Source organism: Camelina sativa, chromosome 11 (assembly GCF_030686135.1).
Source record: "Camelina sativa cultivar CO46 ecotype springtype chromosome 11, ASM3068613v1".
NCBI lineage: Eukaryota > Viridiplantae > Streptophyta > Magnoliopsida > Brassicales > Brassicaceae > Camelina > Camelina sativa.
Genome location: NC_141890.1, coordinates 35,382,311 through 35,441,060, shown reverse-complemented (window position 1 = coordinate 35,441,060; position 58,750 = coordinate 35,382,311). Strand labels below are relative to the sequence as shown.

General features: G+C 34.0%; 9 protein-coding genes, 1 long non-coding RNA gene, 3 other non-coding genes and 3 pseudogenes across 16 annotated transcripts; 5 read left to right on the top strand and 11 right to left on the bottom strand.

Annotated features, from left to right (window-relative positions):
• Positions 1–1,543: 1,543 nt before the first annotated feature.
• On the top strand, positions 1,544–1,918 carry LOC147934853 (pentatricopeptide repeat-containing protein At5g44230 pseudogene; annotated as a pseudogene).
• A 476-nt stretch (positions 1,919–2,394) lies between these two features.
• LOC104725017 (phospholipid-transporting ATPase 2) lies at positions 2,395–9,478 on the top strand. Of its 2 annotated transcripts, none has more exons than XM_087470880.1 (25): positions 2,395–2,741; positions 3,180–3,395; positions 3,481–3,694; positions 3,784–3,900; positions 4,018–4,110; positions 4,203–4,377; positions 4,494–4,660; positions 4,775–4,879; positions 5,113–5,210; positions 5,311–5,453; positions 5,615–5,711; positions 5,853–5,962; positions 6,060–6,224; positions 6,323–6,477; positions 6,583–6,663; positions 6,773–6,893; positions 6,992–7,098; positions 7,176–7,307; positions 7,441–7,594; positions 7,712–7,829; positions 7,910–8,083; positions 8,192–8,243; positions 8,449–8,576; positions 8,685–8,835; positions 8,933–9,478. In XM_087470880.1, exons 2-25 carry the CDS (start codon positions 3,271–3,273, stop codon positions 9,272–9,274), a joined length of 3,324 nt encoding a protein of 1,107 aa, XP_087327006.1. In that variant the 5' UTR covers positions 2,395–2,741; positions 3,180–3,270; the 3' UTR covers positions 9,275–9,478. The 2 variants fall into 2 exon arrangements, with proteins under 2 accessions (XP_087327006.1, XP_087327007.1); XM_087470881.1 differs by having other exon boundaries at positions 2,536–2,741; positions 5,316–5,453.
• A 9-nt stretch (positions 9,479–9,487) lies between these two features.
• On the bottom strand, positions 9,488–11,690 carry LOC104725016 (uncharacterized). Its single transcript, XM_010443609.3, has 7 exons — positions 11,264–11,690; positions 11,097–11,154; positions 10,919–10,999; positions 10,781–10,816; positions 10,460–10,699; positions 10,192–10,333; positions 9,488–10,102 (listed from the first exon to the last, which is right to left on the bottom strand). The coding sequence occupies exons 1-7, from the start codon at positions 11,455–11,457 to the stop codon at positions 9,624–9,626; spliced, it is 1,230 nt and encodes a 409-aa protein (XP_010441911.1). The 5' UTR covers positions 11,458–11,690; the 3' UTR covers positions 9,488–9,623.
• A 3,572-nt stretch (positions 11,691–15,262) lies between these two features.
• LOC147934852 (uncharacterized) lies at positions 15,263–16,176 on the bottom strand. Its single transcript, XM_087472828.1, has 2 exons — positions 15,508–16,176; positions 15,263–15,415 (listed from the first exon to the last, which is right to left on the bottom strand). The coding sequence occupies exons 1-2, from the start codon at positions 16,174–16,176 to the stop codon at positions 15,263–15,265; spliced, it is 822 nt and encodes a 273-aa protein (XP_087328954.1).
• A 2,303-nt stretch (positions 16,177–18,479) lies between these two features.
• Positions 18,480–19,049, bottom strand: LOC147934851 (uncharacterized). Its single transcript, XM_087472827.1, has one exon. The coding sequence runs from the start codon at positions 19,047–19,049 to the stop codon at positions 18,480–18,482; it is 570 nt and encodes a 189-aa protein (XP_087328953.1).
• Positions 19,050–19,117: 68 nt separating this feature from the next.
• LOC147934850 (uncharacterized) lies at positions 19,118–20,590 on the bottom strand (annotated as a pseudogene).
• A 3,681-nt stretch (positions 20,591–24,271) lies between these two features.
• Positions 24,272–26,082, bottom strand: LOC104725015 (zinc finger CCCH domain-containing protein 61). The gene has a single exon (XM_010443608.3). It carries the CDS (start codon positions 25,720–25,722, stop codon positions 24,595–24,597), a length of 1,128 nt encoding a protein of 375 aa, XP_010441910.2. The 5' UTR covers positions 25,723–26,082; the 3' UTR covers positions 24,272–24,594.
• Positions 26,083–27,812: 1,730 nt separating this feature from the next.
• LOC104725014 (non-specific lipid-transfer protein 13 pseudogene) lies at positions 27,813–28,303 on the bottom strand (annotated as a pseudogene).
• A 932-nt stretch (positions 28,304–29,235) lies between these two features.
• On the bottom strand, positions 29,236–31,038 carry LOC104725013 (uncharacterized). Its single transcript, XR_757823.3, has 5 exons — positions 30,876–31,038; positions 30,734–30,789; positions 30,565–30,644; positions 29,978–30,483; positions 29,236–29,590 (listed from the first exon to the last, which is right to left on the bottom strand). It is a non-coding gene; the product is annotated as an uncharacterized LOC104725013 (long non-coding RNA).
• A 5,253-nt stretch (positions 31,039–36,291) lies between these two features.
• LOC147934849 (uncharacterized) lies at positions 36,292–37,269 on the top strand. Its single transcript, XM_087472826.1, has 5 exons — positions 36,292–36,401; positions 36,517–36,612; positions 36,885–37,050; positions 37,133–37,192; positions 37,255–37,269. Exons 1-5 carry the CDS (start codon positions 36,292–36,294, stop codon positions 37,267–37,269), a joined length of 447 nt encoding a protein of 148 aa, XP_087328952.1.
• A 264-nt stretch (positions 37,270–37,533) lies between these two features.
• Positions 37,534–41,075, bottom strand: LOC104725012 (putative E3 ubiquitin-protein ligase RING1a). Its single transcript, XM_010443605.3, has 10 exons — positions 40,548–41,075; positions 40,382–40,430; positions 39,909–39,967; positions 39,533–39,614; positions 39,289–39,409; positions 39,158–39,199; positions 38,486–39,037; positions 38,275–38,382; positions 37,919–38,131; positions 37,534–37,815 (listed from the first exon to the last, which is right to left on the bottom strand). The coding sequence occupies exons 3-10, from the start codon at positions 39,961–39,963 to the stop codon at positions 37,783–37,785; spliced, it is 1,206 nt and encodes a 401-aa protein (XP_010441907.2). The 5' UTR covers positions 39,964–39,967; positions 40,382–40,430; positions 40,548–41,075; the 3' UTR covers positions 37,534–37,782.
• Positions 41,076–41,494: 419 nt separating this feature from the next.
• On the bottom strand, positions 41,495–41,566 carry TRNAK-UUU (transfer RNA lysine (anticodon UUU)). The gene has a single exon. It is a non-coding gene; the product is annotated as a tRNA-Lys (tRNA).
• A 365-nt stretch (positions 41,567–41,931) lies between these two features.
• On the top strand, positions 41,932–42,032 carry LOC147934848 (small nucleolar RNA R32/R81/Z41). Its single transcript, XR_015573519.1, has one exon. It is a non-coding gene; the product is annotated as a small nucleolar RNA R32/R81/Z41 (small nucleolar RNA).
• A 114-nt stretch (positions 42,033–42,146) lies between these two features.
• LOC147934847 (small nucleolar RNA snoR31/Z110/Z27) lies at positions 42,147–42,242 on the top strand. The gene has a single exon (XR_015573506.1). It is a non-coding gene; the product is annotated as a small nucleolar RNA snoR31/Z110/Z27 (small nucleolar RNA).
• Positions 42,243–42,369: 127 nt separating this feature from the next.
• On the bottom strand, positions 42,370–46,337 carry LOC104725011 (putative serine/threonine-protein kinase At1g54610). Of its 3 annotated transcripts, none has more exons than XM_087473447.1 (8): positions 45,601–45,809; positions 44,731–45,288; positions 44,343–44,627; positions 43,929–44,246; positions 43,624–43,851; positions 43,326–43,541; positions 42,913–43,236; positions 42,370–42,822 (listed from the first exon to the last, which is right to left on the bottom strand). In XM_087473447.1, exons 2-8 carry the CDS (start codon positions 45,160–45,162, stop codon positions 42,685–42,687), a joined length of 1,941 nt encoding a protein of 646 aa, XP_087329573.1. In that variant the 5' UTR covers positions 45,163–45,288; positions 45,601–45,809; the 3' UTR covers positions 42,370–42,684. The 3 variants fall into 3 exon arrangements, with proteins under 3 accessions (XP_087329573.1, XP_087329572.1, XP_019087728.1); XM_087473446.1 differs by having other exon boundaries at positions 45,410–45,791; XM_019232183.2 differs by having other exon boundaries at positions 44,731–46,337.
• A 1,194-nt stretch (positions 46,338–47,531) lies between these two features.
• On the bottom strand, positions 47,532–48,488 carry LOC104725010 (dormancy-associated protein homolog 2). The gene is made up of 3 exons (XM_010443601.3): positions 48,334–48,488; positions 47,901–48,090; positions 47,532–47,743 (listed from the first exon to the last, which is right to left on the bottom strand). The coding sequence occupies exons 1-3, from the start codon at positions 48,449–48,451 to the stop codon at positions 47,707–47,709; spliced, it is 345 nt and encodes a 114-aa protein (XP_010441903.1). The 5' UTR covers positions 48,452–48,488; the 3' UTR covers positions 47,532–47,706.
• Between the last annotated feature and the right edge of the window lie 10,262 nt (positions 48,489–58,750).

Sequence of the window (58,750 nt, the reverse complement as noted above, 5' to 3'; positions counted from 1 at the left end):
TTCAAATTCATGTTCGTGTTCGCGTTGCTCGCCAGCACCAATGGAACCTTGGCTCTGATACCAATCAGTTAAGTTTCTATGGCGATAACCTCTCAAGAACTCAACACAAATAAGCTCAATCACTCACGCACAATCTCAGAAGCAAAAAAAAAAGTTAAAACAAAATAAGAAAGCAAGAATACAAGCAATTGTTTACCCAGTTCGATTCACCGATGTGATGAATCTATGTTTGGAGTTGGATTCAACTCATCAAATCACTATAATGATTCAAGTGTTTCTGTCAAGCTCAAGAAGAGAACTTTAGAGAGATTACAAGATACAGATGAATAGAGATACAATAGAAGAGAATGAGAATGAGAATGTGTATATATATCAACACAAAATAATAAATCTTAATCCTTCTACAGTTTTGATTTCTTTCAAACAAAATCATATTCTTTCTTCGACTTCCAAAACTGATGCCAAAGAATAGTGAGCCGTCATTAAACCAGCTAACCAAGTCGACATCAAGCTAATCAATTGAATTGGATCACACTATAACATACAAACATAGATCTAATTCGTTGTGAGCCTATGGTTGATTGATCTCACGAGTCACGACCATGACTTGGGTCATGACTTAAGAAGGTGTTGAAATCGGTTGATTGGGTTTGGGTGTTGGAATTGGAGGTTAGGATACTCAAGGGCTTGATTAACGATATGGTACTAAATTGATCAGAATTGATCTTTCTCCGCCGTCGTAGTGAGTTTTCCGGTGGAAAACACTGTTAAATGGGTTTGGAGCAGATGAGTTGTGAGGTTTAAAAGAGAGAAACACATATCAAAAGATTTGAGATTGGAGAAGAAGTATTGAGTTTGTTTGGCTGGAATCACAAATTGTGATAATTCACTTCTTTAAAATGATAACAACATAAAAAAAAAAAAATTGTCCAGAAAAAAGCATAAGGAATAGATTCAGGTCACAAAACGGGGTGTAGAAGAAGAAGAATCGCAAAACCGGATCAAAAATGAGATTAACTTGGATCAAGAAGGAGGTTTATTGATCGGTTTAATTAGAAATGTAGTTATTTGTATTAAAATAAAAGTTTAAGTAGCTTTACAAAGAATAGACTTTTTAGGTAAATTTAAAAAAAAAAAAATATCATGTAGAAAAGTTGAGAAAGATTTGAGTTTTGATTTTATACGGTAAAAAACTACATAAAAATACAAACTCGATATTGTTTTTATACTATTGAAACATTCTGTTTTATTTTCTGTATGGTTTATGAGTGACATTACTTTTTGTCGTCAATATTATATTGTAGGTGACTTTTGAGTTTGTAATACCCTTTATATATTAATAGAGAAACACACTATTAAAAAAATTGATGTGTCGCTGTCAGAGAGCTTTGTACATCTTTTAGCAAAATACCTTTAAATTTTCTACTTAACTACATTAACATGCTATTATCTTTTCAAAAAAAATAATTAACTGAATAATAATTAAATATATCATCATTTCTCACACAAATTTATATAACATATATTAAATAAGAATGGTCAGATGCATAAGTTTTTCCCGGGAAACCTGAACCATCCGATGTCAAATAAGATTCAAGAAAAGTTAGAAGAGCTAGTAGAAAGATTAACGGTATTAGGGTATCAACCGGATTTAAGCTCTGTGCCCTACGACGTGAGTGACAATGCGAAGAGGTTGATACTGATACAGCACACCGAGAAGCTGGCTTTAGCATTCTGTTTACTCACTACAAGCAGAGATTCTACAATAAAGGTAATGAAGAATTTGAAGATGTGCCAAGATTGTCACACATTTATGCGTTTGGCGTCAGAGGTTACAGGGAGGGTGATTATAATGAGGGATAACATGAGGTTCCACCATTTTAGGAGTGGAGCTTGTTCTTGTGGTGATTTTTGGTGAGAATTAAGGTTGTACACAGACTGAGTTAAATCTTCGAGGAGATTTTTTCTTGAGAATCAAGAAGGAAAATTGGAAAACTGGAGATAGTTTTGCTTGACAGTCAAAAGATTCGTCGAAGAATTTCGAACAATATCGGTTCCAACAATATCGAACAATATCGGTTCGAACTTTGAGAGTCTTAACAGAAACGCCATGGATCTGACTCTGATCATAGTTATAACGTATTGTTATGTGAAATGTGTGATCTTGCTCGGTTCTTAATTCTCATCTTTTATTTGAGATACATTTTTAGCTTGTAGATGTAAAGAGTAAAATTATTGTCTGAAGTCTGAAAACGTCTTCGTTGTACTTGTAACTCATTTTTCACGTGGACAACTTCGATCAATAATACAAACGTGTTTGTATCATCAATATCATAACAACTAGTATAAAAGTTTGGTAATGTATAAATGAAGATTTTTTGGAACGATGGTCCTCACAAAGATGGTATATTCGGGGACGGCGAGAGCATCGAACTTCGTCGTAGAGTGTGCACCACCGTTTTGTTTTGTCTTTTACTCTACGATAGAGAAATGCGTGCCGTTTTCTGACACAGCAAACAACGAAACGTGTCATTTGAATCAATCTAAACTACATCAGGAAGAGCCGATTTCTACGGAAGTCAACAAAACGCACCGTCGCTGCAGATCACTACCTCCTTTTCCTCCTTAACGAAAACATTGAACAGAGAGCAGAGAACAAAAAAAAAGTCACGAAAAAGCAAAAGAATTCTCAAAATTCCTAAGAGAAAAAAAAAAAATCGAGCTCCTGGGTGATCGATAAGGTAACGTATCGTTCAATCTTATATTAACGAATTTGGAAGTTTTGCGTTTGAATTGTTTTTGCTTCTTCAAGCTTGTTTGTTTAGAGAGATGGAATAAAACAATTGAAGTCGATGTGTTGAATTGAATCAGATTTGAGTTGCGGATCTTGAGAGATTTGTGCTGTTTGAAATTTTGATTCGATCTTCCTAATTGGGGAAACTGTTGTTGTTTTCCTCTATGTGGGGGGGGGGGGGGGGGGGGGGGGGGGGGGTTTGCTTCTTCAACAATGGGGTTTATTGTTTGCCCACCCGAGTTCACTTATATTGTAGAATGATAGTAATTTGGAATTAGGAAGTGGTTTTGTTGTTACTGCGTTTTATGTCCATTGTGCTTTTGATTTAGATTTACAATGTCATCCCTTAATGTGAACCTATTGCTTAACCATTCATATTTGGCAGTTGATGGTGGTAAACTTCAATCATCGTTTTCTGAGGTTAAGGATGGAATGAATATTAGAAGAGTTTTTCTTTTGCTTCCAAGAAAAAACAAATGAAGCGTTTTGTTTACATTAACGATGATGAAGCTTCGAAAGAGCTTTGTTGTGATAACCGCATATCTAACAGAAAGTATACGTTGTGGAATTTTCTTCCCAAGAACTTGTGGGAGCAATTCAGGTATTGGTTCTCATTTGATTTATGGTTCTAATGTTCTATAACATTTGAATTCTCTCATTGAGATGTTTTATCTCCTTCTTTTCAGCCGGTTTATGAACCAGTATTTTCTGTTGATTGCGTGCCTTCAGCTCTGGTCGCTTATCACCCCTGTTAATCCTGCAAGTACATGGGGTCCTTTAATATTCATATTTGCGGTCTCTGCTTCCAAAGAAGCTTGGGATGATTATCACAGGTTTCTATCAGATAAGAAAGCAAATGAGAAAGAAGTTTGGATCGTGAAACAGGGGATCAAGAAGCATGTATGAATCACTTCTGCGAGAATTTTTTCTTGGCGATTGATTTTTTTAGGTGATATTTTGGCTTAAATGTACTAGTATATTGCTTGTAGATTCAAGCGCAGGACATTCAGGTTGGCAATATTGTCTGGTTGCGTGAGAATGATGAAGTTCCTTGTGATCTAGTTTTGCTTGGTACCTCTGATCCACAAGGTGTTTGCTATGTAGAGGTACACTTCTTGTTCATGCATGTATATGATTTATGCTACAATTAAGTTTCAAGGTTGATGCTGGTAGATTTTCTTGAGTACTTCCAACTGTCCTAAAAAGTTAATTAATACATGCAGACTTCTGCTTTAGATGGCGAAACTGATCTCAAAACAAGAGTTATACCCTCAGCGTGTGTGGGAATAGATTTAGACTTGTTACACAAAATGAAAGTAAGTAAGACTTCGTAAATAATCAGGTCGTTCCTGGCTGTTCATATTGTTTCCTATAAGCGAATTTTATATTAAGCTGTCTATGTTTTCAGGGTGTGATTGAATGTCCTATTCCGGATAAGGATATTCGAAGATTTGACGCAAACATGCGCTTATTTCCACCATTTCTTGACAATGACGTCTGTTCTTTAACCATAAAAAACACTCTTCTTCAGTCCTGTTACTTGAGAAATACAGAGTGGGCTTGTGGAGTATCTGTCTATACAGGTAGTTGTTTCTTATAAAATGGTTTTTTTTTAGACCATGCATTCTCTATATCTGGTCAGTTGTGTGATTGTAGTTGATCTTGACAAAGGGTTCAATGATTTTTCATACTTCTATAGGCAACCAAACTAAGCTTGGTCTGAGTAGGGGTATAGCTGAGCCGAAGCTTACTGCTATGGATGCTATGATTGATAAACTGACTGGAGCGATATTCGTTTTCCAAATTGTTGTTGTTATGGTCCTGGGTGTAGCTGGAAATGTTTGGAAAGATACAGAAGCAAGGAAGGTTTGATTCCTACCTAATCCTCATAAAATGTCATGTCGATAATAAATCTTTTACCCTTGTTGTTGTATGCTTGGGGCAGTTCTGAGCTATACGAACTTGGTTTGTTTTTTTCAGCAATGGTATGTGCAGTATCCAGAGGAAGCCCCGTGGTATGAGCTGCTTGTGATCCCTTTGCGGTTTGAGCTCCTATGTTCCATCATGATACCCATCTCCATTAAGGTAGTTTAAACTTCCTATGTGGGAATTCTGGTAGCTCCCTTGCTAGCTCTAGACTGACATAAAGAAAGCATAAATCGGCTTCCTGGCATGTGAAATAGATATTGGATCGAAAATCGGGGCTGATCATATTTTATGGAACAACATCTTGATTCTTGAAGATAACGAAATTATGATAAATTAGCATGCCTGTTTCTGCTAAGCATGCTAAACATCTTATCGATGTAATGTGGCAGGTGTCTCTAGATTTGGTTAAGGGTCTTTATGCAAAATTTATAGAATGGGATGTGGAGATGATAGATCAAGAGACTGGTACAGCATCTTATGCAGCAAAGTAAGTTTAGGATAGAGTCATACTACCTAAGACTCACCTGCGTTGAACACGTTAGTATCATAATCTTCTGTTGCATTATGTGGCTTTTTGTGCATGACAGCACAGCAATAAGCGAGGACCTTGGGCAAGTAGAGTACATTTTGACTGACAAAACTGGGACCCTGACAGACAACAAGATGATATTTAGAAGATGCTGTATTGGTGGCATATTTTATGGGAATGAGAATGGAGATGCTTTAAAAGGTTTCAGACTTTGTTTTCTAGTGTATTATGTACTCAGTTTTATGATTTCCCAAATTTGTGTCGATCATACTAATTTATACATTATTTGAAACATGTGCATCAGCGAGTATGCATCAAAGGAGTATTCTTTCTTACTTATTTTGATTTATCTTTCTGATCAGATGCACAACTTCTTAATGCCATCAACAGTGGCTCTACAGATGTTATCCGATTTCTTACAGTTATGGCCATCTGCAACACAGTTATACCTGTGCAGGGGTAAATTGTAACTTCTTGAAATCTTCACAATATCTGTTTTTGGAAAAAGGGAACTTCATAGATCGTTTCAAGCTCTGCAAATATATTCCATTTGTCTAGAACTTTCATTTAGTTATGATTTTTTGGGTTTCTATCTGACAGCAAAGCTGGAGATGTTGTTTACAAGGCGCAATCTCAGGATGAGGACGCTCTTGTAATTGCTGCTGCAAAGTTGCATATGGTCTTTGTCGGCAAAAATGCCAATCTTCTAGGTAATAGTCATCTGATTTCAGTGTTGCTCTCCATGGAATATCCTAATATGTACCTAAAAAGTAGTTATCATTTGTCTTTCCTCTATATTAAATGCAGAAATCAGATTTAATGGTTCGATAATTCGCTATGAGGTACTGGAGATTCTTGAATTCACTTCAGATCGAAAAAGAATGTCAGTGGTAGTGAAAGATTGTCAGAATGGGAAAATTATACTTCTGTCAAAAGGTGCAGATGAAGCAATCCTTCCCTATGCATGTGCTGGTAAGTTGACGTATCTCTTATCAATATGTGACGAGTACATAGTATTCAATTGAATGTGCTCAGAGTTGATGGCCGTTTATTCTCCTCTATGCTTTTAGGTCAACAAACCCGAACTATTGGTGACGCCGTAGAACACTATTCCCAGTTGGGGCTTCGAACATTGTGTTTAGCTTGGCGTGAACTGGAAGAGGATGAGTATCTAGAGTGGTCAGTGAAGTTTAAAGAGGCTAGTAGTCTTCTGGTTGATAGGGAGGTAATTGAAACAATTCTCTCTTTCTGTTGATATTTTGACCTACAACTTAACTGGCTAAGTTGATGCACTTGATTGCCTCAAAATGATATGTTTCTTATGTCACAGTGGAGAATTGCTGAGGTCTGTCAAAGGTTAGAACATGATCTTTATATTCTAGGGGTCACTGCAATAGAAGACCGCTTGCAGGTAAAAGTTTAAATATCCAGGACATAGTGAGGTTCACAGTGTAATATTATGTAGAATCCTAAATAGGAGAGGACTGTCTTATATATATATTTTTGCCTTATTTACTTAGGATGGTGTACCAGAGACAATCGAGACACTTAGAAAAGCGGGCATAAACTTTTGGATGCTGACCGGAGATAAGCAGAATACAGCTATACAGATTGCTCTTTCATGTAATTTTATCTCCCCAGGTAAGTTGGGATCATTTCCTCTTTTTTGCTATTTGTGGTAGAAAGATTTGCCTATTGCTACTTATCATGCTGTTCTACCATAATTATGTTTATATCAGAGCCTAAAGGTCAACTTCTGATGATTGATGGAAAAACTGAAGAAGATGTTTCTCGAAGTTTGGAGAGGGTTTTGCTTACAATGCGGGTTACAGCTTCAGAACCCAAGGTAAAATGTTGAACTTTTGCATCCTTGGAACAATTTCCTGTCACCTGTATTAGAGAATAATTTTATGGGTCGTACAGGACGTGGCATTTGTCATTGATGGCTGGGCTCTAGAAATTGCTTTGAAACACCATCGCAAGGATTTTGTTGAATTAGCTATACTTTCTAGGACAGCCATATGTTGTCGCGTAACACCTTCACAAAAAGCCCAGGTACCTCACTTAACTTCAGGTGCTATTGTCTCTTATTACATTTATTTAAGTATCCAATTTTTCCCATTACCAAGTGGCCTTCAACTCTTATCTTATTTGATATTTTAGAGTCACATTTTTCTCGACTTTGCAGTTAGTTGAAATCTTAAAATCCTGCGATTATCGAACCCTTGCAATTGGTGACGGTGGGAATGATGTAAGAATGATACAGCAAGCTGATATTGGGGTCGGCATCAGCGGAAGAGAAGGACTGCAGGCAGCAAGAGCTGCAGATTATAGCATTGGAAGTAAGATACTTTTTCCTTCATATTATTCATGCTTCTGGAATTTGTTCCATGGATTAGTTGTTTAACTCGTTTAAATAGTTTCTGATTGGTTATTGATGGAGTACTCTTTGATCGCAGGATTCAGGTTTCTGAAAAGACTGATTCTTGTTCATGGGAGGTATTCATATAACCGGACAGCATTTTTGTCCCAGTATTCCTTCTACAAATCATTGCTGATATGCTTCATCCAGATTTTGTAAGTTTATTATCTCAGATATGTTGTCAGTAAATAGCATCCAGGGTGTTCTTAAAATACTGACAACAGAATCTACGTAGCTTCTCGTTTATTTCAGGCGTTTCGGGAACCAGTCTTTTTAATTCAGTGAGCTTGATGGCGTATAACGTTTTCTACACCAGTGTTCCTGTTCTTGTTAGCGTAATTGATAAAGATCTTAGTGAAGCATCAGTGATGCAACACCCTCAAATTTTGTTCTACTGCCAAGCTGGAAGGTATGCTTGATTAGTCGTGTCTAAATTTGGTTTTACTAAATCTGAAGGTGACTGTTCGTACGTTTATGCATATTTGTTAATTTCATCTTATTTTTTTGAACTACTCAGGCTTCTAAACCCAAGCACATTTGCGGGGTGGTTTGGCCGATCCCTTTTTCACGTGAGTACAGTCATCTCAAATCTACTCAATTGAGTTCATTTTCTTCACTACTTCAAAAGTGTACATCTACGAAGTGATAAAGTACAAATTTACTATGCAAACTCCACACACCTAGTTGAAATTCTTATAGTAACTTTTTCTTCTTCGTTCTTCCTTTGTGTTCATCTTCCCTCGTATATATTTGAATTCTGGAATTTATTTGCAGGCAATTGTTGTATTTGTAATAACAATACACGCATATGCTTATGAGAAAAGTGAAATGGAGGAGCTTGGAATGGTAGCTCTCTCTGGATGTATATGGCTTCAAGCTTTTGTTGTGGCTCAAGAAACCAAGTACAGCTCCCTTTTCCTTGCGGCTACATCACATTAAAGTGCATGTCACAATACAAACACCCATGCTTAGTGCTTATTCTCTCTCTTTTTATTTTTTGTTCGTTGCAGCTCCTTTACGGTGTTGCAACACCTTTCCATTTGGGGAAATCTGGTTGGTTTCTATGTCATAAACTTTCTCTTCAGCGCCATACCATCATCGGGAATGTACACTATCATGTTCCGCCTCTGTTCTCAGCCTTCTTACTGGATAACGATGTTTGTGAGTATCAATCATAGTCATCTCCTAGCACCTGTCTATAAATCTCCATTACAAAACACCGAAGAGGAATAATACTTTGTTTCTTTCTCTTGTGCAGCTCATAGTTGGAGCAGGCATGGGACCAATATTCGCATTGAAGTACTTCCGCTATACATACAGACCAAGCAAGATCAATATACTCCAGCAAGCTGAACGAACGGGTGGTCCAATACTGACTCTAGGAAATATCGAACCGCAACCAAGGACCATCGAGAAGGAAGTATCTCCACGATCCATCATTCAGCCCAAGAGCAGAAGCCCGGTCTATGAGCCACTGTTATCAGATTCTCCAAACGCAACTCGGCGCTCATTTGGCCCTGGAACTCCGTTTGAGTTTTTCCAGTCACAATCAAGACTATCATCATCCTCTGGTTATAGCAGAAACTGCAAAGACAACTAAAAAAACACTGAATTTGTTTTTCCTCCAATTTTTACTATTCCGTGACCTTTGTGACTCTTCTGATCTCAATGGTAAATGCAGTCCAAGTCGCGGGTATTAACCAGAATTGGTAAAGCACAAAAAGAAAGAAACAGTTGTATATAAGACTACTTTACTGAATCTTGCAGATATTGAGTAGTCTTTTGATTTACACAGCCAAGAAAACACTTTGTCTTGTCTGCAAAATAGTTCTTACTTTATTGATTTATTAGATTTATGCGAGGGAAAACCAAATGGGATTCCTCTGCCATATAGTATCTGAAGAGAACAAATGAATACTTATTATATATATGTATAATAAACTCAAGTATTACAATCTCGATCTACGTATAAACCTCGTCCCCGGTTTTCGCCTAGACCGCGTGGTTTCCGACAACTTTACATCCCAATCCTCGACATTCTTCGGAATATAAACATCAAATAAGATTTGGCCAAGAACACCATTGGGTTTAACTGTGTCATCATCGGTTTGAGTACTGGACAAACAAATCATATCTTGTTTGTGTTCATCTTGCACAGATCCTCCGTTGCCGACATAGTAACCTACGGTGCTAGGCACGAAGAAATGATCGGTTGTGACAAGTGGAGTTCCGTTGAAGCTTCGGTTAAGACCAGAGGTTGATTGCCCCAAGCTTTGAATTGGCTCTGCTATCTCATCATCACATTGAGTTTCTTTCATAGCTTCTTCTCTGTCAATACTTCTTGTCTTTTGCAAATATACCAACGCTGCTTTTGACAAGAACTGGGATACAGCAGCTTTATAGTCAACCTGGTTATAACGATAATGACCTGAAAAGCATTATGTATTGATTAAGGTTCCGACCATAAAAAACTAATTTTGGAGATAAAAACATCACTAAGTGTTAGTCTATACTTACCACAATGAGGGGAATCATTCCATTTTACAAGTTTTACATTTCCTCCTAGTTCTTGGAGACGTGTAGCGAAATTGTGTATAGTTTGATAAGGAGCGAGATCATCGTTTTCAGAGCATAGAATGAGATAAGGTACTTTCATATTCTGCAGCAAAAGAACATAAAAGAAACAATGCAAATGAGATGAGAGGTAAAACCAAAAATCAAAGTTAAAGAACTCTTTCACCATTTCATAGTATGTTAAAAAAAAAAAAAAAAAAAAGGCTCTTACTATAGTAGAGTAAAGAGTCTGCCAGTACTCGGCTCGCTGCGATTCAAACCTGCTGAGGAAAACATAATCGAGACTCGAAGCAAGACCATTCGCTGCCCATACAAACGGTTTAGGTGGATTAGACATTTTGAGGGTAGATGGATGAACAGCTAATCGAGCTCCCAAGTCGCTAGTGAAATCCACAGGACATGAGTCATAGATAAAGCCTGAGATGCAGTTTCTAACAAATCTACAATCATCCTGATATGAAACAAGAACCCATTAACCTAAGATTCATCTAGAGATGTAACAAGAATGAAAAAAAAAACAACAATGGCATACCTGATTTAGTCCTGTTTCACATATTCCTTCAAGTATCTGCATATATAAACAAAAAGAAGGATCTTGGTTATACTCAAACCTCCTCTGAAGACATCAAAATGTTGAGTAAAATGGTGTAAAAAAAAACAAAAACCTTACTTGAAGAACTTTATACATACAAGCATTAGGACCACCTGAGAAAGAAGCAAAAACTACAGGAACTGGCTTTGCTTTGAGCTCCTACAATAACATCATCAAAACCCAAGAACTAAATAAGCTTCTGATGAGATCAATTAGATCAACCAAAAACAATCAAAGTTTCAAACTTTTTTTTTACCTTTACAAGTTCAGACACAACATTAGAAGCTAAATCCGCAGCTTTGTCTGGAAGAAACCTATTAGATGAAACCATGAATGAATCAAGGATCAATCTCAGTTATGAAATTAAATGGAGAAACTGAAAACAGAGAGAGAGAGAGAGAGAGGGAGGTAAAGAGATCGAACATGTTGAGAAATTGAGAATGGCAAACGAGAGAATCGCAAAGAAGAGAAGAGTAGAGATCGACATGGTTCTTGAGATTGCGTTCTTCACTAGACATCCAAGCGAATACCAAAACGATCGCTTCGCTTTCTCCTCCTTCTCCTCCGTTGTTGTTGTTCCTCTTTCGCCAGTAGTAGTTTCCTCCAACTCCCCACATCTTCTCTGTAAACTAATTAGGGCTCTTTTCTTTTTTTTCTTCTGGAGGAGAAGAAGAAGAAGATGATGTAAGAAATCTTCAATTGAGGTTTGACATAAGAAATGGAAGGCACAAGCCTCGAGCAGAGAGACGTAGAGGAGGAACAAGATAGACCAGATGAGATCGCTATCGTTATCTTTTTTTTTTTTTTTTTTTTTTTTTTTTTTTTTTTTTGCATAAATTAATTAAATCAGAATTTTATTTATAAGCTAAAAATAGCTTATAATATTATTTACATTAGAACGTTTGTGGTTTAAAAGTATTAAATAACAGAAAAACTTTTTTCTTTTTTTTGGTAAAAATAATAGGAAAACTCTAATACCTAAATAAATTATATTAGAGGTTTTTTTTTCCAGCTAAATTCATTGATATTAAATCAACATTACAAAGTTATTATAAGCGTGAAAAAAAAACACAACAAATATTCTTAATTATTTAGTTTAATATTTTGTAACAATTTCTTAATGCCATATTTATATAATTAAATCCATATATTACTAAGGTTTTTCTTAATTTTTTTCAATCATTTTCTTATATTATAAATATACAAAATTTAATCAAAACAGTTACATTCTTTCAAAATTAACAAAAAGAATAAATCACCATAGAAGAAACTACAACTTATTTGCTATTTCAAAGAAAACTTCAAGAAACAACTATGCATTAAAATGAGCACAATGAAATACTTAATTTATCAATTTATAATTAGATTAGGGGGTGTATTCAATCTAATATTCCAACTGATTTGAGTTTTCATGAGATTTTAAATGATTTTGATGATTTTAGAGAACTTGATATGATTTATTGTAAAAAATTTCAAATCCCACCTAAAACCATGAGATTTGGATTTATGTATTATTAACTAAACAAATCCTCTCAAATACTCCAAAATCTCTAAATATCATTAAAATTCAAACCCACAAACTGTTTTGAATAACAATTGATTTTAAGTAAAATTTTAAATCATCAGATCATTAAGAATGGATTTTAAAGTAGATTTTTAAATAATAATTTCAATAACAGTAGATTTTACTAGACTTTTTTAAATCCATGATTGAATAACATAGAATTTGTAAATTTTTAATAAATCACTTAAAATGTTATGTTGAATACACTCTCCTAGACGGTTAGACCTTTAGAATAACATTTAAAGCCAAAATTGTAATTAATTTTGTGATTTTGTGCACTAAAATAACCAAAAATGTGATAAAGTGTAAAGACATCGTATGGTAAGATAAGATACTTTATTTCCTCAATTTTACTATAACAAACCCCCATAATATATTTTAGTTAATTTTGTTGATAGTGTACTTACAAACCAAACTTTCTATCTAAAACGAAAATTTAGTATGACCGTAAGGATTAACAGTTATATATATATATATATATATATATATATATATATATATATTCTATTCTAAATATAATAAACAATAAAATAAGACAGATTTTTGATAGACTCTTTTATTGATATACCTCGTCAAAATTTCAGCAAATGTGTTTTGATATTAATTTTCGAATGGGTGTATTAACATATATATTCTAACATAAATCTAATGTAGTTTTGAAAGATATATGTTATGTCAAAATTTTGTCTTTAAATGTAGACGAAGATTTGACGAACTTACTACGAAATAATACTGTTTAATTTTTTATCCATTTCCAACAAATCTCATTTTACTGAAATAACCATATTTTATTTTAATGTGATGGATACACTAAACACCACTTGATTTGGATATTGTTTAAGCGTATGTACTACTTTGTTCCTTATAATATAGGTTTACAATTCTCACACATTTTTAAAATTAATTAATAGGAGTATTTAATTATACATTATATTATTTTCCAATACAAAAACACACTTTCCTATAAGACTATATATAACAACTAACCAATAACAATTTAGTAAATTAATCAGATTTATCAATTAATATATTTTGGAATTGACAAAACATACTTGGCACACCGATAGTCATACAATAGTCTCATAATAAACTTGTCTAGCAAGTTGAAAGACGGTTCATCAACGTCCATGGATGCTCTAGCAATGATGTTGGTATCTGCGTCAGCAGATCATGACTACCAAACTTGTTACCAAATTGCGTCTATGAATGGGGTAAGATTTTTTTGCCTAATTTAACTGAAAACCCTATTTAAGTGTCGATCTCCGTTGATTATGGGGATAACGGGATCTTTGTTTGGGTAGGTAGACGCGCATTGCTTCGTTAATCTTATGGTAACAGTTAAATATATATCCAAAATAACCCAAAATGTGATAAAGTGTAAAAACATCGTATGGTAAGATAAGATACTTTATTTACTCAATTTTCCGTAATATATTTTTAGTTAATCTTGTTGATAGTGTACTTGCGCACTAGACATTATATATAAGACGAATATTAAGTATGACCGTAAAAATTAACAGTTTTTCTACTATATATATATATATATATACTATACTAAATATAAAAAACAATAAAATTAGACAGATTTTTGATAGACTCTTTTATTGATATACCTCGTCAAAATTTCAGCAAATGTGTTTTGACAAATTTCTATTAATTTTTGAACGGGTGTATTAACATATATTCTAACATAAATCCAATGTAGTTTTGAAAGATATATGTTTGTCAAAATTTTGTCTTTAAATGTAGACTAAGATTTGACGAACTTACTACGGAATCCATATTGTTTAAATTTTTATCCATTTCCAACAAATCTCATTTTACTGAAATAACCATAATGGGATGGATGCACTAAACACCATTTTATTTGGATATTGTTTAAGTGTGTGTACTATTTTGTTCCTTATAAATTGATGGTTTACAGTTCTCACACATTTTTAAAAATAATTAATAGGAATATTTAATTATATATTATATTAATTTCCAATACAAAAACACACTTTCCTATAATGATATATATAACAACTAACCAATAAAAATTTAGTAAATTAATCAGATTTATCAATTAATATATTTTGAAATTGACAAAATGACCATTATCAACTTTTTTTTATTTAATCTTCAAAGGAAACAGATTTCGTGAAAAAGGGTATTCTCAAAAATACCCCTCCTTCTTAACCATAAAATTACCCCTTTTTATGTATAAAATGAACAAATTACCCTTTCTTTGAGTGACAGCAAGAATGTCAGCAAAATGAAAAAAATTTCCGCCATTTTTTTTTGTCAACCATTAGGCCGGCCCATTAGCCAAATCTCTACATTCGTAGAGAGCGGGATTCGATCTCTGGTGTGATGGTGTCTTGTGCATTAAGGAATTACCATTGGCCACTGCACTAAGGCCAAAAAAAAAAATTCCCGCCAAAATTACGAAATTCGATTTTTCCACCAAAATTTTTAAAATTTATATCTTTAAAAAACATTAAAAAGTTTTTATAAGGCATTTACAAAGTTTTCACAATGTTTTATAAGGTTTCTAAATCGTTTAAAACCTTATAAAAGCTTTGTAAATTTTTTTTGGCGGGAATTATTTTTGTCAAATTTTTTTTGACAAAAAAGTTTTGGCGGGAATTTTTTTTCGAAATTTTTTTGGTCGGATAATATGTCAGAAATTTTTTTGGCAGAAAAATTTTGTTTTTTATTGATTAAAATATTTTTCATTTAGGAGTAAAATGGTCATTAAAAATTAAAAGGGAGCAAAAATAAAAATAATTGAAAAAAGCATTTTTAAAAAATATATATCAAAAAGGATATTTCTAACAAATTCCTAGAGCTTTTAACATCAACCTTCTAGATGCAAGTCAAAAAGATGAAACAACTCTCTCATTCTCAAAGAGCTCCGTAAGCCAAGAGGGGAAGCTAGCCGCCGCATAAGAGTTGGTGCGGTTGTCTCTAATGACACTTTGAGCAATGAGATGAGCTCCTCTATTCGCTGATGATTTCTCCAAGACAATCTTCCATTACAAAAAACCTTCTAGCATCTTATTTTTTCAATTTCCCATTTAAAAGATGGCCAAGTCTGCGGTCTTTGTATATAAGCTATCACCGTGGAATCTTCAGAAGCAAAGATGACCTTAGTGACTCTATGATATAGCATGCTTTCCATCACCCAAGCTATCCCAACAAAACCTGCCTTATCCTTCGAAAAGATCCCATTGAAAGCTCTACGGCTATGGATAAGAACCTCTCCTCTCTCATCTCTCAATACCCACACACACCCTACCATCTGGTTTCTTTTTGACCATGCAATACCAATATTACATTTTAACCATCTATCAGGAGGTGGATTCCACTTACCATCATATATAGTCTGGGAAGCATTCCTTCGATTGTTATATGGCTGTGAATTTTCTTCCCTCGGCTCTTCATTGGAGTCTGTTCTTTGTGCATAGAACCATTCATCAACATCCCCATGGATTTTCGCCACTGACTCAATAGGAGAGAAGTGTTTACCTTCAAAGATTAGTAAGTTTCTATTCTTCCAGATCCTCCACACTATCCATGGGAAACTTCTCCTGATGTATTGCGGCCAAGCTTTATTATCTCTATTGACAAGCAAGTGATGAATGTTAGAATAGATAGAAACTTTATCAAACCCAAATTCAGGCGACGGATAATCAGACAGAGCCCAAATTTGTTTCGCACTTGCACATGCAAAGATAACATGGTTCACTGTTTCCTCTGCAATCCCACAGATGGCGCATGAAACATTCATATTTAACCCTCTACTATTCAGTCTCGTAGCCACATGTATTGCTCCAGTTAAAAGTTTCCAGAGAAAGACTATAACTTTGGGGTCCGTTTGAAGCTTCCACACTTACGCTTTAAGGATATTGAGTGATGGTTGGACCATTGCTTCTGTGATCAGAGCTTCCTTGTTTATTTGACAAGCTAACCAATAAGCTGATTTTACAGAGAAATCTCCACTTCTATTGAATCTCCAAACATAGAAATCCTCCTTAGAGACAATGGGCTTAAATTTCTTGATCAGAAGAATATCTGCAGGTAAGAAGTTCTCCTCTAGCTTTTGTAAATCCCATTTTCTGCTTTCGAAGTATATTAGCTCCTCCACTTTTAAATCTATGTCCACCAATGGGTTCATCATCCATGGAGCTCGTACCACTTCGGCTTCTAACCATTGATCCGACCAGACTTTTATCGAGGAACCATTTCCCACTCGCTTGATTATCCCTTTAAATAACAATTCTCTGCCATAAAGTATGCTTCTCCAAGCAAAGGAGGGACGACTTCCTAAAGAAGCTTCCAGAAAATCAGCATTAGGAAAATACCTTGATTTTAGTAGCTTGGAGGATATACAGTTTGGGAATTGAAGAATCCTCCAAGCCTGAAGTCTGTCTCTAATGAAGTTTAGCATCTGGACCTTTGAGCCACTAAAACAATCTGGGAGTCCTAGATATGTTCCTGCTCCACCTTCATTTGTAATCCCCATTAGGTTTTTGATCTCCTGCTTTATATTCAAAGGGATTTTTTAACCAAAAGAGATCGAAGACTTAGCCGGATTTATAAGCTGCCCCGTAGCTTCTCCATAAACCTTTAGAATCTCAAATAAGGTCGTACTTTGTTCAATTGACGCCTTGCATAGGAACAGACTGTCATCCGCAAAAAACAGGTGGTGTATGATTGGACCTTGTTCTTGAAACTGTAGACCAGATATTTTTCCAGCTTGTTGAGCAAGGTTTAAAAGGTGGGTCAAACCTTCTGTACACAGAACGAAAAAGAAGGGGAATAAAGGATCATCCTGCCTTAAACCCCTTTCTGGAAGAATCATCCCAAACGATTGATCATTGATTAAAACAGAATATGTCACCGAGGACACACACAACATCACCCAATTAACCCATTTGCAAAGAAAACCCATGGCTAGCAAAAGAGATCTCAAATAGCTCCACTCCAGTCGATCAAAATCCTTTAACAAATCTGAATTAACTACCATGTATTCTGCCGAGATCGCTGCATTGGTATTGAGACTGTGAATCAGTTCATGAGCTACTATAATATTATCCGAGATAAGCCGCTCCGAGACAAACACAGTCTGAGAATCTGAAACAATGTCAGGCAGAAAGGGTTGCAATCTCTTAACCATGACTTTTGATATAACTTTATACAGAACTGAGCAGAGGCTAATAGGACGCAGATCACTCATATCAGAAGGATTAAGGATCTTCGGAATCAAGCAGAGGTGAGTGTAGTTCCATACCTTGGGTAGGATACCATTCTCAAAGAAATTCTTAACCTCGGACACCAATTGATCTCCAATTATGTTCCAATAATGTTGGAAGAACATTGCTGACATCCCATCCGGTCCAGGAGCTTTGGAGGGATTGATAGAGAACACCGCTTTCTTGAATTCCTCTTTGGTGACTTGTTTTACTAGACAACAGTTCATCTCATGGGTAACCCTTGGCTCCATACCAGAAAAACAGGCTGAGAAACTGGCCGGATTTGAAGATTTAAACAGGTTTTGAAAATAATCTGCAGCCACATCTCCTTTTGCTGCTTATGATCATTGGAGATTCCCATTATGGTCTCGTAACACATCTAGTCTTTTACTTGTTCTGTTCCCTCTCACCGAAGCATGATAGAATCTAGTATTTCTGTCGCCCTTTTTGATCCATCTGAACCTACTCTTCTGAGCCTAGTAAATTTCTTCTTCCCTGTAAGCTTTGATGAGATCTGACTTCAGGTTTTTTACCACAATGTAACGGGGGAAAGATGAAGACTGTTCTCTTTCTATTGATTGCTCCACTGATCGGATCATGTCGTGAGAATTGTGATCATTATTCCTTTTCCAAGCACTCAGAGTCTTCCTGCAGTCTTTCAATCTGATTAAGATTGTTTGAACCCCTCCAATCTCCCAAACTTTCTTGATTTCTTCTCTCACCAGGGGCCTGAAAAGAAATCTTCTGTCGAATTGAACTGTCCTCTGTACTGTAGTTGGGAATCCATCAGTTTTATCAGAACTGGTCGGTGGTCCGATCCTCTCTTCTCCAAAAAAGCCTAGTTAGAAGTTGGAAATTCCCCATACCAATCCTTATTGCCAAAAGCTCTGTCTAATCTGCTTTGGATCCAAAGGTCATATCTTCGGCCAGCCCATGTGAAACAGTTTCCCTGGCTTGGCAGCTCGATCATATCACAAACTTGTAGCATTTGAGAAAAAGGCTTGAAAATTGAATCACATCTTCTCGGTCCTCCCACTTTTTCTCCATTGTGAAGTATGTCGTTGAAGTCACCTACCAACAACCAGCTTTCTTTTCTTCCTAATCCGATTCTACTCAATCTCTCCCAGTTGAGTTCCCTTTTCTTAAACACTGGATCACCATATATACATGAGATAAAGAAAGTAGATGCACCCATCTGAACTTGCAGATCCATTAGATTCTTATCAAAATATTTGAGGTCCACCATTACTCCCGCTTTAACAAAAAGAGCTAGGCCACCACTCTTACCGACAAGATCCACCGTATATACTCTATCGTAGCCCAACCAAACTTGTAAATCTACTAGTACGTCTCTACTATGCATAGTTTCTATCAAGAACAACATCTCTGGGAAATGTTTTTTACGCATTTATTTGAGATGTGGAATTGTCAAGTCATGAGACCGTCCCAGTCCTTGACAATTCCAGCTCAGAATGCTCATTGGACGTTAGGCAGTCCCCCCTTTGGGATCACCTCTGAGGGGCTAAGCTTTGGATGTTTTGCAGTGCTTCTACCTTCTTGATCTGCTTTTCTTTTATCCTTTGTCCCTGAAAACTCACTATTCTGTCCTGCTTGAGCATTCGCCTGTCCACTGACCGGCTTTGGTTTAAACTTTCTGATATTTTTGGGGGGACACTTTCTTGGTTTAGCCTTTCCAGTGATAGAGCCGGAAGGACCAGCATCAAAAGATCCTGTCCTATAACCCGTCGCTATATCCTGGAAAGGTTGGGATAAACCTAGGAAATTATCAGGAAAGGCACCACCTTCTGAAGAACCAAGCACCAAACGCCGAGTATCTTCTAGACTTGAAATAGATAGAGAGACACCCTGGCTTCCCAAAGAACCGGACCCTTGAGACTGCTTTTCAGCTGGAACAGAGAGATTGAAGCCAAAGACTATTCCTTTGTCCTTATTGACATTCCGGTGGAAGATCGGGGGAGCTTCCAACCTCAACACTGATTTCCTTGCAATCGGATCCTGCTCTACTTCACTGACCGACTTTTTCACTATGTCTGCTTTAATAATCCAATCTTCATTAGTATTGACCAGTAGATACTGTCTCATACCTTCAAGAACCTCCGGAGCGATTCTATGCCTACCAGTGAGTGGATCAATACCTACATGATCCTCTCTTAACACTCCAAATAAAGGATCACCTTCCTTAAGACATGAAACTTTAGGTGACTTTGGAATTGGAGTTCCTGCTCTTGAGGCTGCCTTCTCTATTTCTTTCTTCCTTATTAGAAAGGGACAATTATCTTTTTCATGTGTTAATCTATGGCATTCATAACACCTTTTTTGTACCTTCTCATAATGAAATTTGACGTAAGTCGACCCTCCCTTGGGTAGATTCACCAACTTCGATCTTCGAAGAGTTCGAGAGACATCAAACAGAGCTTTAACCCTTACAAAATCTTGTATCTGAGGCCTATCTGGATCAAAAGCCACTTCCTTCACTTCTCATATAAGCTCCCCTAGTGTTGTGATGGCTTTAGCAGTGTAAAAGTTGATGGGTAAGTTCGAAATTTGAACCCAGATAGGGATGAACTGGAGATAATTTGCCGGCGGATTCTCATACCATCTGTCCACTGCAATTGACCAGTCATTGTAGGTATGGGCCCCTTTCTCCAAAACTTCCTGCAGATCATATTCGTTGTTGAAGATAAACTGAAACTTTTCACCTGAAAGTGCAACTCCCCTTATTCTTCCCGCCTTTTGCCACTTCTTTGGCATATCTCTAATAAGATTCTTCATAGATTGACACCCAGGATTAAGTGTCCGACCCACCAAGCTTAAAGCATTTCTTTCCATAGACTGGTACTCTGGTAAATCCGGCATCTGAAAAGGAATCTCCACTTCCTCCTCTTCCAAAGACATGGCCAGAAGAGTCTTATCCATAGCATACGACATACTTCGCTAGAATTTAAGAGCACTCAGAAGTATAAACCTCCTAGATACTTAGCAGAAAGATCTCTAGGACTGCAGATCGATACTACCCAAGATACAAGAAACTTAACTATCGGATAAAACTACCCAGGAGATAAAATTTTCAACGAGTATAGAACCAAGGACTAACAAACTGAGAATGATCTTTGAAGAACAGGCTGTTTAGGTTAAAACTAAGCTTAAAACAGTGGATTGCGGTTAATGGGAAAGTGTTTTTCCAGGCTTAAGATCTATTCTTTACCAAGTGAAAGACTCTAATAGAGAAAGAAGGTCATGTGCCCAAAAAAGGAAATTCTTTTGTAAAAGTGGTTCATGCATGCTATGAAATCATTTATGTTTTTGAGTGTGGACGAAGTGGCCTATATATTTGAAGAGCTGAAAAGCTGGTTATGAGTGTAGGTGATGAAAAAGTATAAGAAGCTTATAATAATCGAATTGGATTGTTAGTTTGTTTTGGCACAATGTTTCTAACTTTCTCTTTATATATATTTAACCGTATGGTTATCTAATTTATGTTGATGCATGTGTTATATTTTTTGGTGTTTTAAAACTTAATTTCATAGTTAAATTGTGTGGCTTAATAGACAATCTGAGACTCATCACTCGGCCAATTCGAAGAAGGTCGAAAGAGAATCGAAACCGAAGAACAAAACCCTAGTCGATTTACAACAACAAGACAAAAAGCCTAAGGATAGTAGACCGAGAATGGTTTGGAGGCCCAAGTCTGTTGAGCAGAAGCCAAAGCCCATTAAGGAGTTGGAGCCCATTAAGCCAGTCTCAAGTCTACCTAGAAAACAAGACAAAGAGAAAAGTCTATACAAGAAGAAGGAAGCTGTCCAGCAACTTCCTAAAAGCAAAAGTAATCACAACTGTTCCAATCAAGAAATTATGTTGACCATAAGTTCAAATGTTTAGAGGAGGAGGTGACATGTTAAACCTAATCCTCCTAGTATAAATATGAACAGTGTTGTAACCAAGAACCTTAAGGAAAAATAATAATAAAGTCATGAACTTATCTTCTTCATTTGAGTGATGAGTCTCAGATTGTCTATTATGACTAAATAGTAAATACTAATTGTGTTGCGCGATATGGCATGAATTAGGTGGAAATAATCGTGAAGAATAAATTCATGTTTTCACCATAATTCAACTCCAAACAGTTGCATTGTATAGTTTTGACCCCTGTTCAAAAACGCGGCCGCGGAGCCCGCTTAGGCGCCGTTTAAACCCTCGGCAGCGGCACTCCACCACAATTTCACTCAAATCGGTGTCAAAACCGGGAAAACGAAAAAAAATCCGATAAATTTTGTCTTTTTTGATCTAAAATAGTATGATATATCTTAGAGCTACCATTTAATTAAAGAAAACAATTGAATGAGATGTGAATTCACTGGAAAACAAGTTAAAAAAGATGATTTGCGGCGATTAGGGTTTGCAGATGAAGTCTGTCGTATGGAGAAAATGAAGTGTAGAAATGACCATTTTGCCCTTCATTAATAAAATTGACAAAAAGCACAAAAATGACTTAATGGGTTTCGAACTCAGATCTAGTTATCTGTAAAGTAAGACGCAAACCACTGGACTGGGATAAAATCTTTGAAATGTTATGCAATTTTAATCTATTATATAGATATAGAGATAAAAGCCCTAAAACTAGTCTCCGATAAGTCCCCAATTTAAATCCGATTTTCCGATTAATCGTTAGGCCCTTCCTTACCGTTCGACTAACGCCTAGCGATTTCTAAAACAGGGGTTGTGACTATGATTTGGGCTTTCTCGATCCAAGCGTCAAAAAAAAAAATAAAAAAAAAATAAATAAATAATAATAATGTATGACGTTGAGGCAAAATCTCTTTATATTGCAATGTAATAAATGGAGACATGCATGGGTGACATCCATGCAAAAAGTCTTAATGTAATTAGTATATTGTGGATGAATAGGTTTCTACATCTCAACAAATTAAGTAGAGGTGAGCAACGTAAAGCTGTTGAGTATTAAGCTAATAATCAAATTATTCCGAATAATTAAGCAGACAAAGTCATTTTAGAGTAGGAACAGGGTGAATAAAGGTTTCATGGTTTTGCAAATAGCACCACAAGAACTATGAAGCTAAATTAGCTAAATGTATTGGATTTTCAAAAGCTGAAAAACTCCATGACCAAAAAATCGACACGATGGATATATCATGAAAATATAAGATAACTGCACTTGGGTGGGAGTGGGACTGAGACCATCAGACATATATCATATCAATAGTCCATCAGATCGAAAAAGTTGTAACAACAATAGAATTTAACGACAATAGTTTGTAGCTAAAATCACAGTATGGTAAAAGGTGGAGATTAAATGCAATAGAATTTAACGACAATAGTTTGTAGCTAAAATCACAGTATGGTAAAAGGTGGAGATTAAATGCATAATTAATAAAAAAAACTTTCTCAATGTGTAAACAAAATTTCAGATCTACTAAAAGTCAATTCTAATATTTTTTAAAAAGTTTTCTACTCTCTTCTATCGCATTGTATTATGAGATTCATCTACCGTTGTCATTACTCTCATAGAGTCACAGGACTGTAGAGTCATATCTCGAAGAGTGAACATTCCATTAGATAGAAAAAAGTTGTAACTACAAGAGAACGACAAGACTTGTACCCAAAATCACATATGTTAAGCTCCGGTCATAGGAAGTAGAGTTCGAGGACGCAAGCCCATATATGATAATAGGTGGAGATGAAATACATATATGTAAAAAAAAATTCAGATGGACAAAAAGTCAATTCTAATATTTGTTAGATTTACTCTCTCTCTCTCTCTTCGCATTGTATTATTCATCTACCGTGGTCCTCACTCTCACATCTCAAAGAGTGAACACTCCAAAAGAAAAATCAAGAAAAAGATGGGAAGTTAAGTACATGCATGCACCAAACTCTTCAACAAGAAGTAAAATGGTTAGAGTTCCATGTATCATAATATTTAAATCCAAGCTTATTAGGGTCCATTTTATGGTGTTATTGGCCCACAGTCCTTTCTCCAAAAACATATGTAAATGATCATCTAATGTATGATAGTGAATATGTCTCCAAGGAGACATCTAAAGGACTTACCGACCCATGGAGATGAGAATGGGAACTAAAGTATTGGTGGGTCATGCGGTCCACGTGACACCTACACACCCCGACACTTAACTTTTGTACATTTGCTACTATGTTTATCTATTTATGTATATACATGATGCACATGATCACATGTATAAGTATGTATAAATTGTGTATTATATCGTATCTATATGAGTAATGAACACCTCTACGCATGTACAGCTGTCGTTCAGATAAGTATGTCTCCTAGGAAACAAAGTGCTCTCGGAGTGGGGGAAATATATCATCATTTTTTATACTCTAGTGTCAAAATATTTAAGATTTTGCAGTGAATGATGGGAATAGTATATTTGCTCCACAATCAACCAACGAAACCTAACAATAACGTTATTCTCCACTATATAAACTCGACTCGAGCGACATCTAATGTTACAATTACAATGTTAGGGATCAGTACTTGCTTAATTACCTTTGATATAGAGCATATATGTAAAGAATAAATTTTCTTTTTAACAATGTTTGTGGACATTTTATGAAAAGCACATATAATTTACAAAGTTTTTTTATTAAACAGAATATTTTGAAGTAAACATTACATAGGAGTTCGATCCCAAATATATAAGAAATTACAAGTTCCAAGAGATCAATTTATAGCAATAGAAGTTACTATTTAACAAATAATAACTCAGAAGAAAGTAATATTTTTAAAGCACGACATAGTACAGACTCTTAATTAGCTCTCATGGAAAAAATCGTAAAAGTTAACAAATATTTCATAAACAATGTACCACGACGGAACTCCGCCGCCGCATAATTCTTGCCGTCGGGAAAGATCCCCGACGGTTCACCGTTAACGTTACATTGTTCTTTGTTCATGTCAAAAGATCGTTCACCCATCCGAGATCAAGATCGCCATTAGAACCAACTTCAAAGCTATTCTTATCCCTAGCTTCCGCCGCCGCAGCTGAAGCCGCCGTGAAATCGCTTAAACGGCCACCGCGTGGTGTTAATCCATCGCTGAAGAAGCTCGATGACGGCTGGCTATGGAGGTAACTTGGAGTAGAAGAAGGTGAAAGAGCAAATTGTAAAGGACTGCCTTGATGCAATTGGAGATCTCTCTCTCCAACATCAAGCCACGGCGGAACACGGTGCTGGTGGTGGTTGCTTAGATTCGCTGAGGCGATCATCGCCGTCGTGGAAACTGGCATGGTAACCGGAGACGACGAGGAAGCCGCGAGTGCTTCCGTGAGACTAAAGGAATCTAAAGAACTAATCAACTCGTTTAAAACAGCGGTGCGACGGCGGCTCAGCCGTGAAAACGCAGCGGCTTTATTAGCCGGAGACAACGGCGGAGACGAAGACGGTGATCTTGACAACCCCAAAAGAGTGCTCGTCGGAGAGTGTGAACAAAACAAGCAACACCGGTTATTTTTATTACTTAACACCGACGCGGGAGATGACGACGCCGATCCGCCGCAACCACCGGAGATAAAATTCTCCGGCGAAGACGGCGGAAGAATTCTAAGCTGACGTGGAGAATGAGCAAAGAAACATACTTTTCTCTTACAATGCTTACCGTCTTTACAAGCTTCCGTACGGTAACGACTAGGGTGAAGCCAACACTCGAACACACCATGCGCAAAGCCGCATTGATCACCACGGCTACAATCACCGCCGCCTTGGCGACTATACTCAGGGCATACTTCGCCGATGTAGTGAAACCGGCGAGGGTCACGACGACGAGCCTTCTCACCAGGATGAGAGAAAGGACAGTCAGTCCAATCATGGCTACGGCTACGTGTGCACCGTCGGATCTTGAATTCGTACATCCTAAAATGGTCCCCGGCGTAAGGATCTTCCGAGTCAGAGTCGTAAGAATAGTCTCTTTGGTCTTTATAGTCCCGAAGAGGACTTGAAACCGACGAAGGAGACTTGGCGGAGGAGAGAAGCTTTCTCGGCGGGATATCCACCGTTGGTCTGTTGATGTGGCCGACGTCCATGTCTACGTGGCGAAAGATGAGAGATTGAGAGATATATATACTTCGTTTGTGTACTAGTTTTGGGTTTTGAAAGAAAGAGAGAGAGAGATAAGTGTGGGATAAAATGAAAGATGCCTAATTGTCTATATATATATATACGAGATATGGAGTGGTTATATTTAGTGAGTAGAGATGAGGACAAGAAAAGTTAAGGCGTTTTATATTAGTTGTTGACAAACAAATATCAAGACAATGGACGTGATTATATTCGGCTTTATAGGATATTTTGCTTGATAACACAATGATTAAAAAACTATTAAATATTTAATATTTAATGAAAATAATTAATCTATGGTAAAATTAAAAAATTATAAATTTAAATATACAAAAATATTTTAATTGTTAATATATATATATATATATATAATATCAAGATGTTTTATATAAAAAGCATGAAGATTGACAAACCTAGTTTTAAAAATAAAGTTTTATTAATAATTAATTAAAAGACAATCCAACCAATAAAAAAGACTTCATAATTTAAAGAGTCAAAAATATCAATAACATTAAAGTCTGCCTAAAATTTTGTAACACATTTTATAAAGTAAAAAAAAAAACAAATCTTCTTAAACATCCTATAATATAAAACCACAAAGAGAGTATAATATATATAAGAAAAGAAAAACATAATGATTATTAATTTTATATATTTATAATTCAATGCACCTCATTAATTAGTTTTAGTTCATATATTTACATTCTCTTTTAATCATAAAATATAGTCTGAAAATTTTGTTAACATTCTAAACTGAAATGTTTAGTAGTATATATGTTAGTGTTATTGTTGTGTAGATGATAAGTAATTATAAGTTATTTTAAAAAAGGAAGAAGGATGATGAGGTGTAGAGTAAAGAAGGGGACAAAAGGGAAGAGTTCGTGGCGAGAGAACATAAAGATAGGTTCATGCAATTGAGTAGGAGCTGGCGTTCTCTTACGGATATGGAGTCATTGTTTCTGAATATACAATTTGATATATATATATATATTTTTAGATAGGCATATTTACATTACATGCATGTGTTATCTTATTTTCTTGATCTAAAAATTAAAGTAGTTAGTGGTCAGGAGTCATGAGTTATGGACAGTTCTGGAATCATTACAAACATAATGATTTCTTTATTTCATAATATTAATTTCCTAAAATCTATCTATCTAATTTAAAGTAATATGTTAAATTAAAATATAATGATGATAAAACACTATTAAACATATGTTAATACAGTATTACAGTGTGTAATATAATTGTATTAATAATGTTGTTAACATGTTTGATATGTTAACAAGCTTTCTTGATTTCTATAATTGTTACGTGGCTAGCCCACATGGAAACAAAGAACCTTTGTTTTTTTCTTCCAACCGGTAGTTTCTTCTCAAAGACAATTGATTCTATGTGCAAGTTTTAAAACTTACATTTTTTTTTTGTTACGGACAAACAAATCGAAATTATAACTTAAATACAAATTTTTCCCAAAACAAATACGCATATGATTTTTTTTATTTGTATACTTTTTAGGAAACAGAAATATTGTCGACGACAGATTTTAACTAAACTTAAGTCAATTCAAATGTTTTCTTAATTTAAATGAGAAAGATAAAGAAAATTAATATTGAAGAAACATTTCACTCGATTTGGCTCTTCAGCACTTTTGTAAGAAAACTGAAATCGAAACCAAAAATGACACGAAGACCAGACTCAATTTTTTCTTTCAATTTGGCTGCCACATTCTCTGAACCAAAATACTCTAAAGCTGAAAAGGTTGTACGATAATAAACTTAAAACAAAACCAAAATTGAATACAGAGATCCATTTTTGTTACCCCCTTTAATAAATTGGCCACACAACAACCCATCAAGACTTAAACCCTGCATAAAAAATTACCAATCACACGATATCATTAATAATGGTTTTGACTATATAAATAATGTTTTTATAATTTCTTATATAACGAGGATCATATTGAGTTGAACCCAAACTAGCTAAACTAATCTCAAAACCTACAAAGATAATTCAAATATTTTTTCCACTTAAATAAAAACTAATGTTTACATACTTACGTGGAGCAATCCATGCTAGAGGAGATAGGGAAGCTGAGATGTGTGTTGCAATGAAGAGGAAGCTGTTGGATCTTATCAGCCAAGATTGGAGGCGTATAACCTCTCGTCATTATCTCAATACAATTACACAGAAGCCTCGGATTCTCTTTTCTGTGTTTCGCAATTACGTTGAGTTTTGCGATATGGACACAACATTTTTTATCGGGTTTGTAGTAATATCCCGTGAGAAAGTCGAGACAATAAGCAAAATAATCATATGTGTATGCACAAAATGGTACGTATGAGTGGACCTGAATCAGTAGCCTAGTGTGATCGGAGATCACGAGAAGTAGTAGTAGTGATATCACGACTAATTTAGCCGTGTGTGTATCCATTTCTAGACTTCGATTTGATGACACAATGAGAGACAACCTCTTAGGCTAACTTAGTCATGTGTGTATCCATTTCTAAACTTTGATTTAATGAAAATGAGACGAACTCTTAAGACTGTTTTTGATATATGACGAAAATTGTATATAGTATTCAGTATTAGTCATGTTTATTTCATGAGTTTTGGTTTTGTACTTGATGGTTAGGGTCATCGTATACGTATATACCAATGAAAACAATACAAATCGAATGAAACTAGCTTTCTTCTTTTATTAAAATTTGTGAAGATAATTGGATTCACCAATTTAAGATTCTCATTTTTCCTTTTTTAACACTCCACATATCATCTTCTTTCTTCTCTGTATTTAACAATTCAACATACATTTTAATTTTAATCTCTTTTTGTTTTGTTTTTTTTTTTTGGTAAAATTTTTGTTTTGTTTTTGATAACTCATACGCAATTTGGGATTTGCCGGCGCCATCTGTATACCCAATTTTCACTATATATGTAAGTACGTAGAGAGCAATTGCCATGAACACATGGATGAAGTAAACTCGTATAATAGTTTTTTTTTGTCAACAATTGGACCACAATTAGTCGATCCATTAGCCAAATTCCTACATTCGTAAGAACGAGGATTCAATCCCGGATGTGATGGTGCCTTTTACAAATGGACTTACTTTCTGTCACTGTACTAAAATCACTTCGCATTGTATAATAGTTTTGGCCATAAAATAATGCAAGTAATATTTTAAAGTCGTTATTCTTTACTAGGATAGTACCCGTGCTACGCCGCGGGATTATTTTTTGTTTTTTTTTTTTTTTGTTTTTTTCGATTAATTTTATATGGTGTTTATCTTGAAATAAATAAAATTAGATTGCATTTACTTTATTAAAATAATTAAAATTTACCTTAGAGTTCAATTTGAAAATTTTCTCAAGCACACAAAGGAGTACCACCCTTACATTCCTTTACCCAATTATAATCAATAAAATTAACTCTTTATATTACTCTACCGAATTATATATATATATATTATATTGTTAGATATCAAAACTTATGTTTACTTTTGCTAAACAAATAAGCAAAAAACAAAAGTCTATAATAAGACATAAATCTATACAAAAGCTTGAACCTGGAGCACACAATTGAGATTTTCTAACTTAAAGTATCACTATGAGACAAGATAAATTGAATAGGCAGTGCCTATATTAGCTGGAATTAATGGTTAGGACATAGAACCAGTCTTGCTTGATCCAACAGTTTCGTGTTTGATCATTTTTTGTTGATAATGCAGTTACCTGCAGTTGCTGCTTTGTGTGTACAATACGAAACTGATTTCAGACCAAACATGAGTATTCTCGTGAAGGCTCTGCAACCATTGTTGGATGGTCGGACCAGACCTGCCAGAGAAGGAGCACATTAGTCTTGACCCTTAAGCAGTCACCGTTTAAAATGTTCTTTTTATTTGTACTGAAGAAATAATTTCATATGACCATCAACATAGTTGTTCAGATCATAAACGGTCGCAAACGTTTAAAGATCTTAGGAAAAGAGCCAAATTAAAATGAAAGACAAAAGGATGCCAATGAACCAGAAGAAGAAAAACAGTCAAGTTCAAGAGAAATAAAGTTTACATGTGGTAAAGTGTCCACAAAACTTGATTTAGATTGAAATGTACACACGCATTCATTACCATAACTAAACAACAAAAATTACGGAGACGAGCAAAGGTTACAATATATAGATTATAAACGTTGCAAACGTTGTATTGGTTTTATTGAATTTACCTTTGAATATGAAGTTTGCAGAAGCACATACATGAGTACAGCTACATTCGACTTAGCTTTATCATCACAACTCATACAACATATGCATAAATCACTGTTAAAAAAGTAATCATAACTGGAAAGCACTATCTAAACCCACAAATCCACTACCTAAAAAGCAATCAAGTTTGTAATCAGAAGGGGAGTTAAATTAATACCCCTAAGCGAGAATTGGTGACCACATGTCCTATGAAACAACAGAAGTGAGCTATATAAAAGTGATCCTAGGTTCTAGATATTGAAAACATCTCTCAAACCACCAGATAATACTAATGACTCTTTATCTACGGAGTAACCAAACTCTAAATGACTTTTAGATAAGATCAGAGCTCGACGTGCTTGAAATGATACTCATCGATTGTCGAGTACTATATTAGACCATCTCCTTCCAGTGATTGGATAACCCTATCTTCATCGAGATTTCTCATGTCCTCAAACCTAGTACTCTTATTGAAAATCGGACGAAACTGCAACATCAAAGTATATAGTAAGCAAAATAGTTGGAATTCGTTTCAAGCAATTGGAGCTATTGAAAAAAAGATGTATACCCATATTTATCAACCAAAACCTTAGCAAGTCGTCTGTTGGAATTAGTTTCCTCTTTGGACTTTGATAAGAACATAATGACCTGCCAAAGCTAGCACAAATATAAGTTCCTGTGTATATAAATTCCTACATACCGATTTGTCAATTTGTATCCGGTAAATGTATCCTAACCTAGCACTCTTTTTCAATTGCTCCCTTCTATCGAACTGATCCAAGTCAATTGGAAACTGCAAGACAAAGTCAAGAATTAATAAGGAGCTAGCAAGGATCAAAATCACGCAAAAAATCTCTTTACAGGGAAACAGAAGCCTACATCAGTAAGAACTCTTAGAATAGCTGCACGAATGTTTATATTTGGCAAGCTTCCATCTGGAAGAGGTTCAAGCCAATTCTTCAACAGAGTTAAAACACCATGGTCCAGAAATTCTGTTTAGGTATCAGATTTTTTTTTTTTTTTTTTGGTAGGAAGAATGGTTATTAAGAATGTCAACTACCTTTACACATATTTATGATTACTACCTTCGGCTTGAGACAATTATGGCAAAAAAGAGAACCAAATTTGTTAGATGAAAATAATCTGAGTAAAATCATAGTCGTCCTGGTTGGAACACAAACACATCATTTGATATAAAAAATTTAGGATGATTATTTTTTTTAAATACAACCAAGCAATGGAAACAATGTCAACCATTTATATTTACTAGGTTTTGAACCCATGCTACGCGTGGGTTTATTTGATATATTTTGATAAAAATTATATATGATTGATTACGGTAATAAAATATTATCTCATAAAAAAATTAAAATTAGTACTAAGGAAAAAAATTAAATTTTAGATACACAATTTTTTTAAAATATAAAAATCAGTTGTGTTATAAAATCAAATCTGATAAAAAAAATCATAAATTTAACTTGACGTCCAGGCGAGGCAAATCAAATTGATTACCTCACATATCCTAAACCATTTTCTTTGACCACCAGAAAAACGAAACAATTTTATAATCATGAATTTAACTCGTTTTCATATTTAATTGATCGCTACCACCTATGTTTTCGTGTTTTTTATTCAATGTTTTCTTATTCTTCATATTCTTTCTTATCATTTTTATTGTCAAATTTTGTGTTAATTGTCAACGTAACTTTTAATGTTTGGTTATTCGTTATACTCTTTTTCTTCTTTTTCCTCGTCAACTTCTTCACATTCTTCCATTGAAAAAACTTTTTTTAGATTACTACACAACTTGTTAACCCATCAAACTCTAAGAACAAAATCATTTCTTTTCTCATAAAATTTGTGAAATTCATGATTACTAGCATAGTCAACACATGCACCCAATTATTGACAATTTTATCCATATACTTATTTGGTTTTAGATTCACACGTTTAGAAACTTCTCAAACCAAAATCTTTACTTGGTTTATAATATTTTAAAAACATAATAAAATATACTAATAATTATTTATTTAATATGAATCATATGATATATAGAAATATGAGTACACTATAAGAACATATTAATTATAAATAAATAATATCAATTATATTATATCATCAAATAATATCAACCATATCATATTATCAAATAACCGTAACCGTATATAACAATAACCGCTTGAACCGTAACCGTATTTAAACATAACCGTTTAATCGTTTGTTAAACGGTTCTGGTTAAGGTTACAAAAATTTCTAACCATAACCGATGGTTAATAAACCTTAATCGTGACAACCGTAACTCTGGTCATGCCTATGTATAGCTAATAAAACATTTGTGTTTGTCGTCCATCTTTCTTCTTTAAACCTCAAAATTTGACTCAAACATCAAATTAAGGTCTTGCGATGTCAATCCTTCTTCCTTAGACCCAAAAATAAAAAATTAATGAAAGAATATCAACTCATCTATAAAATCATACACAAAAATATGTTTTAGAGCTCATAAGAAATAAAAAGCACAAATGTAGATAAATAAGATAATTTATGTTTTGCATCAATATTTAGAATATTTTAAACTTTTAAAAGGTTTCGAAATATAAATTTTGAACCTTTTAAAAATTTTCAATATTTATAATATTTTAAACTTTTAAAATTTAAGACTTATAATATTTAAAAACTTTTTAAAAGCTAAGAACTTTTAAAAGTTTCAATATTTATAATATTTAAACTTTTAAAATTTTTAAATATTATAATATTTTTTTGAAACTGTTTAAAGTTTTAATTTGATCAAATAAAAAACCAGATCAAACTAAATAAAACTTTTAAATTTGGACGCCTGATAAATCAAGCTTTCCTGCTCATTCGTTGTCGGAAGCATATTAATCTTATTTATACTGGTTCTGAACCATTGTCTAAAAAATTTCTAGCTGATGTGGGATATTGTGCTTAGTTCTTTGATTTCCATAAATTTAAAATTTTCCTTTTTCAAAAAAATTCTGTAAATTTAAAAAATGTTAATAAATAACATGTCAAATCAATAAAGGTTGTTTAAAATAATTTTTAATATAGAAAATTCTGAAAATTGTATAAAATGTTAATAAGTGATATGTCAAATTTCTATTAGTTTTTTAAATCCGATGTGGACGGCTTTAGGAGCTTATAACTTATATTTTTTATTATTATAGATTATGTTCAAATAAAAAGACGATGAAATTGAAAAAACAAAAAGATAAAACGAACATATACGTGTAGATAGTTCTATTTTTAGAATATTAAATTATATGTTCAGTTATCGATTATGATTCGATCGATGTGCTTTTAGAAAACTTTTAGGTTCCAGATAACACATGAGTAATAAGAACTAGATCAACTAAGAACATAAATTACAAATTTATGTAAATGACATGCTTTCTCTTGGATGTGTTCTTTCATTATTAATTAATTATTATAGCACGATGTCCACATCCATATCAAGATATGACGTTTTGATGAACATTTACAACCGAAATAAACCTTACTTAAACAAGTTTTTGAAGCTCATTCCTGATCTCCATCAACCAGTTTATGCAAAAAAATCATAGATCACGGTAATGTTATCTTATTCTTCTCGTCTCCTGATTTCAATTAACTCATCAAACCTAAAAAAAATTATAATGATGTAGCATCTGCTTGTTGCATTTCTAGTGCATAAACAGTGCTTTTCCATCCATTTTTTTTGGAGATACTATTATAGTCGGCCATGAGCACAATGCAAAGAAATTTTGGGGTTCGGTCTTGAATTCATTAGGTATTTAATCCACTGTTGTTTTGTATTATTGTTTAAGTAGTACAGTGATTAAATATACGTATAGTGATTAAAAATACATCATATGTCAAGTTAAGGTATGAATCACTAAAAAATAGTTCACGTGAACATAAAATGGAGAATCATCGAAAATATCATTTTTTTTAGTATCAAAATTTATTTTTTTACCGGTGTATCATTTACTGGATTATTTCCATGGTTGACGATATTTTTGGATAAGTATATGACAGTACGACGAACTGTTTTTGATAGAAGGTTTGATTTATAGTTTGGATTTGGATTTGATTAGTATTACAATCAGTTTATTAGGCGATTGTCAAACAAGGAAAATCGGTTTTGTAGTGACTTAAAAAACTTTCTATACAATGATTTTTTAACTCCAAAGTTAGTCTCAGTATCAGCTTTTGATTTCTTCTTAATTTTAGCATAACATGTCAGTTAGGCTAAATTTACATAAAATGAGGCTAATACTTACATCAAATTGGGTTGACTTGAGTTTGGTGTTACATCTAAATCTTTTATCTAATATCGATTACATTGTTGTGAGCAGATCAAAAGAGAAAAAAAGGCCACAAAATCTAGGTGAGTCTCATAGAAATGCCTTACTATACTAACAACTTTATTGATTTGGTAAGATTTTTAAGTATTGTTGTACATTTTGTAGAATTTTTTGTATATACGTAAACTATTTTGAAATTTTTTTTGATGGCTTAAAAACTTTAAAAAGATGTTTTAGTACTTTGCTAATCAATTCCCTTTTCGATGCTGGAAGTACACGATACACCTAATCGTCTCTAAAAAAAATTCAATACAGAAGCTCAATTCATAACATACTTAGAACAAAGACTGCTTTTGATTTTTTAGTCTTATTTAGTAAATCTTCTGCTTTGTCTTTGAGAGCATTAGTTAATCAATCTTTTTTGTAGAAACAACATCATCTTATTTGCTAACTCTAAATCATCCCTATACTAATATTATGGAAGTACATTTTATAATAAACATTATAAAGGGTAGCTTCCATTAGAAATGTAGGTTTCAAAGAATAAACTAATTATAGTTACTATAGGTAAAAATGTCTAATACATTTATAAAATTTAATTAGTTTTTAAAAACGAAAATTTAAATTTCCAAAAAATTAATAACCAATCTCAATGAACATATAGGATTTGATATATAAATTACCATATTAATTTTTTATTAATCATTATAATTACCTCTCATCTTTATATGATTCTATTTTTGTAAAATAAATAAATCTTTATATCATCTATATAATAAATAGTTTTTTTCTGCATATGCCATGACTTTAATATTTTAAAAAGAATATAAATTGTTAGATTGATAAAGTAAAATTGTAAGGGGTCAAAAACTCCGACTAAGTACTATATTTCCTTTAAACAAATATCTTTTCAACAAAAATTTGACCGAGCAATAGCTCAGAATTTGAATATTTATATGTGATTTCATACATTTCTTTTTTTTGTGAAATAATTTTTTTTAAATTTAAAACGTTTAAAAATAGTTTAACTTAATAATTTTAAATAATACGATAAATATATAATTGATCAAAGAATTTAAAAATTAGAAATACTCTAATTAAAATTTTTTAAATCAAATATATTTAAAATAGTTATAGCAACGATGGGTTAAATATAATGAGTTATATGATAAAATGAGTTATGATCTTTATAACAAACAGTGAATTAAATGAAAATGTTAAGATTATATGATAAAATGGTGTAATAAGGTTTGTCACCCGTAAATGTTTGGAATTGCATTCAACATAATTTACAATTTGCAATTTGCAGTTTTATAATCAACTTAATCCACAAAATAATAGAGAAATTGTTTTTGTGTTAAAACATATGATATCATCATACCTATATAAAATTTTAAATAATAATATTTTACCACACAAAATTATAATATTTTTTAAATATGACTTACATGAACTTGAATATAAAACCAAAATTTATCATTATTGAAATTGCATAAGATATATAAAGAAATAACACCAAAATACATAAACTAATACAACATATCAAATTTTTCTTTAAAAGTATAAAATCTACAAAATTTATACTTTGTACTTTGTAGACCTGAAACGACACTGTTTCATATGATCATTCTAAAGTGACTCCAAGTCTCCAACTATAGTAGACAGTAGTAATAGCTGTGATAACACAGAGAACATTCCTCCATCCCAATTAGATTTTAGATTTAAATTTTTCTTTGAAGTTTTCTTCAATTAGATTTAATGGACAATGCTGATAATCTTAGTCCAGAACCAATCTACGGCCGAAGGAACCAGAGGTTGTGATATCTCAGCGAATTCGTCTTCTGAGACTTAAAAGCACTTTGGAGCCTGAGGAAGAAAATTTTGCAAAGAACCCGAAGTTTTAAAAGCGACCTTTAAATAAGAAAGTAACGCATGGCGTTCCCTCTATGTCTCTCTATCTTCAATAACTTCAGAAACAAGAGAGCTGCACAGAAATGAAAAAACTGAAAACTAGTCATGCTCTTTCTCTTTGTTTGACACAGATATTGGCAGCTCCAGCTTTGCCTGCTCCACAAAGAAGTACACCACATCTTCCACAATCCAGGTAAATCACACTGATCAGTTCGCTTTCATCTGACAGAGATTCAAACGCTCGGATCTAAAAATATTTTCTGAGTGAGACTGTTTGTTTATACGTGGCATAACTCTTTATGTTGCAGGTGTTCTCATGTCCTATCTTTGAACTCTGGTTCTTGCCGTGAAAAGCATCTACAAAGAAACCCCATGCATATCCTTACACAACCGATTTTCCTATGGTATGCATTACGAAGCTCTTCTTCGTTCCTCGCAAGTCAGTTTTTTGTTGCCAAAAAAAGTCGAGAATGGTTAACGTTCCAACTCAGGTCAGATCCCACCGAAACCAGAGCCTAAGCAATGCACGAGTCCCCGTTACAGTTAGAGAGTCTAGCTAGACACGAAGAGGAAATGCAGAAAGAAATGGATGAGAGGATTAAAAAAATAGAGAGAGAAGAAGCCCAAAGAAGTTTTCTTCAAGTAAGAAACTGTTCTTTTGCTATTTCTTAATCAGCATATTCAAAGAGCTCGCCAATGATTTGTGTGAATTCTCACCTGACTCAGAGATCAGATTCCTGTTCCAGAGAAAGTTAAGAAGGCCTCTTATAGAAATTCAAGAGTTACGTTTAATCTCCATATCCACCATCGGGCTATCGAAACGGAAGACTTTTTACTATAAAGTAAGCTTATCTAACTCGATCAGCATATTAAAAGGAACATTTCAGTTTCTCAACTAACTTGTTCTACCATCTTTGGTTCCAGATCAAAGAGAAAGAGATGATGTACAAGAGATACCGCGAAGAGACTGAAGCCACAAAATTGGTATAATAGTAATACAATGAAAAACTTTACAAATAAGTGTATTTTACCTTAAACTTTGTCAGATAGAGGAAGAATGAGCTCTAAAACAACTAAGAAGGACAATGGTTTCCTCATGCCAAACCAGAGCCAAACTTCAACAACCCATTCTTACCCCAAAAGTAAGTTCTGATCCAAATCAGGAGTTGATTTCTTCTCTTGTTTTTTTTTTATAACCTAAACTGAGTAAAAAAACAAAACTCCATGTCAATTAAACACAGGTCGAACAAGGAGACGACAAGACCAAAATCACCAACTGCGCTTCTTCTCCATTATAAAATGAGGCAGTAGTAAAATTTTTCCTGTGTTCTGAAACTTGGCTGATATATATAGTAAAAAAAAAAGGTTTGCCTTATAATACTTGCTCCGGGAATACTAAGCAAATGTCTACAATGAACACGCAAACAAAAAAAAAAAGTCTGTCACAAATGAAAAACTTCCTAAAACTAAAAACCAACCGACATATATAATCTAGCAAACGGGCAAACATGCCCTGATCCATCTGTTTATATATAATACATTGTTCGCAGCACGTCCTTAGGCTCCAAGTTTCTTCACTCGGTTTGCTTCTTCCGGTAAGATATGATCTAAGGCACAATCCAAAATAAGGAAAACGTCTCAGAGAGTTGAATCATACTTAGATTAGAATGAAAAGATATATAAAAACAAATTATTAATTATTGACGCTACCAAATGTTGTTCATGGCTTGAAATGAAATCGACTTTGAGCCTTGACAATGTTTCATTGTCTTCAAGACTTTGCATCTCATCTTTGGATGCTGCTGCTGAAGCTGAAGTCACTACAGGAAGATTCTCTATTGTCGCATCGTCTCCTGCTCCTCTTCTTGTTATTAACAACAATTCAACCTCTTCAGTCTTCAAATTCATCTTAAGTGCTACGAACTGTTCACCATTGAAAGTTCACAAATATATCATATTGAAGAACTTTCACATCTATATATGTAACAAACCTTCTATATATGTAAAAATAATCACTTTCTACTGTGACAAGTATGATGTTAAGAGAGAGAGAGATGAGTACTCACTTCACGGAGCTGTTTTACAAGCAACGCGGGCTTACAACAGAGATATGGCTGCGGTAAGTCTGGTATACAGTTTGAATCCAGCGAGACAAGCTTGAGATGGATATCCACCTGCAGAGAAAGAGAGATTGAGTTCAATCAAAATCCAAGAAAACAGCAATCTGAAACACAGGTCATCAAGAACAAGAGAATCATCGCTTCGTTTCTTTGGTACCTCAACACTGGGTCCATCTATGCTGCTACGTAGATATTCAACAAGTTTGTTCACACGAGCATTCCTCGCAATCTTACTACTGCCTCCTGATATATTATTCCCATGCCTTGTGTTACTCCTTGTACCACCTCTTCCCCAAGCCAATATCTCTGGATTCCACACAAGCCCGGGTGATATTCCTTTACTATCTCTATAAACTTCTGTGTCATTATCTGCGCAGTTACCATTGTTATTGTTTGCACCTGAAGAAGAAGGATGCTGTGTTGAACGACTTGTAGACCGTTTTCTACGTTTCTTCTGTCGGACTTCTGTACCACGCTCATCTGAAGACGAATCTTTGCCTCCTCCGTTGTTGTTAATATCATCATTATTATCATCATCATGGGCTTCTGACGCGTTTTGTTGTTCCATGTTTCTGCAGTTCCTTCTCCTTCTGGAGCCACTAGCAATACGCGGTGATCTCATTAAGACTGCTGCCTCTTTACCTAAAGATCGTCTTTTCACAAGAGCCTCTGACTGTCGTTGCGATATTTGAGCTATAGATGCTTGAATCTACACAAAAGCCATAATAAGGTAGAGAAAAACAAATTTTAAGAACATAGCTTTAGCAACAGTCGAAAAAGGTAATATAACAACAATATCCATGACATATATTGCCTCCGGGCATCAGACCTGCTTATTACGAGCCTTTTCATCTTCGTGAAAAGCCAGTTCCTGAAACAAAACAAACAAAAAGAAAGCGTTTAACAGCAACAATCTCTCAAAAATAAACAAAGAGAAAAAAAAATATGTTGATGCTTTACCGCTTCCTCATAACTATCAATATTTGTGAATAAAGCTGCAATAAGAGAATCAAATTTTGGGTCGTCTCTTAGAGAACGCCGGCTTGCACAATGTTTCCTGCAAGCAGGACATTCATTGTTCCTGCAATAGCAATTTCAGTTAATAGAGAAACTCAGAACAAAGCTTTAGAAAGCCAATACTTATAGCTCCCGAAAGAATGATGAACATGTAACTGTAAAGTGGCATAAAACTGAGAAGCCATACCCCAATCTCATTGACTTATCAATACATTCCTGACAGAATCGGTGAAGGCATTCCATCACAGTCCTTGTCTTCCTTATGATTCCTGGAGACAGGATAGCAATATCAGCCAAATGTAGCATACTGTATTAATGGAACTTCTTCATTTTGTGAAGGACTTGCAGCAGTAAAATAATGAGAAAGCTAGGCAAAGAAGTTTCCCTCAAATGAGACAAGTTTAAGCATATTCTCTGCAAGTTATCTACAAGAATACGATATCAAAAAGCCGCAAGAATTTCATGCCGACTAAAGAAAGTAACGGCTCTAAGTTTCGTTCCCAACTAGGCATGGATGCTGTAAGATTGAATTGGAAATATACAGGACAAAAATTATTAAGTACCTAGGCATATTGGACACTGCACGTCTTTACGGATTTCTCCGAGATCGATTTCCATATATCTGCATAAAATGAAATTCCAGACTCAGTTAAACAAGAAAGATCCATCACAGCTTCTTTATTAGAGAACTATAGCAGGATCTTCGAGATTGCTATACACTAAAAGAGGTTAAGTTGAATCATTCTTAAGATCAACCTTTACAATGGTCACTATAATAAACCAAAGCTAGAAACTTTACATTTATATAACCACAAGAGCTGCAAATACGACAGGAACCACAACATGCAAGTGCTAAGAACGAAGAATCATCAGATTGGTAAATCAAGCAGATGAGTTTTTAACATGTAATTGAATAGAACTGTTTGGTAAAACCAAGAAACTGAAATGGAGAAACGAACCCATCAAAGCAAAAACACACATCTGGACAAGAGAGTGGAGAAGAGAAGAAAGACAGAGAAATGTAAAAAAATCATACCCTGATTGGTCTCCTCCTGGAATAGAAGATGGACTTGTTTCCTTAGAATCTGAAACAAACAAGAGAAACCAAAATCGTGAGCACACACACACACACTCCCACGTTTAAGCGTGATTTACGTTTCCACGAGAGTAGACACAACCAGAAAAAGGTACGCATCCTTTACCTTCTTCGTCTTCTTCTTCCTCTTCCTCGTCTTCTTCCTCTTCTTCTACCTCTTCTTCTTCTACCTCTTCCTTCTCAGCATCGTCGTCATCACCATCATCATCTTCCTTATCTTCTTCGTTGGGTTTCACTTCTTCCTCCTCTGCTTCGTGGCGTTTCACTTCTTCTTCGTCTTTATTCACATCACCCTTCTTCTCTTCTGTTTCGCTTCCGGGTTAAATCGGTCGCTTCGTTGGTCTCCCTCATCGGGAATCTCAGAGGACGGGAAGCTATTATTACTCACAGGCATTGTAAAGGGACGCACACACACAGTGAAGATCTTCTTCAACAGAAACGCCAAAAAAGGTTCAACCTTTCTCTCTCACTACGTATCTCTCTCTCCTCTCTTCTTCTTCTTCTTCTTCTTCTTCTTCTTCTTCTTCTTTTGCTTTCGTTTGGTTTATGGTTCGGTGCCGATATAGAACGAAGCAAAAAGTGAGAATTTTTAGCCCCTTTTTTATTTTTCTTAATTATGTTAATTTTTTCCCCAAATTATCCTAATTATCTTATTTAATCGGATTTTAAAACTCAACACACCAAACAAATGTCCTTTTTATTTCTTTTTGGAATATATATATCATATGGACTGAAAGATTTTGTATTTTTTTTTTTTACTCTGATTAAATAGTTTCTGTTTATTTGCAAAAATCAAATAGTAATGATTTTCCAATTTACACTTTCTTTTAATAATCTTACATATATTTTTTTGGGAACAATTAGGGTGCTAAGTGATCGAAATAAAATATGATGGGTTAAATTTTAATTTGACCGATAATAGTGGGGGCGTCAAAGGATAATTTAACCGCTTATAATAAACTTTTAACTAAACCCACTTGCCATAGCCCATTTGTTGTGGAATGATTAAAAAAGGAAATTGTGTAGTACTATTTAAAAAGAATTAATGAGCTACGCCGTCTGTGGGGATCGAACCCACGGCCACGTGGTTAAAAGCCACGCGCTCTACCACTGAGCTAAGACGGCTGTTTGATAACCTTACTCTTTATTCAGAATATAAACGTTGTTCCATTAATGGGCCGCAACGTTGTTTAAGCAATGAGGCCCAACTAAAGAGTCGTTTTTTTGTTGACTGATTACTTTTTACTTTTTGTAACCAAATCAGTCCGAACTGTAATTGTACTTGTGTCCAAACAGAATTTAAGAATTTGTGTCTTTTTTTTTTAGTCAAACTGATCACTTTTAGGGTTTCTTCTCAATCTCTTATAAATATCTCATCTTCCGCCACTTCTATAATCATTCTTCTTCTTCTTCTTCTTCTTCTTCTAGTTTCAATGTTCTTCTTCCGCCTTGTTCAGTTTCACTACTGTTTTTAAAAAATTAATTTGGGCTGGAGAATATGATGAAAGTTGTCGATTTATGTGTGATGATTCTTATAGATTCAATTGATCGATAAAAAGTTTCAACTCGCTACGTTCTTTCTGATTCTTCATCCTTTTTAATACAAAAACAGTTTTCATATCATTTGATTTTTGGATTTTTGGTTACTACTTCAAATTCAGTTTTTTCTTTATTAGAGTAATCAAATCCGTGAAAGATAACATCTTGGAGAAATATGATGATAATAATCAGTAAATATCTTAGGACACCTTCTGACACAGTTTTACTGTGTGTGAGAAAGATTAGTTAATCTGATTCTCCATATGATGTTATCTTCCAAATCTTTTTATCAACCTGTTTTAATAACTTGAAGATGTTTTTTTACCCTTAAAACATATTGAATCTGAGTAATGAAAAGTTTTGTAATAAAATCATAGGCAAGAACTGCATATCAAAAAAAGGAGTGTATGACTATGTAATATACACATCTCTGTAATATATGAAGAAGTGTACATACATTTATGTACACAAAGACCAAACTCATTGTTGAGTCTGTATAAATGTTATAATACACAATAATCTATAATCACAGAGCTGAGCTTCTTTTTTTTTATAAGCCAAACAATCTTTTAATCTCTATATTACAAACAATTTTTCCCAAAAATTCACGAACCAGATAATGACTCTTCTTGATACGATACAACAAGACTTGAATGGTTCCTCTGTTTATGATTCCCAGCAATATATAAGCAGACACACATGATTTAGTTTCTCGACTGTTTTGCTTTCTGTCTGGTGAATTCCTGGAGTTGCCGGTCGTGTTCTTCCAGCATCTGATCCACTTTACTTGGCTGAGCCAGTAATGGACCGGACATGTACATCTTGTTATCCCCAGAATCATACTGAATAAAGACAGATATAAAGGACAATGTAAATGAAAGACAAAAGACTGTGGAATGAGAAAAAAAAAAGAATCTCGTGAGATCACTTACCCAAGAAGGGTCATTTGGGATTTTGGTTTGCCTCTTACTATTATCCATGGTGTCAGCTCTGTTGAAAGCTCTCATTTCCTTCCTCTCCTGATCCATGATTTGTTTATCTGAGCCAGCATAACCGCCTTGTCCTACTGAGTTACCTCTGTATGACGGTATTCTAGGGCCTGCATGGTCCTTGGTTAACCGACTGAGATTCCGAGTTTTCATCATCGGACCCGAGTGAGCAATTCTTCCACTCGTTTGATTGTTGGAAGCCATGTCATTTGTAATCTGCATTTGTCTTTGCGAGTTACCCGGTACACAGCTTCTTAGATATGGATTCTGTATTGGCCAACAAGTTTTTGTTAAGTTAAAGATTCTGATGGATCAGAGGCAACACCGAACCATAGCAGATCGAGCATTTCTGTTACCTCCACAGCTGCTGAAAGTGATGGATTATTAGCTTTTACCGGTGGGATAAGTTTTCTTTCGTGTGATCGTCTTGTCTGAGAGTCTTGTCTTTCATGCTTCTCCTGTGTGGGTCTTTGCCTTTTCGCTTCATCCCGGAGTTTAGCATCAATCTCTTTGCTTGGTGGATATTTTGGTAGAAAAGATGGATCACAAGCAAAGGGCTCTGTTCTGAAGTACTGCTCCACAAAAACTTAAAATGCATGAATGATCATTGATCACAAAATCAAAATAACATCAACCATAAATTAACACACGCACCTCACTCTCAAGAGCTCTAGCTGCAGAGCCTCTCTTATCAGGATCTATGGAAAGCAAAGCATCCAAAAGCGAAAGAACATTTATAGGCAAGTCCTTAAACATCTCTGCTACACGTCTTCCATATGGAAGTGCGGGTCTAAACGCAGCTGAAGGTGGTAGCTTCAGTTTCCTCCAGTAATCTTCTGTTGGTGAACCACATAGTTTGAAGATTTTATGCAGTTGCTCTACCTAGAAAAGATTAAATCATAAGTCGAGTTCAAGCTTACTAGAAGGTGAGTTCTAGATGTTTTAAAGAGTGTATGTACCTCTGTTTTCCCTGCCAGGATCGGTTTCCCGGAATATAATTCACCTAAGATACAGCCTGTGCTCCACAAATCAACCCCAACACCATAATGACAAGCTCCAAGCAGAAGCTCTGGGGGTCGATACCAAAGAGTCACAACACGGCTTGTCAATGGAACGCAGTTTTGTGGGTCAAAAAACGTTGCTAACCCGAAATCTGCAATCTTCAAGACTCCATTACTGTCAATCAGTAGATTTGAGCCCTTGATATCACGATGCAGAACACCACGACTGTGACAATGATGAAGCCCGCTTAGAAGTTGTTGCATATAACATTTAACCTAGGCAGCAGAAGAACAAGTTTGATTGACGTCTACACATGTTGATTGATATACTGAGAAAAAGAGTACGCAAAGCATAGTAAAGGGGTAGTAAACCTGAGGCTCTGAAAACTTGATACCGGGTATGGAAGCAAGTCCGACGAGATCATGATCCATATACTCGAAAACTAAGTAAAGCGAAGATGAAACAGAGGCAGTGATCAAGCCTTCTAACTTAAGTACATTAGGATGATCAAGCCTTCGCATAACAATGATCTCTCTCGCCATAAACTTAACACTCTCTAAATCGCTAAGATCAAACCGAACTCTTTTAAGCGCAACAATCTTGTTATTAAGAAGATCACGAGCCTTGTATACACTGCTATATGTACCTTGTCCAATCTGCGTTCACACAAGAAGCATTGAAGCAAGACATTCATGAAACAAGTTCATTTTATCAAAACAGAACAGATCGAAAAGGCAAAAAAAAGAAACAACAACTTACTTTCTCCAGTTTCTCAAAGGTACTTGCACGTCGTGGAGTCCAATTCACAAGTGCCTCACCAGCCACAGAGACTAACCAAGCTGGCCATCCTGCAGCCAATTCAGCCTCTTTTGAAACAGTTTCAACACAGGGACGAATCACAACACTAGGCTCTCTCTTCAATTCCTCAGTAGGAGGATGATGATCATCATCTTCATCTTCATCAGTATCACCAATCTCAGAAATCTCCAGATGCTGTTTCTCAGAAAACCTACTTGAACTAAACTTCTCAGATTCAATCAACCTAACTTTATTCAACCGATCTTGCTCCTCTTTAGTCTGGCTAGAATCATCAATCCTAGATGAAGTGATCCTGGAAGAACGCTTCTCTAATGGCTCTTTCCATGGTGGATTCTTCTTTGGAGACTTCTTCTTAGAGATTATGCAACCCATGATGGAGAAAAGGTATCAACAACAAACAACAAACAACAAGAACAGCTCAGAATCTAAATCCCTAATTCATCATCCATAACAAAGACAACAACTTCAACGGCTCAACGAGACTCAATTTCACCATCCCTGAACACACAAAGCAAAAAAAAAAAAAAACAAAACTTTGATGTCAAATTCAAACTCAATCAAGAGAGAAGATTGAACCCGATTACGCAGAAGCCACAAGCTCAAGAATCCAAATTCATACACTGTAGAAGAACCCTAGTTCCTTCTTCATATAGCAAACAAAGACAACACCTTTCAATTGCCCAGCAAAGAAAACAACGAACTTGATGTAAAAAAAAACTCCAAATTTGCAAAGACTTTAACAGACAGAAATGAAAGCAAAACCCATGAAAGGGGGAACTCAAATCAAGAGCAAGTGATGACTTTTGTGACCTTTTTGGGGGAGAGACAATTCAAGAGCAAGTGATGACTTTTATGGGGAAGAGAGAGAGGTGTACGCAAGAAAATATAAAAAGCAAATTGGATTATTTATTTTTCTTTGCTTTCAGATTGGTATCATTTGACCAAAGAAACACTGCATTGAGAGAGAGAGAGAGATGTGTAAAGAGAGAGAGATGTGTATCTAAACAATGTATACATACATTAATTTATACATATGCAAAACACAGCTAACACAGGCGCCTACGTCAACGGAGAGAGAGAGATTCTCTTCTCTATCACTTATTATTATTACTATGAGGATTTCTTTTCTTCTATTTTTGTTCTTTTATGATTTTAAATGTCAATGTTTTGATGATTTAATCACTGTAATTTCTAGTTTTCTTATTATTCACTAATGCAATTGAAATTAACATATAAACAACTACTTTTTATATTGAAATATTTTTCTAGTTAGCAATTTTTTCCGCAATATCACTCACACAAAATACATATCATAAAATTCGTTTATAACCTTGTTTCGCTGAAAAGAGAGAAGTTTTATTAGATCTTCTAGAGACAGAAACTTTTAATAAAACAAAGCTCATGAACAAAGTAATTTGCCACAAAATTAGCTTATTACTCATAAACAAAGTAATTTACCACAAAATTAGCTTACTGAGCAATGTTGATTTTATTTGATTTTTTTGAATATCTGCATCAATCGTGTGTGATTTTCTCCTTTAGGGCCCAATCTTTCTCCTTCCTCACAACATCTCTATATAAGATGAAAAAGTTCAATTTTTGTTAATGATGATTTTTACAATTAAATATTGACAATGATGAATGAATCATTAACCTTTAGAATGAAAGACAAAAAAAGACTATATGTTTCAAAATTAATATTAATTATGGACATGTGGTAGATGTTGGAATGATGATATGACACTTATATAGAGAGAGTTAGCCAACTTTCATATATATAATTATTTTTGGATAAGTTAAGTTTAAATCTTCTTCTATGAAAAAATGAGTTAAAATACTTTTCTTTTTTATTTAATTTTTCTTGATCCAAATTAATTGGTTTCAGTATTTATATAGTAATATTAAATATATAAAATTAGTTGCATTGTAAAGTCAATTCAATAGATGACCAGATATGGTGATATTTTAATTTAACAAGACAAAAACAAAGTATTACCCTTTTAGTAAATGAAGATAAAACAACATTATTTTTTTTAGTTCTAATTTTATCATTTATTAAACTTTTATAGCAAAATAGTGATTATTTGATTATTTATTAAACTTTTACCTCAATAGTGAAATTTTATCATATGTTTGTAAGTTGTGACTGTGTAATTTTCATTAGTCATATATATAATGCTCTAACAAAAAACTAACCCATTATTCCAAACCCTAAATTCTAAACTCTATCTTAAATTTTAGATTTCTACATAAAAAAAGAACACATGACAAAAAAAAAGGCTTTCTTAATTGAGAGTTGAGACAACTAAACTAAAGGTAAAATTATCCAAATATGTTTAAAAATATCACAATCTATTAATTGCTTGTGACATTAATTATTGTCATGTCACCTAACTACTCTTATAGTCATAGATATTTAGACAATTTAGTTATGTCTAGCAGTTTAGGATTCTAGAAATGTCAACTAAAGGTTGAAAAGCTGGTGGGTCGAACACACATTGTTTTTATCATGGAATGAGTAAATTTTTTAACTTTTTGATGCCAAAAGAAATATGGGTTTTGGGGATACTCCATTGCGTAAATTGGTGTCAGCGACCTCGCCTTTCACATTTGGTTATTGTTTTTGCTCTAAGTAGATATTTGCATATTTTCTTTTTGTATGCTACATTGCTACTCAACTCTTAATTACGTTGACATTTTGCGTTTTGATTAGTAGACTTTTTATGTTGAGAAATAAAAAAGAGATAAAAAGCAACTGAGAAACTCAAGTGCCTTAAATTTATTTAAATTATTCATTATACGGCATACTCCATTGGTTTATTAATCATCTTGAATTTTCAAAACTGACGACTTCATTTTTATGAACTCTTGATTTATTAATTTGACGGTTCGTTGATAACGCCATAACGGTACGCTTCAACGGTGCTTGCTTCTGGTCTCGTCGCTGTACATCCTGTCATGCAGCAAGCAACAACTATAAAACTATAATTTTTGTAAACCCTTAAAACCAACTTTGAAATTCACATAATAATAATAATGTATCTCTACAAAGTTAATATGAATTTTAAATCTCTGAGATCCAAGTATATAAAGTTTATATAATCATATACCAGTCATAAACTGTGGGAGAATTAGGATGAGAGGGTTTGTCAAAGACATTAGCACCAATCTCCCTTGTGGTCACATTACTTGCCGGATGAAACACACTCCTCCACACATCCACTTTCCGACCAGATCCTGGTGTCACCGGAGTAGATGGACTCGCCGGTAGAGATACCGATCCAGCCACCGACATTCCTTCTAAACACCCACACATGTAGCATTCCGTTTAGAGAACAATATAGATTTAAAGGGTTGTATAATTAGAAGAACATAAAATAGATTTTTATTAATTTATCTCATCAACGTATTTTCAAGAAGAAATTAGTGAAAGAAAGTTATCCCTTTAGGTTTCAGTATCCTAATATATTCATCTTTTTCTACTAGTTCCGGCCTGATGAGAAGATGACAAGATGTTAATGTTACTTAAATATTTTGGTTCACCTGTGGTATTGTTCAAGCTAGTTAAGCCGGTGGAGATTCGCCGGAGATGGCCACGGCCACCGGCTTCAGGTCGAGGACCAGCCACAACGTCGTCCCATAGGTTTTCGAGTACTCCCATTTTTTTCCTTTTGCTTAGAGATATTCTTTTTTTTTTCATGTCTATCCTTTAAATACGTGATTTTGGGAGCTGGTTTCTTGCAACAATTTGTCCGTGTCCTTTGGAGATAAATTTGAAGCTTTCAAGAATTGCATAATTAGTTTTTTTTCCTTTTCACTTTCTGTTTATTATATATACAAACAGTTTTTTTGTATACGCAATAACTAGGTAGTAACCCGTGCTATAGCACGGACCAAAATGTTTATTATAACTTGAAATTACTAATACAAAGTTTTAGTAAATTTCAGATTAATTTGCAGTTTTCAACAAGTCATCAGATTAGTGTTTACTTCTTTTTGACATTTGATTTTAGTTATCATGATATTGACATTGACATAGACCCCTTTCCATTCTTATATAATTAACTCTGGCCTCTATCTTCTCCTCCCGGGTATCTCCTCTCCTCCCGGGTATCTAATAACCTTGGTATTGTATTCTCCTGTAGTGTCTGTAATCTTAAATTTATGTTATTAAAAATTTGTAATTATTTTTTAAAAATTGTAAATTTTAAAGTTTGGACAATTAGATTAAACCAAATTTATAACGAATATAATGAATGTGCCTATTTATTGAAGTTCTCTGATATCATATATAATTTATACATTGTTAAATAATTCCTAAAATATAGTAGTAGAATATGAAAGATAAAAATATGTGAATAAAATTAAATAAACGAAACTAAATATGTCTATAAGCATGAAAAAAGTAATTTGTGGAGTACATAAACAAAAGTAGGAATTTAGAAATTTATTTGATAGGTGAAATTAAATAAGAAAACCTGCAAAACCAAAAAAAAATAAAATATGATCAAATAATTTAAACGAAGAACAAAACTATTTTATTTAAAAGAATGGAAACAGAGTAAAAACAAAGTCTTACGAAGTTATGCAATTTTGTGGATCAAATATTTTGGAAAACCTCTTTGAAGACGACATTCCTTGTTTTTTTTTCAGATTTTCCTTTTGGGTCAGTAATGAGAATTTTCAATCCTGATTTACTGCTTACACGGGACATGGCTACATATAGCTGACCATGAGTGAAACCGGTCTAGGCAAGTATAGTTGAGAGAGACTGACCGTGACTTTTGTTGATAGTCATTGCAAAAGCAACGTTTATCGGAAATTGTCTACGTCTCATTTTGAAAGGCAAACGGGTATCTGATGGTATTAATACCATCCTTGGTAAAAGAACAATTTTACCAACTCTCGTACCCGTGATGATTCTTGCTTGTATAACATGATCAGCCATTTGTGTAATTTGTAGTCTTGTTCCATTCATTAGACCTCCATGAGCATCAATATTTCGTAACAACATTACTGGACAACCGATTTTCAAACGAAGAGCATGGTTTGACACTCCTGGAATCCTAACTGGGTTTTAGGAAATCCGGATTATAAGCAGGATTGTCTTTATTCCTTTTATCTGCATGATCAATACTATCTGAGCTTAAGTAAACCCTTTCCTCACCTGTTAAAAAATCAACGATTGAAACAAAACTATGATTAATTGTAATAGACAAAATCCAGAAACGTCATATATTATATAGTAAATAGAGAATATTTTGAGTAAACTCTTACTAACCTTCTAAAATGGAAATCATGTGGTCGTTTATAGTGTTGACATCATCATTTGTAGGACACAAAATAGCTTTGCTTTGAAAATAACTGGAATCCTTGGGAGTATGTAACAAATTACCATACACTGCATTAATGATCGATTCAATTGGAGAGTTTACTTATATGATAAGCAATTCTTCTGGGATGTCAATATCAACAACTCCATCATTTGGCTCATTAAGTCTTCCTTCTCCAACATCAAGAATCCATTTCGAGAACTCTTCAATCTCCCTGGCTTCATTTGGAGTAATCTTTTGCAGCAACCTCATATTTCTTGTTAGCCTTAAGACTTTACACTGATTCCAAAGGTAAGATGAGTTCAGCGATGAGTTAACTATTTGTTCTCGACCAGCACCAACAATAACAGGAAGTATCTGACGGAAATCACCACCAAAAATAACATTTCCCCCAAAAGTTTTATCTTCTGGATCGCGCATTATATCTTTCAAACTTCTATCTAAAGTCTCAAAGCAGTATTTACTCATCATTGGAGCTTCGTCCCAAATTATCAACTTGGCTTCTTGGACTAATTCACCTAAATCAGAAGACCTTGACATTCTGCACATAGAAGTATCATGAACTTCAAGAGGAACGTCAAACCTTGAATGAGCTGTTCTGCCACCTTCTAACAAAAGAGAGGCTATCCCGCTAGATGCAGTATTTAACACTATTTCGCCCCTGATCCTGACAGATGCAGATAAAACTTTCCAAATGAATGTTTTACCAGTTCCACCAAAACTATATAAGAAAAATACTCCACCTTTATCTTTGAAAACAGAGTCTATGATCTCATCATATATCTTCTTCTGCTCTTCAGTAAGCATATTTAACCACTCCAGATGATTCTTTTTAAAATCAGCTTGATTGATGAATCTCCGCTCATCAGCTATTAATTGGTTTAAGACAGGAATATTCTCATTCTGTAGCTGGTGCAGAGTCTTAAAAGACTTAAGTGAAGAATCATTTCTTTTCAACTGTTTGTTTATCTCTTGTAGACAAAATATTTTCCTTTCTTCATCACTCAATGTAAGCTCTATAAAATAAGATTTGTTAATTTATATACTACAGCTAACATCATTTTTTAAAAAAATGTATCTTAAAAAGATAGAAAATGTAATGAACCTGGTCGTTTTAATTCTTCTCTTTTACGCCTTAATATGTCCTCAGATAACATAGTCCAAGTTTATTCCCACACAATATGAGGAGCATTTAGCACGACGGAGAGAAGCATCCTGACAAACATTTTACGAACGAACTTTGCAGAACACATGAAGTGTGCTTCTTTGATACCTTCAATATATTCTTTGTCATCATCTAAAAATCCAAGAGCGTAACATGCTTCACGATACGATTTGTGTATAACACCATTCACTGTTTTCATATGATCAAAACTGGTAGGACCTCTGACTGAATTGAGAAGGATCACTCAAATGATATGCATCGTCTATCATTGGAGGAACGTAGTTAATTCTCCCCATAGCAAATGCTCTTGTTTTTCTTCTGAAAAAAACTTTCTCCTTCCCATCCCATATAAACTTGCTTTGTATTTCTTCGTATAATAAGTTTCTAGCTTCTTCATCACGCTTATTAAGTTCAAATAAAGCAAGAAACTGAGATTCATCAAGAGTGTCACGATCCATGACATCATGTGCAGACTCACCTTCCCGAAAATAAATAGGATGTTTGCCTTCCTGATGGAAAGTGAGTGGGACAACAGCGGTTTGCCTATAATGTATTGGATAAGCTAAAATCCTCCACACAACCTCACACGCAGATACATATCTTCAAAACAGGGAAAGAAGCTGATTTAGAATGAATTATATAAACAAAATTTGAACGAAGGAATACAATTTATTTACCTGTCATCGAAGTAATCTTGTATTTCGTCTTTTGATGCTGGCGTATTCTCATTTTGAAGATTCATCTGATCTTCTTGAGTTCCTTTTTTTTATGAGGTTCAACAATGACACCTACTCGATCATTACCTTTGTGAACATACTTAAATAAGTACTTCACTGAACCTGTTTGGTTGCACCACTCCACATTTATATGAGCATGATATTTAAGCAACAAAAACCGATTGTAAGGGACAACATATCGGTTATCACATTTGAAACCACTCTTCTCGATACAACGCCCATCATTTCTTCTTCTATAAACCGGGTAACCTTCCTTGTCAATGTTGCTGGTTTTAACACTCTGTTTTGGGTAAAATTTTGAACAGCTACCTTCTTCCATGCAAGGAGATGATGGGTAAGCAGCACCACATGGACCATGAATCATACATTCTGTTATTATATTGTAGAGTTCTGGATCTGTTTCCTTGTCTGGAATTTCAGCACAAATCAACTTGTCAATTTCGTCTGCAGTAAGGAACTTACATTTGGGATCCATCCACATTATAATATGAGCATGCGGAAGACCCCTTTTTTGAAACTCTACTGTGTACATAGCTGCACAATAATATAAATGTTATATATTAATATGTAATGTTATAAAAGAAAGTGTAATTGTTTAATTAAAAATGAAAAAGTTAAAGAATTTAAACCTGAAACTGTTTTCCCAAAAATATGTTTTCTTGTGATGTCATCCATTAGATTCTCAAGCTTGATCTTGAATATTTTGCAAATGGTGTCTGGCCTATCTTCAGCCTTTAGCTTTCTCTCATTCACAAATCTTACAATTTCAGGCCACTTAGGATTGCATGTGAATGTAATAAAGAGGTCTGGAAACCCAAACTTCTTATATGTAGCCATTGCATCAAGGTAGCTCTGCCTCATATACCTTGGTCCTCCAGTAAAAGAAGCGGGTAGAATGAAAGAGTCTCCTTGATTGTTTAGATTGTTGTCTCCAGCTTCTGCTGCTTTCCTCAAATCTTCCTTGTATGTTCTTCGAAGTTTCTTTTGGTTTTTTTTAAAATACCTTAGCCTATTTGTTTCTATCATCGTATAGGCATCAACAATAAACTGTTGTAGTAAACGCTTTGATCTTAGAAGGGTGTGCTTCTAAAATTTCCTTTCTTGAAGCCTATACGCAAACCACTACCTCATACTTACATCCTTCTGAGTTTTTTTATTTTAATTTTTTTTCTTTGGCTGTTTCTTTGATTTCCTTCCTCTTGTTATCTTTGTCTTCTTAATACCAAGTCTGTAGCCATCTTCTCCTCTTGGAAACAGCAAAGGATACTGTAAGGCTAGATATGCGACATGGCATTCATGAATTCTTAGTAATTTTCCACTTCTTTTCTGAAGGACGATATCTCTTTTATCCATATTCGCATCAATATCTCCTGGAATCAGTGCAGCAACTTCAGAGGCCATAGGAATGTTGCATTCCCTACCATCAGTTTTGCGACTTGAGATAATCCTCATATGAAAGTTTGATTCTTCTTTCTCCATATCAAACCTATCTCTAGCCATTCTAAAAGCTTTTACATGAGGATTAACTTCGTCCAGCAATTTAATGAAGCTTTCCACAAGGTCTGGCCTGAATTTTTTCTTCCCATCGACTTTGAGTTCACGACCTTCTTTGCTGCATTTTTATAAAAATATCTCATTAGTAACTTTTGGACCAGTAAATTTTAAGATATATAATAGTCCAAGTGGAAAAAACTAAATCTCTGGTTTTATTACCTCATAACATTCACTCTATTTTGGACTTCATTTTCAGTGTCAACAATATAAAGCTGTTGAAACTTTGCATAATCACCGGCCTTTGGTTTTAAAGAACCCATCAAGTGATAGTTTTCACCTTGCAAAGCAAACATGGATGGACCACGTCCTTTTTAACAGAACGATCTACCTTGCCACCCAAAGATGTAAAAGAGAAAACCATGTTGTAAGGTCTACTATTCTCCTGGAAGTGACATGACAAATCATCTTCATTTGTTAGTAGATTCCATAACATTTCTGGAGACTTTTTTAGCATAGGTAGAACAATCTGTCCTTGCATACAACATCCAATATAGACTGGATTATTAGTTCTTACTGTCCTCCGCAACCTCTTTCCATACCAAAAAATTGCACCACAATGAGGACAACTATATTCAGGATCACCATCATCTGCATATCCTGCAAATATTTAATGTATCATCCATAACTTTCAAAGTTTTTCTTGTTGATAAATAAAATTAAAATATAACCAATAAATTTATACCTGCCCATAAATTAACTGTCTTCTTTGTAGTAATAGTTGGGGTTCCGAAAACTTTTTTAAAATTTGACTCAAACATCGTCAGCATATCGTAACGTAGTTTAGCATAATTAGCAGATGAAAATTGTGGTGTAATTTGATCAACACCATGTTCATCATCATCAGCATATTCAGATAATGATGAATCATCTTCTCCTTGACTACTACAATAAAACACCTGATCATCCTATTCTTCTTCAATATCTGCAAAACATGGATCGATTATTTTCATGAATAAATGTCTAACAATAGATAATAGACTTTTATTATTGGATGAAGAAATTATACCGCTATCTGAGTCAACCTGCTCATATTCATTGTCTTCATCTTCGTCTAAATTTGTCATTTTTGAAACACTTGAAACATTTCTTCTAAAACTTTTGTTTTTTGATGCTTGAGTGGACACTCGATCTGTGTATAAATGTCGAGTTAATAAAAATTGCAAAAACTTTCAGATAGTTAAAATAATGGGTTACACATATTACGAATAACCTCTAGTTATAGTGCTATCTGGACTGATCTCTTTCTGAGCTGAGTGTCTGTTATTCCTTTCCGGTATATTAGTAACATCTGAAAGTGTTGGATTGTACCGGTAATTCTTTGCATGATTACTCTGATAGTTATTTGGCACCAGTTTGTCTATAAGTTATAAGGTTTGAAATAATTAGTTTACTATATAATATAAAAATAAAAATATATTAGATTAATAGACCTGATGGAGTTGATGTTCTTCGTCCCATTTTTGCTATAGAGTCAACTATGGGAGTGGTAGATGAGTGAGTCCTTGTCTTGCAAGTTTGTTTACACTTCCATTTTTCAAAATTGGGCTTACTTCCTGAAAAGGAAAATTAATTGGCTCGAGTATTTTGAAGTACTGATCTTAGTAATAAGAAGATGACTAATAATTTTAATTTTAAAAATGACTTTAAGATTTTTTAAAATTACCATTACAAATATTAGAGCGATTCTCTTTGTTACATATGCCTTCATTTGCAAAGGTAGAAGATGGTGTACTATAATCTACACCTAAATCACAAAATAAAAAATATTATGGGATTTAGTTTGTGAAGTAAATATAGTTTATATATTGAATAAATAAAAATGTAAATAAGAAATTCAGATGAACAATACCAGAAGGTGTGTTACTTGTACTTGGAGAAGAAAGTCCGTGAGAAGATGGCCGATTTGTAATATCATTAAGAATTCTACCAAAAACAGAATTAATATTGACTACAGTTTGAGGTGTCTTTGAAACTGTAACTGGACTTTGGACTTGATTTTCCTTAGATACTTTACGATTTTTTGGGTCACCTTCTTTTACTTCAAGACGATTCAATTCATCATTTTTCCTCTTCTTCATCGTCAACGACTAAGCAAAAGAAAAAACACGGATTGATTGTTTTTTCAGAAGTATCTTCGTAGCACTAATGAGAGAACGCTTAATTAGGGATACTAAAAATATGTCAAAGGTTAATCACTAAATTATGTGACAATATATAAAGTCATAACTACTGGAGAATATTTACAAAATCTTTTAAGGTTCACACATATATATATATATGACAATTCATATGTTAAGACTTTAAAGGTTTGTTTAAAATGTAAGTATACATATATAAACATATATTTAATTGAAATTCAAATCAAGAAATTTTATTAAAATTGAAACTTACGTAATATTGCCGTAATTAACGGTTCACAATTACAACAACTTATTGAACAACTTATACTAATCAAAAGGAAACTTAAGGATTTGATAAATTTTTGTAACAAACAATCTGGCTGTTACACTAATTCATTTGAATCACTTTTTTCTTCTTCTGACCCGTGATAATCTTCATCATCTGATGTATCATGAAAAGCAAGACTGCAGAAAAATGGAAAAATGTTTAAAAATATCTATTGTAAAGGAAAACTGCAAAAAAATTGGAATATTATGAACTTACAGAGCGGGATCTGTCATGAATGGTCTGACTTCGTTTCTAAGTATAAGATGAGAACATCTTAATTGAGATATTAAGCATTTATTACCTAAAGAATTAACTCCTAAAGATTAATACATTTTATTTTACCTTATATGCTTTATAAAAAACTGAAACTAAGATTTATTTATACCGTCAAAGACAGAGCTTCTCCAAAACATATGCAGACACATGATTGGTTCGCTACTATATGAAGGAGAGGCAGTAATTTGTTCCCATTTATAAACAAATTCCAAACATGTATCACCTACCGCAACACAATTAATCTGTTCTCCACTTCACACAAAAAAGTGATTGCCTTCACTACATATGATTCTTAATAATATTTTCTTAATAATAAAATCAAATTATGTTTGTAAATATTTATTTAGTTTAATTTACTTACTTGATGTCAATCACTATAAACGGAACAACTTGTTTATAACTATTGTAACCAGCTTCAAGATCAAGAAAGTACATGGTACGACGTGGTGCGACTCGTACCACCATCCCACAAAAATCTACGATAAATTATAAAAAGGAAAAAATTAAAATCAGAACTAAAGATGATGAGTAAGATCCTAATATTAAATTTATTAAAATTGTAAAAAATTATAAGTATCAGATATTTACCAACGCAACAGTTTCTCTCATCCACTGTAGCATTGTCAAGCGTTGCTGCATCTGTTAGGTGAAGAAAGTTGCCTGGACATCTGGGAGGTATTGGACTGATGCGAGTTTGATTTGTGATCAATATCTGGAAAGGATTGTTACAGTTTCTGAAAGTTTGTTGATTTTCCATAACTTTGAACTTATAAAGAAGAAACCATTGGCGTTCTTCCAACACGTCTACGAAATGATCAAAGTAATCCCGAAATGGGATTTTAGCTTCAATTCTTTTTCCCTGTTGTAAAAGTTTTTCACATTAGAGAAAGATTTTGTCAAAAAGTATATTGAAAACATGCATAACAAAAAAATATCTAAATGTTTTTAATGAAAATAAAGATATATAAAATACCTTCTCATCAACCACAATCAAACACTTAAAGTTAGGTTGTCTAAATATGAGATGAGGTGTCCAGCGACGGAGTAACTTGACAACAACACTTATCCGATTACATGTCGGATTCAATTCCTCTATGTATGCTACCATGTTTTTTTTTTGGAATTTTTTGTTTTTTTTTTTAAAGGAAGAAGATGAAAGATGAGACGTTATAAGAGTAGAAAAGATTTGTTTAGGTGTTTAGAAAATTATGAACCTCATTCTCCCTTTATAATGTAGTCGATACTAAAGGTTTAAAAACATTTTGAAACCTAATTTTCCTTTTTCTAAAAATCACTATTAAAATATCTTTTGTGTACATTTACTATAAGGAAATTTATGTTTGATGGGAGTGGTGTCTTAAAGTTCTGTCATTTTTTTATTGGAATGTTCAAATTTTAAAGAATCAAAGCAAAGACTTTGGAAGGCTGTCAATTTTTTTTTTGGACTTGTAAACTGCCATGCATTGGTTCACTTTGTTAGATAATTATCCTAAATTTATTATCAAATTTACTACTATTTTTTTTAAATATTAAGTACATTTTTAAGTTTTCGATTCCATTTCTTAATAAACTTACTAAAATATGATTATAGTTTAGATATAAAATAAAAACAAAAGAATATGTTACAATGCATCGACGACATTATAGAACTCCATGCTTTGGAGTAATTATAATAAACCTGAACATATTATTATATCTGATTAGCAAATAAATAAAAATATTATTATAGTATATATTTAAAATTTAACCATCAGAAAATCATAATATAAAAAACTTAAAACAAAGGAGTTTTTAATTGAACATGACATGGAAAGATGGAAAAAAATACATAAGAAAACTACGATGAGACAAAATGTCTCTTATTTGACAAAGAACATAAAGCAAAACTACAGAGAAACTTGAAAGTCGACGTCTTCATCATTTACTCCCTTCAAGCTTATGGTTAACAATCAAAGTCATCATCACTATCGCTGTTAAAAGAGATCCTGAAAAATATAGTAAAAATATATCATCAAAATGATATATTATAATAATCAATATATGAAAGATCTAATTATGTATGTAAACACAATTTTTTTTATATTAAAGGTTATCTGTTTCTGAAATCTGTTACTTTAGTATATGGAGGATCAAAGTATATAGTAGACACTCCAGGAACACTCAAAAGTTCGATGTCTTGACCTATTGTGAAGAATAATAATTTTTTAAAATAATGATTACATATCGAAGAGTTCAATTTTATAAAAAGTATAGTTTGTACCTCCAGCAGTAAACTTAACCCTCCAGAAACGTTGAATGCCTACGATTGGAGTAGTATAAGGAGTCCAGTAACGTTGAAAGTAGTCGGCATGTTCATCATAAGCAGTACAGTGGATGACTTCATGACTATAATGAAAATGGTTAGAATTAGTTGTATCTAGTAAATATGGTAAAAGTTAATTATAAAC

What these genes read in the sequence shown, in the direction of transcription:
- LOC147934852 (XM_087472828.1), bottom strand. Translation starts at nt 16,176, where the DNA reads ATGAATGTTTCATGCGCCATCTGTGGGATTGCAGAGGAAACAGTGAAC. An exon ending in TTGCTTCTGAAGATTCCACG is followed by an intron (nt 15,416 to 15,507) that starts GTGATAGCTTAT and finishes TTGTAATGGAAG; the next exon opens with ATTGTCTTGGAGAAATCATC.
- LOC104725010 (XM_010443601.3), bottom strand. Translation starts at nt 48,451, where the DNA reads ATGGGAGTACTCGAAAACCTATGGGACGACGTTGTGGCTGGTCCTCGA. An exon ending in TAGCTTGAACAATACCACAG is followed by an intron (nt 48,091 to 48,333) that starts GTGAACCAAAAT and finishes GTGGGTGTTTAG; the next exon opens with AAGGAATGTCGGTGGCTGGA. An exon ending in TCTCCCACAGTTTATGACTG is followed by an intron (nt 47,744 to 47,900) that starts GTATATGATTAT and finishes GCTGCATGACAG; the next exon opens with GATGTACAGCGACGAGACCA.
- LOC104725016 (XM_010443609.3), bottom strand. Translation starts at nt 11,457, where the DNA reads ATGTGGGGAGTTGGAGGAAACTACTACTGGCGAAAGAGGAACAACAAC. An exon ending in CATTCTCAATTTCTCAACAT is followed by an intron (nt 11,155 to 11,263) that starts GTTCGATCTCTT and finishes TTCATCTAATAG; the next exon opens with GTTTCTTCCAGACAAAGCTG. An exon ending in GTGAAACAGGACTAAATCAG is followed by an intron (nt 10,700 to 10,780) that starts GTATGCCATTGT and finishes GTTTCATATCAG; the next exon opens with GATGATTGTAGATTTGTTAG.
- LOC104725011 (XM_019232183.2), bottom strand. Translation starts at nt 45,162, where the DNA reads ATGGGTTGCATAATCTCTAAGAAGAAGTCTCCAAAGAAGAATCCACCA. An exon ending in CCTTTGAGAAACTGGAGAAA is followed by an intron (nt 44,628 to 44,730) that starts GTAAGTTGTTGT and finishes GTGTGAACGCAG; the next exon opens with ATTGGACAAGGTACATATAG. An exon ending in TCCTGGCAGGGAAAACAGAG is followed by an intron (nt 43,852 to 43,928) that starts GTACATACACTC and finishes AATCTTTTCTAG; the next exon opens with GTAGAGCAACTGCATAAAAT.
- LOC104725017 (XM_087470880.1), top strand. Translation starts at nt 3,271, where the DNA reads ATGAAGCGTTTTGTTTACATTAACGATGATGAAGCTTCGAAAGAGCTT. An exon ending in ACTTGTTACACAAAATGAAA is followed by an intron (nt 4,111 to 4,202) that starts GTAAGTAAGACT and finishes CTATGTTTTCAG; the next exon opens with GGTGTGATTGAATGTCCTAT. An exon ending in TGGAGTATCTGTCTATACAG is followed by an intron (nt 4,378 to 4,493) that starts GTAGTTGTTTCT and finishes ATACTTCTATAG; the next exon opens with GCAACCAAACTAAGCTTGGT.
- LOC104725015 (XM_010443608.3), bottom strand. Translation starts at nt 25,722, where the DNA reads ATGGACGTCGGCCACATCAACAGACCAACGGTGGATATCCCGCCGAGA.
- LOC104725012 (XM_010443605.3), bottom strand. Translation starts at nt 39,963, where the DNA reads ATGGAAATCGATCTCGGAGAAATCCGTAAAGACGTGCAGTGTCCAATA. An exon ending in AAAAGGCTCGTAATAAGCAG is followed by an intron (nt 39,038 to 39,157) that starts GTCTGATGCCCG and finishes GCTTTTGTGTAG; the next exon opens with ATTCAAGCATCTATAGCTCA. An exon ending in CAAGCCATGAACAACATTTG is followed by an intron (nt 37,816 to 37,918) that starts GTAGCGTCAATA and finishes ATTGTGCCTTAG; the next exon opens with ATCATATCTTACCGGAAGAA.
- LOC147934849 (XM_087472826.1), top strand. Translation starts at nt 36,292, where the DNA reads ATGAAAAAACTGAAAACTAGTCATGCTCTTTCTCTTTGTTTGACACAG. An exon ending in ACACAACCGATTTTCCTATG is followed by an intron (nt 36,613 to 36,884) that starts GTATGCATTACG and finishes TTTCTTAATCAG; the next exon opens with CATATTCAAAGAGCTCGCCA. An exon ending in GGAAGACTTTTTACTATAAA is followed by an intron (nt 37,051 to 37,132) that starts GTAAGCTTATCT and finishes CTTTGGTTCCAG; the next exon opens with ATCAAAGAGAAAGAGATGAT.
- LOC147934851 (XM_087472827.1), bottom strand. Translation starts at nt 19,049, where the DNA reads ATGCGTAAAAAACATTTCCCAGAGATGTTGTTCTTGATAGAAACTATG.